Genomic DNA, 72089 nt, shown 5'->3' on the forward strand with positions numbered 1-72089 from the left:
GGTTCAGGCATGGCTTAGAGAGGCATGAGGGCTCACTGGATCCTCTTCTGCTCACTCTGTGCTTTTCTGCTGCTGGGAGACAGAGCAATAAAAACATGACTCAGAGAACACGCTGTGACCCAGCAGAAGACAGGGATGCTGTGGGATCTGGGCTCGGTGGTTGAGCCTTTGGGTGTTAGAGAGCTTGTCTGATCTGAAATCTCGGGTTCACGGCCATATGACCCTGGAGAGATTACTTCTCTTATAGTGAGTACAGATGCTTATGAGGTAATCAAAATTAAATGAGGCAATCTCCACAAAGCATTTAAGTGTATGTGTGTGTGTATACATAAATATACACACACACATACATCATCTTCACTGTTATTGCATAGCAAGTTGGTTCCAAACTTGGTGGTCTCAAATAATAATAGCAATGCACTATTGCCTAGTGCTATGTGGCTCTCTTTCAATACCGCCTTCCCTCTCCCCTCCCCCTTCTCAAAGTTGTACCCACATGATGACCAGAGAAAGAGCTACCCAAAAGTTCATAGCTGAGACTCACACTCAGCCTGGAAAGCCCCTGCTGACTGATGGCAGGGCTGGCGGGGAAGGAGGGATGACAGGCAGGACCACCATCTTTCATGAGCACCAGCATCCCTTCCCTCCAACTAGGCTTACAGGGCGGGGATGGAGGCTCCACCTCTTGATGAGAGAACAGCAAGGTTCTGAAAGAACGTGTCTGGAGAGAAAAACATTATGGCAATTTTCTGGAAAATGCAATGTGATATGATAGTCTTACCATTGCCATTTATCGAACCATATGACTTGGGTTAACATGCATTTTCTTAAACTATCTTCAAGCGTTACACCGGTCAAGGAAATTGTAGGGTTAGGAAGGTACTTTGGAGCATGGTGATACACATAATATTGGGGTATCTGAAACAGTTAAAGGGAATGAAACCCTTCCCCACAGGGAGGGAGTGGGGATAGCTGTCAATCATCGGATACACAAAAGCCATGCACCACCCTTACTCGGTACACCGAACTACTCCCTGCAAGCTTAGCCAGTTGTGCCTGAACTGACAGCCTGAGAAGGTGAAGCTAGTTTCTGCATCGGCTGAAAATGATTTTGCTGTATTTCTAACAATAATAATGAGCAAGTGTCTGGGCACCAAAGGCTCTCCGGCTCTGTTGTCCCATCTCCTGAGCTGGCTCTTCATGCCTGTCTGCCCTTGGAGGATGTCCCATGGTCCTGCCCTCGCCAACAGCCTGAGGTCTCCATACAACTTAGGTTCCACCTTCACAACTTTACAGAATGTTCTCTGTCTCTCTGTCTCTCTCTGTCTCTCTTTGTCTCTCTCTCTCTCTCTCTCTCTCTCTCTCTCTCTCTCTGTGTGTGTGTGTGTGTGTGTGTATGTGTGTGTTACACTCAAGCCAGAGGTGTACTTGTGGAGGTCAGAGGGCAATTTGTGGTCCCATAGTGCCAGCCACAGTGTTTCTAAAAGAACAGAAGAGCTTCTCCTCGGGGGGGGGGGAGGGGGGGACGCCTCCGACACCAGGCCCCCTGATGAGAAGGCTGGGACACCTCCCTCTCTTATGCTCTAGTGCCTTCCTCAGAATAGGTGGTGACCACTTCCCTCACAGAGGGCTGGGAAGGCATGAAGACCAACCCCATTGCCTCTGAAAATGCTGACTGCCATTTCTGTTCTGCCCATCCGACAGCCGTTCAGTCCCAAAGAAACACACAGAGGTCTACATTAATCATAAACTGGTAAGCCTATTAGTTCAGGCTTCTTATTAACCTTTACATCCTACATTAACCCACAATTCTTGTTTGTTTTAGTCACACGACTTGGTACCTTTTATCAGTGAGGCATTCTCATCTTGCGTTCTCTACATCTGGGTGAAGACTGAACACTGAACCTTTCCTCTTCCCAGATTCCTCCACTTCAGGAGTGACAAGAGGACATGCTAAGCCTTCTGGCAGGCAGGATTTCTGGGCTGAATACAGCAGGCTGGTGCACTATCTCCCCTCTCCCCTTCGAGGGAATGGGTATCTGACCAATGTGCACAACCCTCTTTCAATACCTCTCTTAGATCCCATCCTGATATCTACCAACTTTGGACTCCTTAATTACATGAACGATAATTCAGGTTCTTTAGCCCTGCCTGTCCTATGTTGGAGGTGAGTGAACTAGCCTCTGCCCAGCTGGTCGTAAATACAACCCTTCCACCAACCTTAGAATCAGGAACCGGGGCTCTTGCGCCAGAAAAGAAGCAGGTTTTTCTCCGCACTTCACAAACACTGACAAGAATCTGCTGCTTTTCCTAAGCCCTCGCTGTCTTTGCCAAGAAGAACTTTTTTGTCCTTAACCAAATACAAAACCCTGACAAGCATTTCTTCCAAGCGAATCAACGCTTCCACAGTGAGCTGATGTGGCATCTCTTCAAAGAAATGACACATTTAAAGACAGGGTTTTCTATTTTCCCCCTGAGGAAGAGACCCCTTAATATTTCCATCAGCTTTGACATGAGTGAATCACGGAGTTTCCGCCCTGCAGACAGATGATCGTGATTCACGCAGACCCATGACTGTGGGCTGCACATGACTCTGAGAGCGAAGGCCTTCCCCGGGGAGCTGGGTGAAGCCGGCGATTGCTGTGCTTCTCGTGAACCAACCTCTGCCTGCATTTTCACAAAGACCAGGGATGGACTAGGGGTGACCCTGGGGCGAGCTCTGCTCTGGGTATACCCCCCACACGCTGGAGCATCTGTCCTGATGCCACCATGTGAACCAGACCTCACCTCGGAGAACAAAAACGCATTTTTTTTTCTTTCAAGATTTGTTAAAGGAAAATGTGTTATTACTCTTTAGAATAAACTTTACTTAAGTCTACTTCATAGTCAACTTTATAGTCAATCAGTTATACCCACTGCTGGAGACTGAGTATTTCGGAGTATTTCGGTTTCCCACCAAAACCTAAGCCCCATGGTGAAGGTGGGGTCATTGGATGTGATTAGGTCACACGGCAGAGTCCTCGTGAATAGTACCCACACCTTGATAAAAGAGCCCAGAGACTTGCTGCCCTCCCACCCCTGCCTTCATCAGTAAGGATACAGAGGAAAGTTGTCAAAAGACCCTTCACCGGACCCTGGCATGCTGGCACCTTATTGGGCTCCAGACTCCAGAATGCCAAGAACTAAATGTCCATGGCTGAGAAGGTACCTGGCCCAAGGTCTTCCAGCGTGGCACTACGGATGGACAAAGATGTCCAGTTCTGTGCACAGTTCAAGCTTAACTTCGCTCTACATGGCTAATACCTTCCAACCACTCTCCATACACACAATGCGCTCTCCACTCTACCAATCAAGACAGGCCATAAAGATGGGAGCAGGGCTAGTTCAGTCAATGAACTGCCTGCACACCCAAGGACCCGAGTCTGGTCCCCAGAACCCACACTAAAAAGCTGGGTATGGTGGCCGTGCTTATAACCCCAGGATGGAGAGGCCAATTAGCCCAGCATATGCTATGACCTTCAGGTTTTGTCTCAAGAAATAAACAATAGGAGCTGGAGAGATGGCTCAGTGGTGTAAAGCAATTGTTGCTCTTGCAGAGGGCGCAGCCTCAATGCCCAGCACCCACATGGTGGCTCACAGTCACCTGCAACTCCAGTTGGATGGGATCTGACACTCTTTTTTGAGCTCTTTGGGCCCCAGTTATTCACATACCTCCATGTAGGCAAAACATCCACACACATAAAATAAATTTCTTAAAACATTAAGCAAACAAAACAAGGTAGGTAACCGACTGAGGCACAACACTCTGGGTTGACCTCTGGCCTCTGCACACCTACACACGTGCAACACAAACATAGAGCGTACCTGCACCTTGTAAAGGCCCCTCCCTGTTCCCGTTGCAGGCAGCTGGCCATCAAGCACTTCCTCTACTGGAGATTAATTTGCCATTATAGATCACAGTGTGTAGTCTTTGTGTCTGGCTTCTTTAGAGCAACACACTGTTTTTGAGAGTTACCAATGCGATCTCACATGTTGCTGACTTGTTTCAATGATGGAGCAGTATTCTGTTATGTGGATGTACAATTCATTCATCCAGTCTCCTCTCAGTGAGCGTGCTGGGGTTGTTTCCAGGTTTGCGCTACCAGGAACGAACTGCTGTGAGCATGACCTCAACAACCTTCTGAGGACACATGATCGCGACCTCCTGCTGCACACACACACCCAAGAGTGGAGCAGACTGGACTTTTAAGAACAAAGCAAGCTGGGCGGTGGTGGCACACGCCTTTAATCCCAGCACTTGGGAAGCAGAGGAAGGCGGATCTCTGTGAGTTCGAGGCCAGCCTGGTCTACAAGAGCTAGTTCCAGGACAGGAACCAAGAGCTATGGAGAAACCCTGTCTCAAAATCCAAAAAAAAAAAAAAAAAAGAACATAGCAAGTGTGGGGTACGGTGGCACACACCTCTAATCCCAGCGCTCAGAAGGCAGAGGCAGGAAGATCTCTGTGAGTGTGAGGCCAGCCTGGTTTACGAAGGAGTTTCAGCCAGTAATACATAGTGAGGCACTGTCTAGAAAAGAAAATTAAGGTAGGCATGGTGACACGTAGCTATAAAATGGAAGTGGAGGCAAAAGGACCATGAGGGCAAGACCAGCCTGGGATGCATAGTGAGCAAAAGCCATCTGGGAAGACAGACAGATTTTTTTTTGCATGATTACTACAGGAATGTGGAACAGCAGAGGTGCTCAGCCATTAAGAGCACTGGCTGCTCTTCAGAGGACCTAGCTTTGATGCCCAGCACCCATGTTGGGCCGCTCACAATTGTGTGTTATCCCCAAGGGACCTGACACCGTTTCCTGGCCTCATTACCAGGTCACAGAGCAAACAATGGAAGTGGACTCTCCAAGAGGATTTATGTACGTTGCTAAGAAGCAGGAATTTACAGCTTCGGGTTTCCTAAAGTGAGTGCTCAGAGAGACAGAAGGGAAAGGGAAAGGGGAGAGAAGTCTGGCTCTCTGGCCTGGACCTTGGGGGCCCTTGCCAGCCTCCCACATGCTGGTGTCACAGATCTCGGCCACTACACCCAGGGCTTGTTTTCAGCAAGATCCAGACCTTATGTGTCCTTACAGTCTGATGTGGGAGTGTCATATATCAATCTGTGGATTTCATTGGTTAAGCAATAAAGAAACTGCTTGGCCCTCATAGGTTAAAACATAGGTGGGAGGAGTAAACAGAATAGAATGCTGGGAGGAAGAGGAAGTGAGCTCAGACTTGACAGCTCTGCTCTCTGGAGCAGAGACACCATGCTCCCCTCTCTTGGGTGGACGTGGGGATAGCTCTGCTCTCTGAGGCACGTGCAATGAAGCTCCAACCAGGATGGACGTAGGCTAGAATCTCCCTGGTAAGCCACCTCGTGGGCTAGTCCAGGTGCGAGAATTAGCCTAGAAGAGGCTAGATAGAAATGGGCCAAGCAGTGTTTAAAAGAATACAGTTTGTGTGTTGTTATTTCGGAGCATAAGCTAGCCAGGCGGCCAGGGTGCTGGGGATGCAGCCCCGCTGCTCCTATTACAACAACAGTCAACAGTGGTTTGTTCGTTCACTGCATGGTGGTTCTGGGGGTAGAATCCAGGGCCTCAAGCACACCGAGCCATGCCCCCAGCGTATGAATGCTGCCCAATACAATACTCATAAAGCAAACCTCTGGGCTCAGGCCTGCACCAGGAGCCTCAGACTGACACGGGTGGGGTGTGGAGCTGAAGCCTCTGACCATGGCAGCTTCCAGGTCATAAGGTGCACTGAGGCCGTGCTTGGCATCTCTGTCCTACCTCAAACTCATGTTTATGCATGAGGAGGCAGCTCCTAGGAAGCCACCCTTCACTTCCTCCCACGCTAGCTGTTGCTGGGGTCACTGCGATCCTTCACAGGCCCCAGGAGAGTCCTCAACTGACCCCTTACCTCTGAAGGCACGGGGCTTAGGGAGGACACAAGACTGCCTTGGTGACAGGCACTGTTTTGGTCTCATTAGCTCCAAGCAGGGCGGTGACCTGCACTCCTTAGCTGAACTGATTCTCCCGTTGTTCCGTCGGAACAGACGTCTGTAAATGGCTCTACTCAGCCCCTGCAGCTTCTTGCTCTCAGAAATACTACCAATTTCTACATGTTTTTAACTGCAATTGGGTGGCTTCCCTTCCTAATTAACTCAAGTGGCCTCTTCCTGATAATGCTGGCTTTAATTACGCTGCACTTAACTCCTAGGGGGCTGCTTTAAAACTGGAGGATGGACAAGGTGACCTTTTTCCACCCTTGTTTTTCTGTGCTTGTTTCTGAGGACGAGAAAAACATTGCTCCCCACATGCTAAATGGTTCGAGTGGTTTAGAGGGGCAGCCCGTGGCCCACCTGTGCTCCCCGAATCCTCTTTAACACCGTGCAGACTCGCTGAGTCAGTGGTCCCGGGCCCGCGAGCACGCATTCGGTGATATGTGACATTGTGGGAGGAGGGAGATGCTGATCCCATCATTATTTCAATCACTTCCACCCACGGGCTGAGTCACGGCAACGTCACTGCTGAGGATTCTGCATCAGTCTCAAAAATATCCCCGTGCAGAGCCGCCCTCCCTGGGTGGCACACCAAGCTTCTCTCAGAGGGAAATGCTGACATCCTCCACAGAAAACCTTCCCTTTGCGATGCCCGGACCATATGCTGCTGTCCTCCTGTGCAACACTTGACCCATCCAACCTGAGTTCTGGGGAGGCCTCACAAATATCTCTACTTCCCAAGAGATTCTAGAAAGCTAAAGATTTGACCCTCAGCTAAGCAAAGAATCTAAGTTTCCTTCTGCCTGGCCTTGCTCTGAACTGACAAAGAGAGAATAAGGCTCTTGGGCCTGAAAGTAAGAACATCTCCCCAAAATGCCGTCAATGGTAAAACAGCTGTGGCTGAAATGGCTTGGTGGCCTTGCATTCAACTGCAGACTTCGGAACAAGCTACAGTGCTCCCGCAGACTTCAGCACAAGCTAAAGTGCTCCCGCAGACTTCAGCACAAACTATAGTGCTCCCGCAGACTTCAGCACAAGCTAGAGTGCTCCCCCAGACTTCACAACAATCTAGTGTGCTCCCCGCAGACTTCAGCACAAGCTAGAGTGCTCCCCGAAGACTTCAGCACAAACTATAGTGCTCCCCCAGACTTCAGCACAAACTATAGTGTTCTCCCAGACTTCAGCACAAACTATAGTGCTCCCCCAGACTTCAGCACAAGCTAGAGTGCTCCCCCAGACTTCAGCACAAACTATAGTGCTCCCCCAGACTTCAGCACAAACTATAATGCTCCCTCCTGCCCCCAACTTTTTTTCAGATCACGAGTAATCATCGCTCCCTACTCTTCCAAGTTCTAAATGAGAGTTTCCCCAGGAAGGCTTGGCTGCTTTCCAGGCCACCGTTGAGCGTCCAGAAGGAAAAGTAATTTGCCACACGGTGGGGATGGTAGGGCCGGTGGTTAAGGACTCAACTTTGGAGCCAGGCAGACGGCAGAGGACTGGTGTGACTGCCTCCGTCCTCAATTTCCTGCCACCATGATCACCACAGGGCTGCTCTGAAGATTGAATGAGATGGTGAAGGAAGCTCAGGGTGACACTTAGCAAACCATCTGCAAACGCTGGAGCTGCTACCGTGAATTTATGATAATTACCTCGGCCACGTGGCTGGCATGGGTCAGACACTGCAAGCGGCAGATTTGATCTCACGTTTTAAGAATTTTCTGTAATGGCTTTTGTGTAGGGGTGTACTGGGTCTGAAGCCAGAGCCTCTTGTATGTATGTATGTATGCACTACCAGCCTTAGGTAGTTTTATTTTTCCAAGCATAATTTAAAGTTTAGTTATTACTTAAATATCTGTTAAACTTAATATGTGCTATTCTATCCCTAAGCAATTTTAAAAATCAAGGTACCATAGAAAGTCTGTAGTGGAAAAAAAAAAAATTCCCCTTTATCATACGGGTGAACAGAGCCCCCTACCGTTGAAAAGCCTGACCTATGGGTTTTGATGCTTTTAGTTTGGTGTGGTGGAGTCTGGGTGCTTGATTCATTCCATCTGCAAACTCCTGAGCCTTCTCGAAGGATCCCTGACGAGGCTCAGGTGGGTTGGTTACTGCATCCACTAAGCACACCAGCACTAGGAACATGAGAACACCTGCCTCTCCAGGGTTAAGAGCCTGTGGAGAACAGGACATGCCTTTGGAGGAGGCTCTATCCTCCCACCGGGGGATGACCTCTGTGCTGGGAGTGTCAGAGGACTTGTGGCACCTGGGTAGAAACACAGTTATCCATGACAGAGAGCCCCTTTCCTCTCCACCCTTCTCTGGAAAAGTTCACGCCTGGGAACCACGCCCAGCCTCCATCCTTCAAAGTCAAGTCTACTTACAACCGGCAAAGGGATTGGACCTAGGCCCAGGGCGTTGGCAAGGGCGGGGCAGAGATGGGTCTGCTCAGATGGGTTTGCCGAGCTCAGACCTGCACTCCTACACAAACAGAGGAGGTGGAAGGGCGGAGCTTCCTCCCCTCGACATCTGTGACCTGGAACCCCCTGCTGTCCTCTCTGAGATGTTCTGTTGTCTAGATGATCACCAGTATCCCTAACCTGAGCGTCTACCTTCCCTCTCCTCTGGATGGACCAGGACACAGACATTTTTCATGTACAAGGAAAGGCTCCACAGGGCTGAGCTGAAGGAAGAGCCATATTTTCAACCTTCTTATATTGCTAAAGAAAAGGGCAGGGATGTCTCCAGAGTCAGAATTGCTTTTATTTTCTTTGTATCTCCTGTAGCTGACAAGGGCCAACAGACAGTGGGCACCCAGCACAGAGTGGGCACACAACACAGTGGGCACCCAGCACATAGTAGGCACCCAGCAGATGCCCCTTCCATGTGAGGATCTTTGTGCTCAGGCTTCTGTTCAGGAAATCATGGTTCCGTGTATGGTTGATGAGCAGCGAGCTGGTGGGCACCTCTAACCAGAACACCACACCACAGACAGTGAAAGACAGACTGACATGGTACAATTACCAACTCTATGGCCACTGGCTGAAGACAGGGTGAGGATGGGTGTCCTTGACTCCTATCAGCCCAGAATTTTTTGAGGCTAGATCAGGTGACAAACAAAATGTAGCTCTGGTTCTATGAGTGTGCGTACACACATGCACACGTGTGCACGTGCACACACACACATGCACGCACACACTCACACACGCACGCACACACTCACACACACACACACACACTCACACACACACACACTCACCACTCCCACCCCAGCACCCCCCATGCCAGACAAGCATCCACCACATGACAGCTCTCATTTTGGTGTAGTCCAAGCTGGCCTCAAACAAAATCCTTCTGCCTCAGTCCCCCAAGGGATTACAGGTGTGCACCACAGTGTCTGGATTTACTATTTTAATGCCAATTAATACCATTTTGACAAGGTTTAGTGCCCGTTTTGGTTTCCTTCTATCTGCAGTGGCTGAGTGTGTGCATATGGTATATTCAGCACTTACTCAACACTGCTGCATTTGAGGAAAGGAAAATACCAGGGGCTGGAAACAAATGAGGAAGATCCCAGTTTCAAATGAGGCTTAAAAATTATGGGAGAGTTTTTTAATTATAATCTCAAAAATTAAAAAATATTCTAAAAAACATGAGTTTAGATTATAAAAAATCTATTTCCTAAAATGCAAATCCTACTGACTAAAAATTAAAATTTAAATGAAGTAAAAAGATTTTTTTTAAATCATTTTGCTAGCTGGGCGGTGATGGCACACACTTTTAATTCCCGCACTGGGAAGGGCAGAGGTAGGAGGATTTTTGAGTTCAAGGCCAGCCTGGTCTACAGGTGAGTTCCAAGGGTGGGGGAAGAAAAAGGAGGAGGGGGAAGAGGAGGAGGAGGAGGAAGGAGGAGGAGAATTCCAGGGGTTCCTACAAATTCTTTCTCGTGAGCGTCACATACGCTAGCATGCTGCACAGAATGCTCATGAGCAGGTGCTGATGGCACCCACAGACTTCCGCCAGCTGGGGTCCAAAGGAAATCACCCTAAAAGTGTTTCCCTAAGTTCCTGTTGTCTGAGGCAGGACCCTCTGGCATCTGCCTGCCCCTGCTCCTCCATGCAGCCACACCAGTGCCAACTATTTCTATTCCTGTCGCAGAGTGGGAGTTCCTGCTCCAGGTTTCCCTACTGTCCCCTTTCTTGGCTCCTTTGCCTCACCTCTCCTCCTAGGTGCTCACACCTTGAAAGCGGGACAGACGGCTCAGGGGTGAGGAGCACTGGCTGCCCTGGCAGAGGTTCTAGGTTTGAGTCCCAGCACCCACATGACAGTTTAGGACTCTGACTTCAGTCCCATTTGGTCATACGCCCTCTTCTGGCCTCCACGGTCACTGCATGTACACCATACACATGCAGGTAAAACACCCTGCACGAGATTTAAAAAAAAAAAAAGAAAAAAGAAAAAGAAAAAACAAACAAACCCTGACAGGCATCCCCTGCCCCGCTTTATGCTGTCTCCACTAACCCTCGTATGCTGTTTTACTGCTCTTCTCAAGGACAAAGATGTCTTCCCCTCGTCCCCACAGGGAAGCCCCTGAAGAGTTGGCTGGGAAAACGGTTCTCAGATGAAAAAGGCAAAGAAAAAAAGACCACAGCAAAGTATAACTGGAGATACAGCTCAGATGGGAGCATGCTTGCTGACCATCCATGAAGTCCTGGGTTCAAACGCCAGCACAGCATAAGCCAGGCATGGTACCACAGCCTCATCCTTGGTCCATCATCCCCCCCCCCCCCAACCTGCCTTAAAAACACAGCCACAGGGATTTCTTTAGATTATAGTAAAAAAAGAAGAGGAGGAGGAACAGAAAATCAGATTAGCTAGAAAGGAAGCAAGATAAAAGAATATAGTATAATTTTCATCACATAAATTACAAAGTACAGGATGGGGGTTGGTATCAGGTAGCTAGGAAACAAACAAACGTAAGACACATAATCACTGACATTTTTAAAAAGAAGCCAGACAAATACATCTTGCTGCCTACTCCCTTCCAGTGAGGGATAGTGAAGGGGTGTGGACAGCACCCTGCACCATACGGCGACCTCAGGAACTAACTCTGGTGGTCAGAAGCCACTGGAGCTGTGAGCCTGGCTGTGGAGATGAGAGCTGGAACTGACGGGAGGGCTCAAGGCCAGCCGGAATCTGGCTACAGAGAATCTTACATTTCCTTTCAGGGTAGCCCTAATTACACAGGCTCAGACTCCAAAGGACAGCTAACACTTTTCGGGCTCTCAATCCAGGTTTTCAAGGGCCCCGTCTCACCTTAGAATCTGCCCTGCTCCTGGAAGAAGGTGAGGATTCTGCACTGCTGTCTGAGTAAATGCCTTGTTTGCACAGTAAGAGCCGAGCAAGGATGGAGTTTCTGTAAGTAGTCTTTCAGGGGAGTAGGTAGTAGTCATTAATTCTCGTCTCAGCACAGTGCTGGGACAGTTTAGAGCAAAGACAGCTCTTCCCACTGGAGAAAGTGGAGGCGAGAAACATAAACACACTGGAAAAATCCCAAAGACAGACAGTGTCAGTCTCTTCCCCACAGAACTGTCAAAAAATTAATCTCACGGGGAGGGGTGGGGCACGTCTTTAATCCTAGCACTCGAGAGGCAGAAGCAGGAGGATCTCTGGGAGTTTGAGGCCATCTTGGTCTACAGAGTGAACTCCAGACAGCCAGGGCTACAAAGAGAGATCAGACCCTGTCTTGAAAAAGAACAGAAAAAAGTCAGACAGACAGTATCACCTCCTGTCATGAAACAAGCAAACAGAAAGCCGCCTGTGGTCCTATGCTGGCTGTTATTGAGAGTACTGTATGACTACGGGGGCTACAGAGCCAGTGACTACTTGAAATGACTGAACAGTTACTAAACATTGGTAATAAAGTGTGTTGGTTTGAATGTGATGCTCCCGCCCCCTATTCTTAGGCATTTGAATACTTGGTTCCCAGATGGTGGCCCTGTCTGGGCAGACAGGCCGAGGAGGTGTGGCCTTGCTGGAGGACATAGGTGGGTGGGTTTGGAGAGCTTGAAGACTTGCACCATTTCAAATTTGCTGTCTCCTGTTTGCATTTTGAGATGTGTGTTCTCAGCTGTTCTTGCTATTGTGCGGGTGTTTGCTGCCACGCTTCCCATCATGAAGCGTGGACTCTAACCCTCTGGAACTGTTAGTTCAATAGACCTTTCCAGGGATGGAGAGATGGCTCAGTGGCTAAGAGCAGCCCTCTCTTTCGGAGGTCCTGAGTTCAATTCCCAGCAAACAAGTGGGGGTTCCCCACCATCTCTAATGGGATTGGATGCCCTCTTCTGGTGTGCAATAGTACATGCAGATAGAGCACCATATACATAAAACAAATAAATCTTAAAAAGCTAAATGAAAATAAATCCTTCCTTTTGTAAGTTGTCTTGCTTGTGGTATTTTATCACAGCAATGGAAAAAGAACTGAGACATAAAGTTTGCTGAGGAGATTGCTGGCTCAGTCAGTGCTTATGGGCACTTTTTCTTGCAGAAGACCTGGTTCGGTTCCCAGCAGCCACAAATGGAGGCTAACAATTGTCTATAACCTAATGTCCCACATAGCAGGTACAAAGGGCCAGATGGCAGCCCCAGGGACGGGGGTATGTCCCTAATGTCCACATAGCAGGTACAAAGGGCCAGACGGCAGCTCCAGGCTGCATATGCATGGTGACTCTTAGCGCCTCAGCCCCAACCTGCTACTGGGCACGGCAGTTCCCAGTCGAGGAAGTGACAAGGCCCTCACCTGCACACCCACTCATGAAACGAGACCCCTCTCCTAGACAGACGCCTCTTCCGGAGGGCCTCTGTGCCTCTCACAAGAGGCCAGCCACACCTGCTCAGCGTTCTGGAAACCGCAAATCCTCAGTGTAGACAAATAATGCAGTTCAGGGACCCGTGCAGAGCAAGCATCTCCTTGATGCTTCCCGAGAGCCGGTGCAGGGCCCTCCCTGCACAAAACAACCGCTAAGTAGGCACTGCCTGACAGGAAATGATGCTCCCATCAGAAGCACACAGCTGTGTTTTCAATCTGCTGATTCAATATTTCCCACCAGAAACAGCTTTTGGTCTTTAGTGCTGCAACCACTTATCCTCATGCACAGGGAGGCACAGAATGCAGGCGGTGCTTTTTGTGATAAAGGGAGTGCTGTCGGGAGCAATCCAAGGCACGTCAGTGACTCAGAGAGCCACTCTTTCTGTTTCTTAGTGTTGGGAAATCCCATCTGGTGATCAAGGCACAGAGAGGCTGGTTCTTCTAGTTATAGGGACTTCAAGAAGGAAGAAGGGCAACGGGCACAGGCCATGTGGCAGCACTAGATAAAGGGCTCGGTACCAGACATGGCCTCCATAAGGCCACGAGCCACGGGTAACTAACTATATTAAGTCAAACGTCTGTTCCTATCACGTTAGCTGCATTTCGGGGATCAACAGCTATGGGCCACCGCAACTGGCAATAAACCCAGACCATCTACAGCATCACCACAGACAACTATTTTGGACAATGGTATCTTCAGCTAGACCTGTGTGGCTGGATCTGAAAAAGTCTGGGTCTACGGGCTGGATTTCCTGGACAGGCACCTGACCAAACACCTGACAACAGCAACTCAAGGGAAGGCGCTCACGTGCGCTCAGGGTTTAAAAGGGGATGGGTCACCATGGTGGGAAGGCGTGGTGGCAGGAACATGAAGAGGTCAGTGGCATCCCTGACCGTAGGAGGCACATAAGTACTGGTACCCCGCCCCCCAGCTTTTTTCTTCCACTCAGTCTGGAATTCTAGACCAGGAGCCCAAAGTAATGCATGGCTCATGGTACAAGCTCAGCAACGACAGCCAATGGCTATAGATAGATAGATAGATAGATGATAGATAGATGATAGATAGATAGATAGATAGATAGATAGATGATAGATAGATAGATGATAGATAGATAGATGATAGATAGATAGATAGATAGATATAGATGATAGACGACAGATAATAGACAGACGACAGATAGACAGACAGATAGACAGATAGATGATAGATAGATAGATAGACAGACGACAGATAAATAGATAGAGCGAGAGATTTAAGACACAGAATGGTGTTTTTTGGAATTTTTCTGTTAATATGATTTAATAAAATACCCCCAATCAGAACGCTACTGAGTGTGGGCATAGGACAAGCAAAGCCTTTACTTTCCAGCAGCACTAGAGTGCCCTCTTGTGGCAACACACAAGCCCTGCATGGCCATGACTTTTACAGGAAGCAAAAGTGACTTTATGGGCTTCAAATAAACATTAACTCTGTACAATCCCAATACAAAATGGGTAAGGATGAAAACAGGGAGATCTGTGTTATGGAAAACGGAACTATTGCCACAGGTTATCCACTGAGGCCAACCGAGGACCTGGTTCCCAGGAAAATACAATGACCCCTGCTCTTAGGAGGTGCTGTATTTACCTTCATGACAGCGTTCCTTCTTCCACTCTTTGTCTTCTATGGTTTTCTCACACAAGCCATTCATTCCTTCCAAGTCTTATTTTCTTTACATCTCATAAACATACGGATCAATCACAGCAACAGGGTTCTCAATCAAAGATAAAATGTGACCTTGCGGCTCACTATGGGAAGGTCCTTTGTATTTGGACCAGCCTGGGGAGGCTGGGCTCAGAGGGCTTTGTGGCCCAGACATGGTGGGGATGCTGGTCTGACCACAACGGTCTAGGACAGGTGACAATCACTCTTTGAATCAGGCCTGAGGATCCCTAAGGCAGAATTTGGAGGCAACATCACAAAGGCTGACGACAGGGCTGACAACTCCAATGTGGACTACTCCCCAGATCTAGACAGGACTGTAAACTCCCTCTCTTGGGCTTTAATAACAAATGGCACTTTTATTAGATTTCTTAAGTGCCCCATGGACAGGCTGATCTTAGCACACAGTAACTGGCAGGAAATCTCATTTCCCTGGCTCTCTTCTGCAGAGCTACGCAACAGTAAAAGGCTGCTCTGACTGATCACAACTATTTTGCTCCAAGCCCTTCCCTCTCGGATAATGAACTTGGACTTAACCACACTATGAAGGCAGGTTTTCTGGGAAATGAAACGGTTCCAATGTGATACGGTCTTTCTTATTACCTACGGAGCCATCTCTCAAGCCTCCACAGCCAAATGTTTATAAAGGACCTAACATTATAAAAATATAAACTATGAATAAGTTTATATATCAAAATGATAATTTAAAATAGTTTAAGGTCTTTGTTTTTTTTTTTTTTTTGGAGGTGGAGTGGGGAGGGGGTCTTCCGGCTATACAGTCCTGGCTTTCCTGGAGATCTCTATACAGACCAGGTCAGAGATCCACCTGCCTCCTGAGTAATTTTTAACTGAGTGCTGGTCTCTAAACTAGTGTTTTCCACAGAACACAATACTGTTACAGACTTTCCACAACAAACCATCTTTCATTGATTTACTACATTTGATTTTAATCAAGAAATGTCTCGAAAAACCAAAAAAAAAAAAAAAAAAAAAAAGAAATGAAGAAGTGATTTCTTTCACTGATGTTAATAAAACAACCATATATTTTTCAAAAGGCATTAAACGTTTTCACTGTAAGCAGCCTGTAATATTTTTGCATATGGTTTTTAACCTTATGTACATTTTCTTAAATGAAAAAGAAGCTGATAGTAAACTCTCATATCTACATCAATTTCTACTTTATTTCCAACACTTGAGTATAATTTAGAGAGCAGGTAGGCTAGGTGGTGATGGTGCACACCTTTAATCCCAGCACTTTAAAGGCAGAGACAGGAAGATCTCTGTTAGAGGTCAGCCTGGTCTACAAAGCCAATTCCAGGACAGCCTGTCTCACAAAACAAAAAAGAAAACAAAACAAGAAAGGAAGAAAGAAAGAGAGGTGGGGAGGGAGGGGGGGAGGGAGGGAGGGGGAAGGGAGGGAGGGAAGGGGGAGGGAGGAAAGGGGGAGGGAGGGAGAGCAGACAGAGATGTTCACACTACTGAATCAATGTCCACAAAGTATATCCCTATAGACACTACGTGATGTATGCTCATTCCCAAATCCACTCTGGACATGTTCCACCCAGGGCTGGTTTAAGAGCAGCTTCAGTAGGCTTGCTTTGGCAAAACCAATGAATGCTGGGAGAAAGAAGATGGAGTCAAGGAGAAGCCATGGAGCTGCAGCAAGAGACAGACATGCCAAGACACACAGATTAATGGTGATGGGTTAGTTTAAGATATGAGTTAGCCAGAAATACGCTTAAGCTATTGGCCACACAGTATTGCAAATAATACAGTTTCTGTGTGGTTATTTCGGGAGTCTGGGCAGCCAGAACACACAAGCGGTCTCTACAACAGTCTAGTATGTAGGTGTCCATCTTCCAAACTCATTTCTACCACTGTCTGTCTTAGACAAAGGGATGGGAGGATCTCAGCAATCAGAAACATTAGGTTCAAATATGGCTGATTCAAGTTTGGGAGCTGGAGTTGTCAGGGCTGGGGAATGATCTAAGCAACAGGTAAAAACGGTCTCCATGTGTTCCAGGCATCTCACAACTACCCAGGTTTCACACAGGAGGGGACCCAGGAGACTCCCTGGGAAGACAAGTGGGCAGGAGCAGTCCTTTCCCACAATGTAAATTCAACACAGCTGAACTCAATGACACTGAAGTGGCTTTAAGACTGTGTTTCAGACACAAACTCAAACCCTACTTGTAAGCATTTCTAACCTTTAGACTCCCCCAACAGTGTGTGTGCCCTGAAGTTCCTGTATCAATCACCGGGAAGCGGCTCCCAGCCATAGGTAAAGGCATGTGTTAAGCTCACTTCAGGCAACACTCGGCACCCTCTTGCAGTGTGGGTCAGTTATTCATCATGACAGCCTTTACCACCTCTGATGGGGCTGGGCCTGGGGCCGAGAGCCCATCAGGAGCAGAGTGATCTGGCTTCAGGACCACCTCTCAGCCCTCTGTTGCACTTCACCGGACAGAAGGGACAGCGAAGTCCCAGAGCTTCAAACACACACAAATTAACACCAGACACTTGCAAAATAAGCAAGAAAGAAACATCCCACAAGTTTCTGACACCAAAGAGAACAGTTCTCAGCTTTCTCTTATCAACAGGAAACAAACAAACAAAAAAAAAAACCAAAGCTGCACCTGTGCCAGGTGTCGTGGATGCCTTTGATCCCAGCACGAGGCTGAAGCAGGCAGCTCTCAGTTCAAGACCAGCCTGGTCTACACAGTGAGTTCCAGGCCTCCTAGAGCTACAGAGAGACTCTGCCTCAACAACAACCACACCCTGTCTCCTAACTCATCTGGAATTTAGAAGCCTGACAATAATTCGGCAGCACGTGTCCAAACTGAACTATGTGCACATGTAGAATCCCATACAGGGTGCCAGTCAAAGTGCCCGGATGTACACAGGGTGTGTCAAGAGTAGAATGAACACTCTGATGGCCTGAACACCCATCACTGGTTCTGTGACAGACTCGGTAGACCTGCAGGATCAGGAGGGGGACAATCCCGCTCTCATCTCAGCGGGAGCATAAACCTCGCCTACTCAAACAAGCTCTAGGTGAGGGAAAGGGCAGAGAGGAAAGGAGGGAGGAAAAGTGGGGCGACAGACAGATGCTGGACACAGACTTCCTCTGAAGGTGGTAATCAGAGGGACGGGGCATCTCTCGCGTGTTCTACCTTGCAGACATCTGTACGTTTAGAGTCAGTAACTAATTATGAAACAAAAATACAAAATCCCAAGTAGCGAAGACCTTGCAGGCTAACTTTTTAAGAGGGAAGAACAGTGCAGACGAGCTCTCCCACACAGTGAGGACTGGACCACCAGACTCCACTCTCAGAACTCCTAGATTTTGAGCCAAGCTGCTCATTTCGGGGATGTTAAAGGCCAGTGCCCGGCAGGACGGCCAGGTCAGAGCGTGTCTTTACAGCTATGAGTGCTGGGGAACAAAGACTTAGACCAACAACGACTGCTGCGCGTGGTTTTGCTCACTTTATTCAAAACTGCCCCACTTCTTATTAAGAGAACTAGGCGTCCGGTGTCCAAATGTAAACATCACCATGTGTTGGAAAAATAACCTTCAGATTTGTGCGCTGGCTCAAATTTGGCACAATTAAATCATATGCAAGTCAGACACAAATGCTCACAGCTCGGCAGTAGGGAAACCCTGAAAGCAGTCCTCTGAAAGGGTCAGACTGTGCCTTCCCTGAGCCCGCACCACAGTGACATCCTCTCAAGTCACACAGCACACTATGCACAGGTTCTTTATTCTGTCCTGTGGGGGTCAACACTGCTGACAGAGTGTTGGGAAAATACAACACACACCCAAATGTCACATTGCTCTACATCACAACTTAGGAACTACTGGACAGTTATGTCTACTAAATACAGTGAACAAAACGGTATGTTTACAACCATTCTCCTGTAAACAAGGCTGTGCACAACAGTAACACACAGAATTATGCATACCATGATAGCAAGGAGGAAAATACCTCTTTAAATAAGCTATTCTATTTATAAATAAACTCTGATTATTCTCAGTACACATTTACAGACCTGATCAATAAAAAGAAACAATATATATATATATATATATATTTTCTTTTCCTTTAAAAAGCAAATGTTGAGATATGGACCACATAAGAAAATTCACCTAGGGAAAAGGGAAGGAGCAAGCAGAGGGCATGAGGTTACGAAACTTAATTCTGTGAGCACACACCAACACAAGAACAGGACTGTCTAGGAGGAGCTCATTTTTACTTGAATTCCAGCAAGTTGCAATCAATCTTGTAATATACATAGGGGTAGTATTCTTGCTGACTCAGGTTTAGGCCAGGAATATCCATAGGAGCCTACGGAGAAATCACAAAGGCCAGTTAGTCACTGACAGAACCTTGCATGGACCCTTCATCTGGGCTGAAGCTACGCATTTACTAATTTAATCTGAGTTAGGCATTCTCTTTAAGTACGGGTGGAGTCTGAGGCGCGCAGGAAGGTCAGACTGAGCTGAGCGCCAAAGCTGAAAGTTGTGACTGAACCGGGACTTTCCCGTGTTTTACTGTGTAAACTGTAAAAGTTAACTTTTCAAATCTTGGGTTTAGGGAATAAGGCTTACAAAATGTAGTATCCAAATAAAGTGTGTTTTTAAAGATTTCAGGTCTATTTGTACCTTAAAAGAATTTACTGAGAACAAAGTTTGTACCAAAAATTTACAATTCTTATTTTCTCCAAGATTTTATGAAAAGACAGCAAGTCATTTCCTGCATTTTCTCTTACCAAAACCACTAATTTCTCATTATTCCAATACATACATGAGATACTACCTAACGTGAAAAACAGCAAAGTATGTGTAATTTAAACTATAAAATAAAGGCCTGCTAACATGGTGAAACAACACACACAAACACTGTTGTCATGTTTAGGGTGGCTGGGGCAGTGACTCAGCATGAACACTGGCTCTTTCTCCAAAGGACCTGGGTGCCTCCCGCAGGGCTGCTCACAGCTCAGAGGATCTGCCTCCCTCTTCTGGCCTCTTTAGAATTAAGCACTAAGTGACGTTCAGGCATGCATGCAGGCCAAACACACTTAAACATAAAACTTTAAACCATTTCAGAGAAAAGACATCCCCTTCAAAATGGTCATCTGAGCCAAAGACATGACTCAGTGGGCAAGGGTGCTCACTGCCAAGCCTCCCAATTACCTAAGTTTGAACCCTGGGTCCCACATGGTAGAAGGAAAAGTAACACACACACAAACATACATATGGCATATGTGTATTCTCCCAAAACAAATAAAAACATAAATTGCTAATCTATTGACTCCATTATTTCTACCAAACAAAATTAAAATAATTTCTTATTTTCTTTTTCTTTGCAATCTATAGTTTTTAAGAACTAGACGCAAAGATTGTTTCTGAACTTCTGCAGCTGTAAACATCTGATACACAGTAAGATAATGATGGGCTTCTAGAAACAAGAACAGCTGCACCTAGTGCATAAAAAGAAAGCACTTGCTGCGTCTCCCCGAGGGAGGCGCCCTCTTCAGCCAACACTCGTGCAGCAGTGCCTGCCTTCCGTCTGCTGAGCTGCCATGTACTTACATCGATGATGGCGGCTGCGCTGCTGTCGAGGTGCTTGTACAGCTCGTGTAAAACTTCTCTTAGTTTCTTCACCGTTTTCTTGTTAGGCTGCAGGAGCATGGCCTGGAAGTTCACCGGCAAACCATACCTAAAGCAGCACAGTGGTGTAGTGTAAATGCACACAGGCATTTTCTTTTCAGAGCAAACATCCTTCTGCTTCTCTGCAAGGCTCTCTACGGACACAGCGTGCACCATGTTAACAATCCCTTTACAAGTCTGCCACTAACGCGTAAGCAAGCCTCTGGGTCCACTAGAAATCTGTCAGTAAAAACTGAGCCACGCTGGGGTGCAGCTCACGTCTGTGATCTCAGTGCTGAGGAGGCTAAGACAAGGGCTTGGGTACATTTGAGGCCAGCCTGGGCTTTAGCAGAGGGAAAATAGGCAAACCAATCATGTAATTAATTTTCAACCTCACAGTAAACTATGAATATGCCAGTATACAAAAATAACACAGGGCTAGAAGATATGTTTAAAATTAAAAATTGGGACTTTCTATACCTACTTTAAACATTTTAAAAAATTTAAAGAAGAGAAGCATGGTTTCGTCGAGTAAGTTTTTAAATAATGTCTAATAGGAGCAGCATGTACAGAGGCTCAAAAGACACTTAGTTATTGTAAATTCTATACTACATCTTAAAATAAAACTACATGCAAAATATCTGAGAAATCTTCATTTAAACAAACACTGGCTTTAAAAAAAAAAAAGATAAGGTCTCATTAACTGTGTAAACCAGAGGCTGGCCTTGAATTCAGAGATCTGCCTGCCTCTGCGTCCTGCCTGCAGGGATTAAAAGTGTGAAGCACCACACCAAACGTGGTGAGTACCTTATAATCCATTCTGCTCTTAATTACAAGTCATGTCCACACAAGACATACTTAGCCAACTGAGTTCCAGTGGATGTGATGCCCACTCTTTGGGACTTCATAGGCACTGTGATACACAGACATGCATAAAGGCAAAATACCCATACAAATGATTTTTAATGACAGTGTACACCTAATTCTAATGGAGCTAGAGCTAAGGGTTTCTTTGGAGCAGCACGGTCCGTGGGTTTCCGGCAGAGCTGGGGCAATCACGCCTTATAAACGTATGACATACAGTCAGTCTCAGTGATTGTCGTTACTGGTTCAGTATTTACCACACTGCACTTTGTATTAGTGTATTGTATTCTAATTGCAGGCTTAAGCTCTTACTATACAAGGTTGTGCTGCACCCCACCTCCCAGACTGCATCAAAAGGCTGTGGGGAGCAACGCAGTGATGGGGCACTCAGGAGGCCTACGCTAAAAATGAGTTTGAAATCAGCCAGGAAGAGACTGTATCAAACAAAACAAGTGACCATGTTGAGTAAGTGATACCATAGCAACCAGACAAGCACAGAGCACATCTGTGTACCCCACAATGGAATCACTAACTGCTCACACCTCCTCTCACCCGACAGTACATGAGCACACACTAGAGACAGTGCAGCAGTGTGCTCTCTTCAGAGACTGCTGTTAAAGGACAGTATGCACCTGACAGGCTGTGTGACCCTGACAGTCACTGCCCCGTAACTGTCTCTGTGGCTGCTCCAAATCACCTTCACATGGCTGCACTCATGAGAAAGAAGTACACTCAACTCTGCAGCTCCAACTTTCTCAACTTCTTACCTTAAAACAGACTCAACAAAAACCCTTAGTGCTTTTATATGAATCCACGCAATAAACGCCTCACTGAAATTCACTTTAAGCCACCGCACAAGTGGTCCCTTTAAAAAGAAAAACACAAAATTACCACAAATTTGGTTTGCAAATGGCAATTAGAAAAGTCAACCCTTTTAAAGAAGTAACTAGCCACATTATGAAAGTTTCAGATGTTACGCTGGACACCCTATTGCCTTCCTTCGTGCTCTTAAATGAAAGGGTATGCCACCACTCTGTACCCTCAGCAGACTCGCGTGTGAGCCGGGCTTACCAACAGCAAGGCATGTCTTCAGGAAAGCAGTTTAAACTGGGTTTGAACACACAACCTAATACTCAGCTAGTTAACGCACTTACAGAACTCAGCCTACAGCCGCTAAAGACACAGATATTCCCCACGCCTTCTTCTGAGGCTCTGAAACCTGCTCATCTTCTATGTTCTCCTACTTCTTTGACAAAGCAAGTTCTTGTTGAACTTGCACTTAGCATAATTAAAAACTTCTGCAAAGACAATACCTCCACTGTCCACCTATAGAGACATCAGTAGTGACTCGGTTACCACTTCAGTTAGGTAACGTATGGGATCATTTGGATGTGCCAAGCAATTAATTCAGGCAAAGAGGATACAACAAAGTGAAAAGTTCTGATCAAAATGTTTGCTCTTTGAGCTGCTGTGGGCAATGGCACTGAAAACATTTACTTGCACAAAGCAGAGCAGGCTGGCGGGCAGAGCAGGGTCAGACTGCCCCCTGCTGTGAAGAACGCAGGACTGGACCTGGGTGTGCTTCCCACAGGCATCTCCGGCACACAGCCCGAGCTCTGGGAATTCATACACATGTACATCAACACATATGGTTTTTCTTTCTTTCTTTTTTTTTTTCTGAGACAAGTTTTCATGTAGCCAAGGATGACCTAGAATTTCCCGATACTCCTGCTTCTTCCTCCAATGCTGGGATTACAGGTATATGCCACCACAACCAGTTTCTGTCAATGTGGCACGGGGCCTTTGTATGTTAGTTAAGCACTCTACTGAGCGGTACCTTCATGCAATACTTTCATTTTTCTAGTACCAAATTATAAACTGCTTTTCATGATGCTTCTCTCTGAGACTCTGAAGCTTTCAGTATCTCTAGAATGCATTTTTTCAGTTTCCTAAGACTCAGAAGCAAAATAAGCTCTAAAAGTTCCAATGAAGACTGCAACAGGAGCGCAATGGCTCCGGGTAAAGGACATTTGCTGTTCACATAAAAAGACCTGAGGTCAGATCCCTGAACCCAGGTTAAAAAAAAAAAAAAAAGCCAGGCATGGTCACACACGTTAGTAACCCCGGTGCCGTGGGAACTGGTGACGGGAGGGACCTGATGTTTGCGGGCTGCCTATAATCCCAACACTCTGAAGCTGAGTCAGGAGAATCACCCGGAGCTCAAGACAGCCCTGGGCCACACAGTGAGTTCTGCCTGGCCTCTGGGATGAAACCTGTCTCAAAAAAGAAGTAAAGTAACCAAAATCAACTATCTTAAAAGGAAAGACCAGAGAACTTTTCCCCTTTTCCAAGTCAAAGACAGGCAAGAGCACATATGGTCTGCTGAGCACTGGCCATGCTAAGGAAGACCACATACAAACTGCTTCTTCTTGTCTGTAGACAACCTGTTCATTTCTTCTTTATCTGCTCTCATCTCCTCCTCGTTATACTGGAAGTCACGAACTATGAACCTGAATGTGGAGGAAAAAAAAACCAAGTTTGTCCATACCACATACAGCCAATCCAACAGATTAAAATCATGTGCAAACATTCATGAGAAGCACGGTCAGACTTACTTGTTTTCTCTGGCTTTGTGTCGGAAATCATCAACTGCTTTTCTAAACAAGGTGACGTTACATAGATAACTGTCTTGGTCCTCTGAAAGAACACTAGAGGGGGAAAGTCACTGTGAGTTCCACAATATTGTGAAATTCAAAAACAGGGAAGAACTCGAAGCAGCGCCTCCCTCTTCATCTGCACTGCCTCCCACAGGGAAGATGGTCCTGTCTGGGATGCGCTCTCATTAGGATGCCTTCACACCCTCCCTTACACTTACTAGCTAACAAACGCTCTCTTCACTAAGAAAAGCCACACTACAGAGCATGCTGTTCAGTTTCTAGCACCAGGCTGGCTGCTCAAACTGTCTGTTCTTGTCTCATGGTATTTCTTCCTCTTTCCAGTCCAATCCAGCAAGCCCACCAGGTCTGGCTCAGCTGCTCCGCCGCCATCACCTCACAGCCCAGGTGTTCAAAGACTCACCCAAGTCACACAGCAAGTTGAGAAAAAACCATCAATAGGGTCCATGATTTCCTATTACACTAAGCTAACTCCCAATGAACTGGAAAAGAAAGTACTCCATGGCTTGACCTTACTAACTTCACTTCCTCCCTGTCTTCCACGCCTTCTTTTATGAGAACATCTGTGGCAGCAATAGTGGGCACAGGCTGATGACATGGGTCATGAGCTACAATGGCATTGCCTTGCCCCTGGGCACTGAAAGTCATGTGCCTTAGATCACTTAAAGGCGGCTTCCTACCTGTGAGGAAATTAGCACCTGAACTGCTTCACAACACTGCTTTAGGTGACAAATGACAATATACATTAACTCACAACTCCACGTGTTTAACTAAAAAGGCAAATATTCCGTTGCTTTTTAAAGATGTACAGATCTAGTCTCGTATCTCTTCTCCAAGTGATAATGAAATCTGGAGATCAGCACAGCATCCAGGAGATGCCTGGTGCAATTCCTGTGGGAGGCAAATGCACCTCGCTCCCAGTGGACAGAGTGCACAGTGGACAAGGCTTCAGAAGGCAGCAAGATGGAGCTGGCTCTGGTCCTCATCCTGCCGTTAGCTAGAAGTAAGACTGGGCAACCAACTTCATCTCATTCTCCTCAAACGTCTCCGTCTACAGAAATGAGGGGTCAAACTGGCTATGCCAAGTCCCTTCTAGATATAAAATGATAACTAGAGTTGACAACTTATGAAGTAAAAATGATGGTTCTAAAATTACAGATTCACTGAAAGAAAACACAGACCACGAAGCTATTTCCTACTCCCACAAGCTGTGGAAGACTTAAAAGCACTGCTGCCAGACAGCCGCTTACTTGCTCGACCTCGGGACTACCATCTCCGCGAGTGTTTCATACTGCTTAATCCAGTCGTTGTGGTTCAGCCTGCAGAAAACATGGGCACAGTAAACATGGGAGGGGAAACAAGTCCTACTTCCGCCATGCCCAGGAAGAGAAAACATGGGACAGTTAGGAAGTGTGGCCAATAATGTACCATATATATGTAGCAAAACTACTGAGAACATGCCTCAAACCCATGGAGTGAAGTAGGAAGTACTCATCGCCTGCCTCCCTGGGAGCTAGTAACTGTTGCAACAGAGGCGCAGCCGAGAGACTGGTTTGTTAAGGTGGAAAAGCACAGTTAGATTCTATGTTATTCTTAAACTACATGGTTGGAAAACAGACCTCATTCTAAAAACAGAAGAGGCCTTGGGAAATCACTACCATTTGGTGCTCATTGTAACGGATTGAATAAAACTCTATTTACAGAAAACAGGGTGCACCCCAGGAAGTAGCGAGGAAGCCAGTGGCAGTAATGATGCTGCCTCCGAATGCTGTGCAACAGTTTTCTGGAAAGGCCGCTGGCTTCGGGGTCTGGAGGGATAGCTATGTGTGACTTACAGTGCAGTATTGGAGGCACGGGGGATGCATTATGTAGAGTGACCTGCAGGGCTCCGGGTTCCACTTTAAGGTACAAAAGCTGACATTTTCTAATCATAAATTTTAAAGAAAGCCAAATAAAAAAATATGGGCAAAAGTTATTTTCCTGTAAGCTATAAAAGCAAAGATAAATAGAATAAATAAAGATAAATTTTGAATAAACAGTATGCTCTAATGTTCTCAATATTCTATGGAAGAGCTGTGTAAGGAAAACAAGAAACAAAGCTTTCCACACTGGGCACAGCGGGCATGCCTATGAGGCCAGCTACACATGCCCATGACCCCAGTGCCCAGATGTGAAGGCAAAAGCAGCAGAAGCTCCAGGCCAGCCAGACCAAAGTGCCAGTTCAAGGACAACCCTTCAGAGCCTCGCTCTCCTCCACAGATGCAGAAAAGTCCAAAAACCTGTGGACTCAAATAGAGGAGGCATGCACCAACTCAGAAAACCTAGTCCCCTACTATTCCTCTCCACCTTCTCCAGGAACCAGTGATTTCTCTTCTTTCCCATCACAAATCTGCCATGGCAGCTCAGATTCCCCCAGAGATGTCAACAAGACCTTGGCCATTAAGAGTGAAGAGTGCCTCTCTCACACACAGGCTTTTGCTGCTGCTGTTGCTCTGAGACAGGGTCTTTTATGTATCTGCTGGCCGGATGTCTGCTAAGTAGACCATGTTGGCCTCGGCTTACAGAGATATGTCTGCCTCTGTCTGCCGGGTGCTGGAAATAAAGACACGTCCCACTACCATATGAGCCATACAACTCAGTTCTGCTCTTATCAGGCCTCTCCAAAACTACACATGCTCAAATAGTCATATAGAAGGCCTCATCAAAAGGAGCTTCCAAAGGGTTATTAAATATAAAGGTCAGTAAACAAAACTGTACTTCCTTGCATACCTCTGTGGCTGCTTCAGCTCTCTAACCAAGTGACACGGGAGAGCTGAGCAGCTACGACAGCCGCCTGGCCACAGACACTATGCAGCCCTTCATAGAATTCTTTTTGGTTTTTCAAGACAAGGTTTCTCTGTGTAGCTCTGGCTGTCCTGAGACTCACTCTGTAGACCAGGCTGGTCTTGAACTCACAGAGATCTGCCTGCCTCTGCCTCCCAAGTGTGGACTAAGGATGTAAACCACCGCCCGGCTCACATTCTTCATTCTTATGGGGTTCAAGTTCACCTCAACTAATCATAAATATTTTTCAGAATAACAATTCAATGGCCTGATTTTGAAACATGTGTGTTTAAACTTTTAATAATAAAATTACTTAGTTTATTAGTTAGCCAAGCCTACGGATTTATAACTGAGCCTCCACACTGTGGAGCCTCCACACTGTGAACCGAATTTTACCGCATGTGCCCCATGAACAAACGTTTCCACAGAGCTGGACTCGTGTTGTACTTGAGTTTTAGAGACTCTGGTAACAGACATACTTGGGGACAACCACCAGTAGCGTGACCAGGTACTCTGAGTCAAGAACAAAGTCATCTTTCTTCACGATTTCTGCCAGGCTCCGAGTCAGCAAACTTCCCCTAAAGAATGAGAGGAGATTCATTGGTGGGTAAGTGTGCGCTTCCATGACACAAGAAAAGAAAGAAGCTAAACAACATCATAAACGCTCAGTGCTTAAGAGTACTTGTGCCTGCAGAGGACCCAGGTCCAATTCCCAGCACCCACACAGTGGCTCAGTTGCAAGGGACCTGACACCGTCTCCTACACCTGGTGCACGTACACACACGCAGGCACAACGGTCACACACAGTAGCCAGAGAGGCGTCAATGTCTGTCAAACTGGCCTCTCAGTCTGACTCTGCGAGTTTAATCCCTGCAGTCCAGCGTCTCTAATTACAACCTCGGCTGGGAGAGCCGCAGTCACCAGACACCAGAGCGCCTCATCCTAATTACCAAATTACATCACCTAAGCACACCTGTGTTCTCTCCCTTTCCCTCATATCGCTACCAGACAGTTCTGGACTAGCACAATAATCAACTTTCCAATCAGCCTTTATTTGGTCTTCCAGGAATGAGAATGCCCTGTCTCGTCTGTGCCAGAGCCTACCTTCAGGCAGCTTTTCCCTGGGCTATCTATAGCTATGTACTTAACTATACTTGGTGGTTAAGAGTACTTGCTATACAACATGTGGACTTGAATCCAGACACCAGCATCCATGTAACAAGCTGTGCACAGTCACGCACATACCCAAGAACTATAGGGCATGGAGACAGGATGGTCCCTGAGGCTTGCAAAGAGTGACAGAGGAGACCCGATGACCTCCTCTGTGCATCACAGGTACACACAAAAGCATGCGCACCACCCACTCAAACACCACACTCTCACACATTTAAAATAAAACAAAACACTTGACTCGTATGGGCCCCCCCTCCCCCAGAAACCAACAAGAAAACAGCTTGAACTACACTTGCAGTGACATTACAACAACCAAATATGGTTACAAGCAAATGCTTCAAAATCCTAAACCTGGAAAACAGAGAAAGTAGAAAATAATCATTACAGCATAAACAGGTTATTATGTAAAATTTTTTAAATGGTACGTAATTGCTATATAATGATTTGATTTAAAATAATTAACCTTACAAAATTTTCAGTGAAATATCAAATGGATAAGGAAATAAGCCAGCATCCAGGTGACAAGTAAATTTATGAGTTTAATTTACGAGTTTATGAGTTTTTAAATTTATGAGTTTATCCATTTAAGTTTAATGAATCAGCTTCACATCTGTTCTGAATTGTTCAAGTTCTGTAAAATTACTTAACTTTCCCATGAAAATTTAACAAACTATTAAGAAGTATTTTGTGCACGCCTTGTGCAGAGGAGCCTGTAGATAGGGGAGGGCATCAGAAGTGCGGTTACAGGTGAGTACTGGGACTACCGTAGGTCCTCTGCAAGAGCAGCCAGCACTCTGACTGCTGAGCCATCCGTCCAGCTCCCCACAAATCACTGATTACAGAAACAGCACAAACTGGCCCCACACTCCCACACTTAGCATCCACAACACTTGAGAGCTTACGCATTCTTTCGCTCCAAATTCTGAAGATTCCCCTTCAGATTATTATATGCGGACGCTCGAGACTTCAGGTCATTATCAATCTGAGTTACTCCCTTCAAAAGAAGAAAAACAGGCAAGCGTTTCCAAGGTTTGCCTCTACCAGTACAATTTAAACAGCTTCTGACTAAGAGTATGTGATTACAGTCAAAGTACAACTTTAAAAGCACATTTAAAAAAAATAAGAAACTTTGTTTTTAACAAAATTTCATAGGGGATCTTTTACAGTGTATTAGTCCGTGTACTCAACGGCTTCTGTCACATCAATTCTCCAACCAAGTACAGGTCTTTAATCCCAGCTCTCAAGAGGCAGAGGCAGGAGGATCTCTGTGAGCTGGAGGCCAGCCTGGTCTACACAATGAGTTCTAGGACAGCCAGGACTACATAGAGAGACCTTGTCTCAAAAAACAGAGGAAAATCCTAAAAAGCATTTCATAGCTATAACATACAAACACACACACACACACACACATACACACTTCATATACATACAATATATAATTTAAACAAATTTTCTATAAATCAGTGTGTCCCACCTGCCTCAATTTTGGTCTTACCTTGGCAATTATTTCAGAAATGTTTTTCAGAGATTGCTTGATTGGATATTTGGCCATATCCCACTGGAACCTTGTTATATAAGTAACCAAGTCAACTGAAATAAGGTAATAAATTAATTACTGAAGAGAAGTTGTAGTATTTTTTGTCCTGGAACTTACTCTATAGACCAGGCTGGCCTCAAACTTAGAGATCCATCTGCCTCTGCCTCCTGAGTGCTGAGACCAAAGGAGAGAGCCACTACATCTGTCTGTTTTGTTGCTGGTCTTTAAAAAGATTTATTTATTTATTTATTATGCTAACAGTTTTCTGCCTGCATGTATGCCCACACACCAGAAGAGGACACCAGATCTCATTACAGATGGTTGAGAGCCACCGTGTGGTTGCTGTGAATTGAACTCAGGACCTCTGGAAGAGCAGCCAGCGCTCTTTACCTGAACCATCTCTCCAGCGCCAAGGCTGTCTTTTAACATAGGCAAAGATAAGTGTGAATGAGACTAGAAGAACAATGAAATTAAGACTTATTTTATGTTTTAGTTACATATCTGAGGTGGAGGGGCAGGTATGTATAGATGAGTGTACATGCCTGCAGAGGCCAGACAAGATTCCTGAAGTTACAGGTTGTTGTGAGTCATCCACTGTGTGTGCAAAGAACTGAACTCAGGTCCTCTGGAAGAGCAGTATGTGCTCTTAACCTCTGAGCCATCTGTCCAGCCCCAGAACACTAGATTTTTTTTTAAAAGTACTATTATTGGTTGTGGTGGTACACACCTTTAATCCTAGGTAGAGGCAGGAGAACCTCTGTGAGTTCAAGTCCGACCTAGTCTACCTAACAAATTCTAGACCAGCCAGGGCTACACAGTGAGACCCTGTCTCAAAATTAATTAAATAAATAAAATCAACAATAATGAGATCAAAGCATTCTTTATAAAGCTATCATTACAGAACAGGCTCAGTATACATTATTAACTTAGAGCTACAGACACATACATCAGTAGTCTATTTTATGGGCACTAAGAAAAGCAGCATTTTGAGGGGAAAGAGGCATTACCCTGTAATGAATCAATCATTCTAAGTAGAAAACAGGAGTATCTAACTGCAATGATGCTGAGATGCTCAGCTTTAAGTCGTTTCAGACCGGGGAGCAAAGCCTGCACCTTACCCTACATTCTGTGCCACCTAAGAGTGACATGAGATTACATCCAGGGGACAGACATGACTGGTAACATCACCAGCAGCAGCCTCACCTATGGGCTTCTAATCTTCTCTGCTTATGTTTCTAAGCCACTCACATTATATATACACTAACAACTGTAGGTCATAAAAGATCAGCTCACCTCCACTGGCCAGCAAGTTCTCCTGAACTTTATCTTTACTGTCCTCCAACACGTCAGCCATGTACTGAGCCACTTTCTTGACCACTCTGGGAAGTTTAAAAAAAAAATCATTTTTAGAAAAAAAAAAAGCTATAAAATAACTGTCACACTAGGACATATTATTTAATGAATCCCACCTTATATAAAACATGACATATAATAGAGTATTTGATAACAATGAATATAAGGGAATATCGTCTGCTAATAAGAAGAAATGAGCTGAGCATGGTGGTACACGCTTGCAGTCCCAGTGTAGGGAGAGCAGACAGGAGGATCTTAGGGCTTGCTGGGCAGTAGCTTACCTGAGTCTGCAAGCCCCACAGGCTCCACTGAGGACACCTGCACACATGTGTGCCTCCATGAACATGCTCTCACACCCCAGGTACACACAGATACACACGTGCACACACACAAATATACACAAAACATTGACATATAAAAAAAGAATCCAGTCATTTCCCCAAATCATCCACCTAGCACAGAGTACTCTGGAAGACTCTCCAGAGATCAGGACGCTGACAACAGAATCTCACTTCGTCCAATCCCACACATGCAGATACATTACCCTTCTACAAATGCATCCAGTTTAGCCAGTTCATCCGACAAGCCAACCAAGACATCCAACGTGCCAACCTAGAAGGGAAATTCAACATAGTACTCAGCTTCCATTGCTGTCACTCCTTTTAACTGAAGGTCTTACTATGTAACCAAGGTGAACCTCAGGCTTCCGTCCCCAGTCTCCCCAGGGCTGGGACTATAGGCTCACAGCACCACACCGGGCTCCCACCCCTTAAGAGGGGAGGGGCTGTTTTTATTTTGCTTTGAGGCAGGATCCCTTCTAGTCCCTGTGGCCAAGGCTGGCCTTGAACTCCTGCTCTCCCTGCCTCAGCTGTCTGAGTGCTGGGATCAGGCTGGCACTAGTCCTCCCAGTTCCACATCCCTTTACCTTTAAAAACAAACAAAAACTAGATGATATATCTTTATTTGAAAGGGCCACAAACCTTACATTCTCCAGTTTTATTTCATAAAATACAGCAAAAAAAAAAAAAAAAAAAAAAAAGAAAAGGAAAGGAAAGGTCGTGGGACATTTAAGTGCATATTTATGTAGGAGGTGATTCTCTAGGGAGAAAGCACCACTCATGAAAACTTGGCACTTCATAAGCAGGCCTGTGCTTGCTTTAAACAGGCCAGGGACAATGGCAATGTGAAGTTCTGCTGTACAACAGGGCCCCAGGACGGGTCTGGGGCTGTCTATGAGGGCCTGCTGTTGACTCTGTATGCAGAACTGTGTGCCAAAGATCATGCTTTAGAAGTAAAATGCTGTTAGCCTGGCTGGTGGCGCACGCCTTTAATACCAGCACTTAGGAGGCAGAGGCAGGTGAATCTCAGTGAGTTTGAGGCCAGCCTGGTCTACAAAGTGAGTTTCCGCACAGCTAAGGCTACACAGAGAAACCCTACCTCAAAAAACCAAAAAGAAATAAAGTGCTGCTTTCGCAAAAGTTCAGGTAACATTCTGGAGCCTGCCTCATAACTGCTAGACCATGGGTCTTCAATAAATGTTAAAAATATTCACCCGGGGTGGGGGGGGGGTGGCGCATGCCTTTAATCCCAGTACTCAGGAGGCAGAAGCAGGCGAATCGCTGTGAGTTTGAGACCTGCCTGGTCTGAAAGAGTTAGTTCCAGGGCAGGTTCCAAAAGATACAGAGAAACCCTATCTCAAAAAACAATAAAAAAAAAAATCCAATTGAGTAAATAATGTCTAACTAGGCACTGTGGTAACAGACTATAAACAATAACGGAAATATTCCTGCGATATTTAAAAATAAATACTAAGACTCTTCTCTCCTGAAAATCCCATGTGATGTAGTACCAAGGCCTCCTATAACCAGAGAAACATGGGAATGAGACATGACTTCAGTGACTTCCTCGTGACATCCAGAGACCAGGAGCCGCTCTAAATCACATCAACAGCCAGGGAGGAATGACTTTACTTCTCAAGGAACCTAGAAATTCACTTCTGACAGAACAAAAAGTGCCCTCCCCGGGCTCCCCAACTGCAGTTTTCTGCGCAGTACAGCCGCACCTTCAAGTCAGGAATGTTGAACTTGGAAGAAACCGCCAGGTTATTGTTCTTCGTAGTTGCTGCGTGGAGTTTCTCCCATGTTTGCTGACAGGTTTTCTCCCCAGGAGCAGATATGAGCCAGAACTCAGTCATGTTGGTTATCTCTTTGGAAATCAACGGAGAAGCTGTAATATTAAAGCAGAACAGTAACACTGAATGTCTAAAGTACAATCTTACATCAGTCGGGATCTAACATGGCCCCAGCCAGAGGTGCTACTGGGGACTACAAAAGGGGAGGGAAGATGGGAAACGCATTTGAAGGGGATATTGGGACCTTGGCCCCTCTTTCCTTCACCTGTTTTGATCTAGGATCTCAATGTTTTGCCCAAGCTGGCCTCAAACTTGGGTTCCAGCACTCTTCCCACTCTGGCTTCCCAAGACTGCAATTCCAGGAACAGGCCACCAAGCCTTTCACTGCCATGAGGAACACAGGACTTGGCTGTGTGGAGATGGCGCACGCCTTTAATCCCAGCACTCAGGAAATGAGGCAGAAGAGGAGCTCTTGAGTTTGAGGTCAGCCTGGTCTGCAGAGTTCCAGACAGAGAAACCCTGTCTCAAAAACCACACACACAAGAAAACAGGACTTTCTGGCTGCGTGGGCAGGCTTGCTGCACTGAGGCGCAAAAGCCCCCACAGCTGTCAGCCTCTGCTTGCTGTCTTGGCCACTGGCCTTGGCTATTTTCCAGTCTGGTTTCTTCCACCTAATACTCTACAGTCACCAAACTATTTTACCCCAGATAGCAATCAGGAGACTATCCTGACTGTGCCACACTGGTCTATCAGAGAATCTACTGGTATCTTTAAGCCTCTGGTTGTTTTGTTTGTTTAACAATATGGAGATTAAACCCGGGGCCTCAGGCATCTCAGATAAACACCAAGTCCTTTCCCAGTCCTCCAGAAACAGGGTTTCACTAAATTGCCTAAGTTAGGCTTGGAGTCTCTTGGGTTTCTCCTGCCTAGGCCTTCCAAGTAGACAGGACTACAGGCCTGTTGTGAGCCCAGTCTGAGCCACCTTTAATAATACCAATTTCCTTGGGGGCCTCAGTTAGGGGAATTTGATGTTTTACTGCATGTTCACACCAGAAAATCTGGTAAAGGGTACTTGTGGGTGTATTTTTCTACAGCAGGTAGACAGCAGGTAAGGAAACCAACTGCTCTAACTCTGTCAAGAGCGTATGGCTGAGCTCTGCCCTTTGTCCAGTGGGGGCCAGTACATGTCCATCTCCCCACTCTATCCCATTTGGCCCGCGATGTCCCAAAGACTCCTGGAAACACTGAAGACCCTATTTTCCATCTATAAACAGCACACACCTCTCTCCCCCACTGAGCCTTTACCAGGATAAAAGGAAATAATATCACAAATCTTTCTCCACACAGCAGAGCAGCGTCTGGGCACACCAGGAAGCTAAGTCTCGCTTTGGACCAGAGCCCTTTAGGGAGACGAGAAAAGATGGCAAAGTGGCCTTTGCATTTGGTACTAAAACACACGGGTCTCCAAGCTGCCTCATTCCGTTCTCACAGTAACCCTGAGAAGCTCACAGCTTAGTTGTGTACCTGAGGGCACAGCACACAACTGAGATCCGGGTCTAGCCTGGACTTAGAAGGCTGCGTCCTCTAAAGGACTCTTTCCTGTGCTGGGCCGGAGAGGAACGCTAGCATGTGTGTGTGTGCACTGCACGTGTGTGCACTGCACATGTGTGTAGGTGGGAGAACTGACTTTCCTGTGCTGGGCCGGAGAGGAACGCTAGCATGTGCGTGTGTGCACTGCACGTGTGTGCAGGTGGGAGAACTGACTTTCCTGTGCTGGGCCAGAGAGGAACGCTAGCATGTGCGTGTGTGCACTGCACGTGTGTGCAGGTGGGAGAACTGACTTTCCTGTGCTGGGCCGGAGAGGAACGCTAGCATGTGCGTGTGTGCACTGCACGTGTGTGCAGGTGGGAGAACTGACTTTCCTGTGCTGGGCCGGAGAGGAACGCTAGCATGTGCATGTGTGCACTGCACATGTGTGCAGGTGGGAGAACTGACTGTGGGGTTGTTTGTTGGCTTAGGCAGTGTCTCTGGTGTCTCTGGAGTGACCTCCACCTCTCTCCCTCACCACAGGGGCAGTGATCACAGGGTGCCCTGGCTGGGCCTGGGCTCATGCAGTTAAGACTCTCACCCACTTCACACCTTCCTGGCCTGTATTTCTTCAAAATTGTTGAATGAATAACCTTGAGGATTACATGATGATTTAACAGATAAATTGAATTATAGTTGCTTATCTACTTTCCCTGTTCCTACTCTTGATCTAATCTATACACAAATACACCCATCTTAAGGCTTCAATCAAATCTAGAGTCATATATGGACCTGTTAAACCACTGCCCAAACCAAAATAAACATTTGTAGTGACTCCTGCTTTTAGCCCCAAACAAAGAAGGCAGAGGCAGGGAGAGCTCTTTGAATTTCAGGCTAGTTAGGACTATAGTAAGATCCTGTCTCCAAACAAAACAAAACAAAACAAAAAGAAAACCGTATTTTTAATTCAGGAGGGTTGATTCATTTGAGAGGCTGAAACAGGATTACCAGGAGTTCAAGGCTGAGTGAGTTACACAGCAAGACCCTGTCCCAGAACTCAAAAACAAAGTCAGGCACACGTGCTGGCACGTGCTTACAACCTCAGCACTCAGAACCACCTGAGACCGTCTCCTTAAACCTCGTCCGTCCCATCAGTCCTACTCCGCTGTCAGCCCGGGCAGATGTGCTCCGTAGGCCCGGCTTCTGCAGCTGCAAACGCTCCTGCACTGCTCGGAACGCCACTGCGCACCTCCACAGCTCTGCTTACCTGACAGTGGACGCTGCAACTCAAGGCATTTTATGAACAAATAATTCTGTGAAATCAAGTTTCCATTTATCTTGGGAGAACATTGCAGAAATAAACTTTGGGGGAGGGGGTGTTAATACAGGGTTTCTCTGTATCCCTGGCTGTCCGGAAACTCACACTATAGACCAGACTGGTCTTCAACTCAGAGATCCGCCTGCCTCTGGTTCCCGAGTTCTGGGTTTAGAGTCGTGAGCCACCACTGCCAGCCAAAAGTGCACTTTCTAAGCAGATCACTATGGTTTCTTTGACCTCAGAGCAGCTGCCAAACTGTTTTCCAACAAGAGAACATCTTCTGTTCTCCATTATTAAAGTGCTCAAGCTCCAGTCTTCAGTCAGTGGCCGCAGGTGTGTCCTGCATTCCCACAAGGTGTGATGAAATTCAGTATCTTTTCACCTTCTCTTACAGTTCCTTTTTAAATTACTTGCGCACATATATGTACATGTGTGTATGTGTAGGGGCCAGAGGGCAGTCCTAGGTGTGCTCCTCCAGCATCCACCACCCTTTCTGAGACAGGGTCCCTCACTGGCCTTCAGCTTACCTAGCAGGCTTGGCTGGCTGGCCAGTGAGCCCCACGGACCCTCATGTCTCTGCTTCGCTAGCACTGGGATTACAAGCACCAACAGGCACACCTGGTCTTTTTCTATTGTTTTCTTTCTTTTCTTTTTTTTTTTTTTATGAGTCCTAAGATTGAATTTAGGCCCTTATGTTTGCACAACAAACATTTTACTGATGGAGTTCCTGTGTACAAATTAAGTACACACACTGACACTCACACACACACAGACACACACACACACACACACACACACAAAATAAAACAATACTGAGACTGAGTTACTACTGAATTCTAGAGTTTTGTACACCGGTAAAATTTGAAACGCAATCAGCTTTGCATGCACAATTAGCCCTGTACCACTATAACCTGAGCTGGTTGATTTCTAGAGAAAATGTTGACTTGGCTCGATACTATAGAGGTCTAGTCTAGACGGCACTCCACTCAGGCACTCCACATCATGGCAGAAACACACAGGAGAGAAGAGGAGGGACAGGAACCCCACAGGTCTCAGAGGCACACTACCAATGCCCTAAAGACTTCCCACTTAGCCCCTCTGAGAGTTTCCACTATCCCGTCCACACAGACGGACATGGACAGACGCACACACACCACATAAGATCCCCCTACTGGGCTGGTTCAGCGGTAGAGCTCTTGCCTAGCACTAGGTCATGAGGCCGTAGGTCTCATCCCTAGTACCACAAAAATATATAACCCAAGCAACAACACAGAGGTATTTGTGGTTTATTTATACCCATGTGGTTTTTGTTTGTTTTCAGACAGTGTCTTTCTATGTAGCTCTGGTTGTTCTGAACTCTGTGTCGACCAGACTGGCCTTGAACTCACAAAGATCTGCCTGCTTCTGCCTCCCAAGTGTTGGAATTAAAAGACCACTATGCTGGCTGTCTTTTTAAATAATGGCTTCACTGTATTGCTGTACCCTGCTCATATTCCACCCCTCCACCCACCCTCACTACCCTCTAATGTAAGCAGGTAAAATCTAGAGAGTCCACAACAGAAAACACCCTGTCTCCTCAGGCTTCTTTCTCCCCAGCAAACAGTCCCCCTTTCTATGTTCAGTTGTGTGTGTGTGTGTGTGTGTGTGTGTGTGCGCGCACACACGCACAAAAGACAAAGACATACACATATTTTTAATTTAGGATTTTCTGTTTGAAAATTTCCATTTTCTTCACATTTGATACTGTCCATTAAATCACTGGTCACATTCCTAATCTTCACGTTATCTTCCTTCTGAGAATGCTGGAGGCCCAAACAGCGGGCTCAGGGCGAAAGCACTTAACTCCAAGCTCGATGACTAAGTTCCATGCTTTAGAATTCACATATGGAAGCAGAGCAGTTTCCTGCAGGTCTTCTCTGACGTCCACACATGTTCGTGTACACAAATGCACACACACACACACAATGCAATGTCTTAACAAATGTCTTACTACATACCCTGACTAGCCTGGAGCTTGTTATGTACACCAAACTGGCTTCAACTCACAGAGATCAGTCTGCCTCTGCTTGCCCACTGCTGGGATGCTGAAATGAGCCAACAAGCCCAGCCGATTTTTTTAAAAAAGACAATGCTTTGTTTTGCTCTGGAAGGCACCTAGATACTTGATTTTGTTTTCCTTTTAAAGAGTGTTGTATTGGACTAGAAATACAGCTCAGGGACTTGCCCAGCAATCCCTCAGCCTGGAAACAGAGAGGAATGGAAGGGAAGAAAGGGAAAGCAATTGTGTTGGCAATTTTTCAGTTTATAGCTGTCTACTCATTCCAGGTTCCTGGTATTTCTCTGTCAACTTCACTTAACTAGCCAGATAGGCCTTCCCATGTAAAATCAGTCTGAGGATCAACTGCTCTGCTCTGCTCTGCTCGAGTTTCCTTCTCGACTCCAGTGCAATGCCCCTGCGAGGGAGAAAGCCGGGAGGGGCCGCAGAGCTCGCTGTCACCTGCAGTCTACAAGCAGCGTCTCCACCTGACCTGACCAGATCTGTAGCTGTTTGTGTTGGGAAAGTGAGCCCATTTTAGTCAGAAGCTAGTTTGGTGGACATGCTAGTCATGACCTTTGATACTGTTATCTAATTGATATTTATTTCTGTGGAGAGTCAGTCACACCCTTCAGCTTCCCCCCTTTCTCAGTCTTGTGTTTTATTTAAAATAAAAAACACAAAACAGGATGAATGACAATGAACAGCAAAAATTTCACAAGTATAGGCAGAAAGGAAGAAGCAATACTGTATCTGTGAAGAAGGGCAACAATGGATATAAATTACTTGAGTAATAATGAGAGAAATGTTCATTTTATTACAAATAAAATCCATACACTATTGAAAAGCTGTCTTGATTGACAAAATACAAATTCACTTAAAAGAGTTAATGAAGTAGCCAGGCGGTGGTGGCGCACACCTTTAATCCCAGCACTCGGGAGGCAGGGGCAGTCGGTTCTCAAGGAGTTCAAAGCCAGCCTGGTCTACAAGAGCTAGTTCCGGGAGAGGCACCAAAGCTACAGAGAAACCCTGTCTCGAAAAACCAAAAAAAAAAAACTTAATGAAGCTATAACATCTTGTTACCACTGATTTAGATATATAAAGCCAGGTGTGCTGGCACATACTTGTAATTAAAAGTTCAAGGCCAGTCTGGGGTACAGTACTGAGCAACTTTTTGTAAACATGACACAAGCTAAGGTCATTTGGGAAGAGGAAACCTCATAGAGAAAATGCTTCCAGGCTGTAGGCAAACTGGAGGAGCATTTTCCTGATTCTTTATGTGGAAGGAAGAGTCCACGGTGGAGTGCCAGGGCTGATGCGAGCCAGTCGTGAAGACCACACCTGCAAACAGCATCCCTCTACTGCCTTTACCTTTAGCCCCTGCCTCCAGGTTCCTGCCCTGCCTTCCCTCTGAAGATTATAACCGAGGAGGTGAAATAGACCCTTTCCTCCCAAGCTGGTTTTGGTCAGTGTTTTATCACACTCAACAGAAACCTAACCAGACAGCTAAGTAGTAAAATTGCTTTCAAAACTCTAATGTCTAAAACGGTCATACTTTAGATACACTGTATCTAAACACACATTACTATTTAACAAAGGGATGTTCACATAGGTGTTATGTGTCAGGCTTATTTATTTCCGTATCTGGGACAAATTCTCATTATACTACCCAGACCAGTCTTAAATGCCTGGGCTCACCCACCCTCCTGCCTCAGCTTTCCAAGCAGTGGGGAATAAGGTGTGGGTACCCGTCTGGCTCAGTTTTATCTTTTGTATTTTGTGTTGCTGAAGATCACACCTAGGACCTCACTTGTCAGAAATGCACTCCAGCTCCAAGCTACTTTCCCAGCCTACCAGGTGTCCCTACTTTGTAAGCACAAAACCACGCCCCATCCCAAGAGCTGAAAAGTTCAGAGACTAGCAAACAGCATCACAACACAGAACACCAGAGTCTGGCAAACGGCCCAATGGGAAAGGCTCTTGCCACCAGGCCTGACTATGTCACTTTGATTCCCAGAACCATGTGAGGATGGAAGGAGAAAAAACAGGCTCCACAAATGCCCTGCGGCAAACATACTCCCCCACAGTTAAAGAAAGGGAGAGAGTGGGGAGGATAAAACAAGAGAGAAAGACAAGACTACTTTACACTATTATAACCATGTGTGAAGCACCAGGATCAAGACTGACCAACAGCAATTTCATCTCACTGTAAACTATGGCCAGAGAAAACCCTAATGCCCGCTCCGGGCAGCGCCACCGAAGGGCCAGAGCCAGCACTGCAGGACAACATAAAGAAGGGGGCTGATCCCAGCTCAGCTCAGCGTATCACTGCATGCAAAATGAGAGGAGGAGGCCAGGCAGATGACTGAAGCTACCTTTCTGTGGAAGGAGAGAACTGGCTCTGGCGAGTTGTCCTCTGCCTTCACACGTACACCACAGCATGCATGCATCCAAACTCACATATGCATCACAAACACTGTAACAATAAACTAAATTAAATAATTTTGGTGGCGCACGCCTTTAATCCCAGCACTCGGGAGGCAGAGGCAGGCGGATCTCTGTGAGTTCGAGACCAGCCTGGCCTACAAGAGCTAGTTCCAGGACAGGCTCCAAAACCACAGAGAAACCCTGTCTCAAAAAACCAAAAAAAAAAAAAAAAACAAAACAAAAAAATATTTTAAAAAACATCCTGCAGGAAAATCAGATTATAAACAGGTTTCAGAACCACTGTATCAAAATAAGGTGTTCCCAGCCAGGTGTGGTGGACCATGCCTTAAACCCAGTACTCAGGTGGCAGAGGCAGGTGGATCAGTGAATTCAAGGCCAGTTTGGTCTACATAGTGAGTTCCAAGACAGAGCTACATAGTGACTCTATATTGGGGGGCGGGGGAGGAAGGTGTTCCCATGATAACACAGTGAGTTTAGCGTTGTAAGAGGTGGCAATACTATGCAACAGAAGATAGCTGGGCATAGTGGAGCATACCTTTGATCCCAGCACTTGGGGGTCAGAGACAGGCAGATTTCCGAGTTCAAGGCCAACCTTGTCTACAGAGTGTGTTCCAGGACAGTCAGAACCACACAGAGAAACCTTGTCTTGAAAAACAAAAACAAAACAAAACAAAATGGCTAATTGCAGAGTGTTCCAAAGAACCACACAGCATCTCTAGAGTTGTTGACTGAAGTTATTCTAACTACAGAGTTTAGAATGACACATGTGTGGACATGCCTGAACACATGCAGACATATACATCAATCCACTTTTTGCATGCATTTGATGGTAACTAGCACACTTATTAAGCAAACAAAAACAAATGCTAAGAATACAGAACAAAATAAAATCTAGGTAAACTTCTGCTTTGCTCAATGAACACTTGCTAGGTAGACATGGTGGCAAATGCTTTTAATTCCAGTGAGAGCTTGTCTTGAGAGAGAGAACAGTTTAGCTACAATCCCAGCACTGAGAAGCTGAGGCAGGAGGATCTAGAACTCAGGCCAGGCTGGGCAACACAGTGAATTTCTGTCTTGAGTGAGTGAACTTACGAACAACAGAATACAAAGCATTTTGAATGTCACATGGACAAGTGACAGATGGCTCTGTGCCCACGCTGTTTCCTCTCAGATAACAGAAGGTTGAATAACTCATTACACATGTGCACCAAGTTCTGGCTCCCACATGGAACGAAATTTGAATCTGCCCACCAGTTCTTAGATGAGGTTTTCCTGCCATATCCTCAAACCTTGCTGGATCCAATTCCACCTTAACCTCAAGCCTGCCCTTAGCTATTTCCCATGCTGCTTCTCTGTTCAGGTCCACTCGGCACAAATTACCCTCTGTTTATAAAAACCATGCAAGCTCAGCGGTTAAGAGCACTGACTATTCTTCCAAAGGACCGGGGTTCAATTCCCAGCACCCACAAGGTAGCTCACAACTGTCTGTAACAACAGCTCCAGGGAATCCAACAGTCTTACAAAGGCACACACACACACAGGCAAAACATCAAAGCATGTAAAATATAAATAAATAAAGTATCTAAGACATTTTCTCAACTAAGTCCAAATCAATCAACATACATTCCACTGCACCACTCTCAACCCAGGTTCATTAAACCCAGGTAAACATTATAACTGCATTAAGACAGATACAAATTAGCCGGGCGGTGATGGCTCACGCCTTTAATCCCAGCACTTGGGAGGCAGAGGCAGGCGGATCTCTGTGAGTTCGAGACCAGCCTGGCCTACAAGAGCTAGTTCCAGGACAGGCTCCAAAATCACAGAGAAACCCTGTCTCGAAAAACCAAAAAAAAAAAAAAAGACAGATACAAATTTTATGTGTCATCTCTTACTTAACTAGTGGCTGTTTTCAATTTAGGATCTTATTCATCTCAAGTTCCAGAACTGGGGTTGCCTCTGGGAAGCAAAACAAATTAACTGCAGTCCCGTTATCAAGTAACTTCCGATGATGGCCACAGATCTGGTAGGCAAAGGCACACAGATAAAGAGAGGGATGAGAGAGAGACTCATGCAGAGGCCAAGACAGGAAAACAACCTCAGTGCAATACAGGAGCAGCCCAAGGGAAAAAGCACAGTAGGAAGGGAAAGCCTGGGTTCAAAGCCTGGGATTGTTTAATTGTCACCTCTCTTACCTAGGCTAATCTGAAGGCTAGAATTACCCACATACCACACTAACTTAAATGTAAAATAAAAACAACAATGTAGCAACTTGCACAGGACCACAAAAGGTGGGGGTACTGGGCCTGCACAGATCTGCTAGCATTGCTGCTGTGACTGGAGAGTGGAAGACAACCCCAAAGAGGGACAACCACAGAGAACAGGAACGTGTCCCAGTAAGCACCCCGAGCCTGCACTGATGTTAGTGCTTGAACCCAGCTGCGGTTGCTCACACCTATTATTAGCCCAGCTGCATGGCTCATACCCATAACCCCAGCACTTGGAAAACTGAGGCAAGTTTGAGGCTAGGCTACGTGACAACCGAGTTCCAGGTAAGCCTGAACTACAGCCAGTAAGACCTTGTCTCAGAAGAACGGACAAGCAGACAGGCAGGCGGATTAGCAGGACACCATTTCTTTTAAATACACTCATCTCTACAGTAGTTTAAATTCCACAGGAATAAGGCTGGAAAATGGTCTAGGTGCAAAATAACTTCCTTTTTGGTCCTTGAAAATATGTTTCCTCTTTGATTACAAAATATTTTACCTTCAAATCAGAGGCCTTTTACTTGTGGTTGTGGGAGGGACTTATTCCTAGCCTGTTAAACACTTCTAGCTCACCTTTCAGTATTTCCAGCATTCTTGAGATCTTAGAATTGTTAAGACCATGTATCATCAATAAATACATTATAACTTCTTCAAGTTTATTTTCAAGTGAAAAAAATATTAACTACATAAACCTGCTGGGTGGCGGCGGTGCACACCTTTAATTCCAGCACTTGGGAGGCAGAGGCAGGTGGAGTGAGTTCGAGGCCAGCCTGGTCTACAAGAGCTAGTTCCAGAACAGGCTCCAAACAAAATGAGTTCCAGGACAGCCAGAGCAACACAGAGAAACCCTGTTTTTGTTTTTGGGGAACTACCTAAATGTCTTCAGTGCATTTAAATATGAAAGAAAACAATCTTCAATCACTTTAGCTTATAAACTAGTATCTGGTCATCCCAGCTGTCAAGAAATAGATCTGAGAAAAGAGAGCCTTGCTTTTATGCAGATGACTATCAAACAAACAGGAAGATCTGAGGCAGGTTAGGACCAGCCCAGCAAATGGCACCCTAGTTACTACCCCAGTCCACTGTCCTCTTGTGGTCTACTCAAAACTCATTCTTTGGAGCTGGGGAAGGTAGCTCGGTTGGCAAGGTGCTTGCCTAGCAAGGCTGAAGCCCCGCGTTCTATCCCCAACACCACATAAACTGTGTGTGGTTGCACAAACCAGTATTCCTAGCACTAGGGAGGCCGGAGGATCCGAAGCTCAAGGTCATCGCTGACTGTTCAAAAAGAATAAAAGTCAGCCCTGCCAAACAACGTTGGAAAGCACCTAGTCACTTCTGGTAAAGCTACTGTAGGTGAACTGGCACACTGACCACAGCCACAGTATGTCTATTATTCAGAGTCATTAGGGGGGCTTGTGTTTGGAATCTTAGAATCTAGGAGACAGGAAGGTGGAGTTTGAGGCTAGCAGCCTGGACTTTATAGGGAGCGCCAGGCCAGCCTGGGCTAGAGTATGAAACCCCAGCTCATAAAACAAAAGGGCAGAGCCAAGGCGACGGCTGAGTACCTAAAGGCCCACTTGGTGACCCAAGCTCTATCCAGAACCTCAGTAAAAGATGGCTTGAGGGGCAACTGTGGTGAGCACTCTGATGTGGAGACAGGCAAAGACAGGAGAGCCACCCAGAGTTCACAAGTCAGTTCTGGTATACACAGGATCCTGCACCCACCAGGTGGGCGGGGAAGTGACTGCTCCAAGTTGTCGCCTGACCGTCACACAAAGTAGACCACAGGAACAGCCAAAGCCAGCCATACTCCTCCCAGAATGCCACTTCCCTTTGCTCTTGGGTGATCATTGATAATCCTGACTAGATCATGGTGCACTCTGCGCTAAGGTCTGAAATTCAAGTTAAAGGCTTAAAATCGGGGCTAAGTACAAGACTGACTCAATTCCCCGAACCCCACCCTACTTCCCCTCTCAGAATCGCTTCAAGAACAACACACTGAATCGTGAGTACTGAAAAGCGCTTCAGTTTGCTCCGCAATTTGGTGCTAAATTCCTTCAGAGCAGAGAACAGTTAATGAAGGTATCTGTCCAAAGGCACAGCTGGTAACTGCACAGCTGGTAACTGCACAGCTGGTAACTACACAGAGACTGACAGAGAACTCAAGGTTTTCATACAATTAGAAAAATTAAAATGTAGTTTCTGCAGTCAATACTAACAGCCATCAAAACAAACAGCTTACAGAAATATTACTTATTTTCTGAATCTTCATCATGTATTTGCCCAAGACAGTGGGGATACTGCATGCTTATCTGACTACTTTGAGCTGTCCTGATGTGAGAATCACCAATCATGACGTGGCGGATGGTCTAGACGTAGGACAGCCTAAATGTCTAAACTGTCGTTAGCACTGCAGCTCAGAAGCACCGAGTGAGTACAAGCTAAATGGTGAAGTTAGACGGCTGCAGATGGCTCAGCAGGGAAGAGCACTAGCTGCTATGGCAGAAGACCCAGGTTCAGTTCCCAGCACTTACATGGTAGCTCACAACCACCAGTAACTCCAGCTCCAGGGATTCCAATGCCCTCTTCTGGCTTCCACAGAAACCGGGAACATGTGGTACACATAACATACATGCAGACAAAACATTCATACACACAGAACAAAAATAATTTCTTTTAAAAAGTTAATATACCAGTTAATTGGGTTAACACATAAAAAAGGTCTTTTTTTAAAAAGAGAGAGAGAGAGTTCCAGGACAGCCAGGGCTACATAGTGAAACACTGTCTCAAAATAAGTAAGTAAGTAAATAAATAAAAATCTCCTGCCTTGTTTTCAATTCCTAATTAGAGTGATCACCCAGCTCTCAACATTCAGGATGCAGAGTACTGTTTCTTGAGATCTAGTATCTGCAAAGGAACCAAAAGGGAAAAGGATCCCGTAGTTCTGAGACTTCAGCACAATGAAGACTCGCTTGTTGCCAAAGAGCTGTGATCGACACCTGGTGCACTTCAGCTCACCCTGTTGCTTCTTATCTCCTCCAGCCACACAGTACACAGAAAAGCAGCCCTGGGCTTTCCCAGACAGGGTCTTGCTATGCAGCCCTGGCCGGTCTGCAACTCACTATATATGCCAGGCTGCCCAAACTTGGGCAGGCCCTTCTGCCTCCGCCTCCCCAGTGCTGGAATTTAAGTGTGTACCAGGTACCAGGCCCAGCTCACGGAAGCCGTTTCTAAGGCACAAACTCCAAATGCAGAATCCCTTGAAGCAGCCCTAACCAGGTAAAGTTTCACCCAAAGCTTTGAATCTGAGATGCCACGCACCTTCAAACCTTACCCTTCTTATGTGGCTATGGTTATTGCACAGGTAATCACCATGAATTGCATCTGAGGTCAGAAACCATGGAAGTTACGTTACACAAGTCACTTGACTTCTCTGCTTCCAGCCCAAGAGTCCAAATGGGTTCCTATCTACACAATGAATCAGGAAAGGGCAACAGATGGCATTACAAAGAGATAAATTTAAACATATTTTGGCAAGAGTCTCCTCCAACAAACGTCAGAAAGATCTGGCCTCCACTGTACACTTCAGGTTGACTTAGAGCACTATAATAACTACCTCCCGGAAGGGGCAAGTGGAACGTAATCTTCCTTTCCCTCCCCAATTCCTTACAATCCTTCAGTGGACTGCACTGCCCCTGAGCTAGTCTCGTTGGCTTATACCACCATCCATATCTTCACAAAACTAAGTCTTCTAAAGCCACAGCCTACAAATCCTCTGTGCTGCTAACAGGAAAGCCCTGGAGAGCCTACCCCAGCTCTCAACAGAGGCCCCGCATGCATCTCTGCCAGTCTGTCCACTCCCCATCCCAGGTGCCCCCTGATTTCTAGAAAGGTATATTCCTCCTCTCATTTCAGGGCCTTGACAGATTCTGTTCCCTCAGCTTGGAATGTTCTTTTCATTCCTGGCTGCTCATTCCCCCTTTCACACCAACCTCTTCTCAGACCTTTCCCCAGGTCAACTCGTCAGCAAAGTCTTCTGTGACTCTCCTGCGGAGGTCCTACTCCTGGAAAACACCTCTGCAGCAGGCTATTGCTCCTCCGGAGCACATTCTACCCTTGGATAACATTCTCCGTGTTTCAGACACACTCTCACTATCCAGCTCTGGCTGGCTCTGCCTCCCAAGTGTGAGGTTTTAAGTAAGGTCTGTGCTACCACACCTAACTCGTACAAGTATTATTAAAACCTCCCTCCTGCATAATTGTCTGTAAACTCGGTGAGAACAGAGACCGGGTCTGCTTCCCAAGCCTTGGTGTCCCCATAGCCTCTGGTACTGAGCGTGCACTTAGGTGACAGGTGTTACTCGGCCTCAGAGCTATCCCCACTGCTCCACAATGCAGCAGACTTCAAACCTGGCCTTGGCACCCCGAAACATGCCTTCCCTCTCGTCAGGCCCTCAAATCCTGGGGCCTTCCCTGAATAGAGAGTTCTCCTTCCTCCATTCTCCAACCCCGCTAGCTCACCAAAACCCAAATTCAAGTTTTCTCTCCTCCATACTTTTTTCCTCTCTGTTTTTACAAGTTTCATCAGTTCTCCTGTGACCTATCATCTCACCGATCAGTGCGAACTCCAGGGCCTGGCTAGTCACACCCCAGCACACCACTAACTACTGAGCGGCCACCACCACCCCAAACACACACACACAAACACACACACACACATTACATTTTTCCTCTGAAAAAGAGCACTCGCTTCCCTCTTATGCCTCATAGGTGATTCAATTTGCCTTGTGAGAGGCTGCCAGCAAGTTCCTTTTGAGGAGATTTTGCCTACCCTCCTCACATTCTGGGGAAATGGTTTTAGCTGCCTGTGTTCCTGTTCCGTCCACTGCCTACAATGACCCTGTGTCCTCTGTGACCGCCCCCTGCCTGCGGTAGGCACCTCTTCGGCCCTGAAAACTGACATTTCTTCTCCTCCCGGACAGGCGAGAACACCCAGCGGAGACAGCACTCCAGCCCACATCCTCCTTGGAGAGCCAATCTGTTACATTCCACCCCCTCGCGAGTGGCCAGCACTGGCTGGGACTCGAACCCAAGAGGGACCCGAACGTACTATACCTCTCCCTTCTGCCCACTGGGTTCCCGTCAAGGCCCCTTCTTCCGAAGACACCAACCCTGGGCCAGGAGATGCGGACACCCAGCGCCCAGGCCGGCTGCAGCTCCGACGCCACAGTCTAGGCCCCCGCGCCCGCCCCCATCCTTCCCCGGAGGCCACTGCAGTGCCAGCTCCCGGCAGGGCTGTCGCTCACTGACCCGGGAAGGTGTCTCGGAGGCGGCGGCGGCGGCGGCGGCGGCGGGTGCGGAGGTGGGAAGCCGGGCAGACGTTAACCGCTCAGCGCTCCATCCCTCCCGGACCTAAGCTCCGGCCTCTCGGCTTCCTCGACCCCTGCGCCCAGAGCGAGTCACGTGCCAGCCCGAGCAGTCAGCTGACCGCAGCGCACACCGCTCCGCCTACGGCGCGCGATCGTGACGGCCGCCGGAGAGGGCGGGGCTGGGAGGATGCAGCGCGCGCTTCCGCGTGGGCGGGGCTCCCCCCATCCCCCCCCCCCCCCCCGCCCCCCCTTGACACCAGACCAGGGTCTCCAGCCACCCGGACGCGTCCCCGCCTGCAGATTCCCGCGATTCAGGCTCCCCAGCCTCCTGCCCCGACTGCAAGTTTTATCGGACAGTCCAGCTTTCGGGAAATCTCCCTAGAAGTTCTCTTCCGTGTATTGACGTTTTTCATCCAGTCTGGTACCACTTCGTTCCGTGTTCAGCTTTAGCCACTGAGCACGAAGCGTTGTCAAGCTGTTTTTTTAGGATTAGCTAGCAAGGGGACTCCGCGTCTGGTTTAGGCGGTAGCAAAATGAATACAGGTGATCAAGGATGGTTTCAGAATAGAGGCAAGGACGGGGAAACCATCGGCCTTGGATCCCAAAATAGTAGATATGGAGCCGCTCTCTCAAACCTTGCATATCTGATTGGTTGGGAAGATAGGTGGTACCTATCTCAGAATTTTAGAAACTCGGGGTTGGGGGATTTTTCTATTTTAATTGTTTTTATTAGATTTACAACTTAGCAAACTGGAGGCCCAGAGGTCATGGAGACCGTGCACAAAGGAATGGGCACTCTCGACATTAAGTCCTGGCTGTCCTTACTAGAACATGTAATGATAGACTTTATCAACTTGGAGACAACTCTGGGCGTGTCTTTGCCGGAGTTTCCAGCCAACTTTAACTAAGAACGCTGGCCCTGAATGGGCAGCACCATCTCGTGGGCTGGGAGCGAACACAGGATGACCTTTGCCAGCGATGGAGAGATGGCTCCGGAGTTAAGAGCGTATTCTGCCCTTGCGGAGGATCTGAATTCTGTTACCAGCACCCATGTGGAGCGCCTATGACTCCAGCTACCTCCAGGGGATCTGATAGCTTCATCTGGCCTCCACCCAGGGAGACAAACACACTCATACACATAAACACAAATAAAATAGGGCTTTAAAAAATAAGTAAGGGCTAGAGAGAAGACTCAGCAGGTAGAGGCGCTTGCCAAGCCTGATACCTTAGTTGTACCCCAGGACCCTCATAGTGGAAGGTGAGAACCAGGATAGTCTCCAGTTGTACCCCAGGACCCACATAGTGGAAGGTGAGAACCAGGATAGTCTCCAGTCTCCACACATACACAGTAACACCCACATGTGTACATACAAACAAATGTAGTAAAAAAAAAAAAAAAGTTTAAAAAATATTTGGGTTTTTTTTTTTGGTTGGTTGGTTTTACTGGGGGATGGGCATGTCTCTCTTTGTAGTCGAAGCAAGCTGGCCTCCAACTCACAGAGATTCACCTGCCTCTGCCTCCTAAGTGCTGGGATTAAAGGCGTGAGCCACCGCCCAACTTTTTTTTTTTTAAGGAGGCAGCTAAGCACTAACATTCACCTCTCTGCTTCATCTCAGACTCCTGCCTTCAGAGTTAGCTTGCTCTTACCACCCTGCTACAAACTGTGAGACAAAATAACTCTTTTTGTATTTGTTACTTTCTATTGCTAGAATAGAACACCTTTGTAGCTCAAATTCTAATTGGTCTTAATAATAAAAATTTAAGAGTCAGCTATCAGGGGTGAAAGTGGAATGATGAGAGGAGCGATCCTGTCCCTTCGAATCCTCAGACTGCACTGAGCGCCTGCCTCCTCCCGCCTTATATTCCTCTCTCCACCCAGTCAAGTCACTCCGGCCTCCACCTCCCTAGTGCTGGGATTAGAGCCCTGTGATCCCAAATGCTTTGTGTGAGCTCTGTTTCTCTTTTAGACAGGTTCAATCTCTGGGAGCTCAGGGTGGCCTTGAACTCACAGAGATCGACCCGCCTCTGTCCCGCTGGCTTAAAGGTGTGTACCTCCACTGCCTAACCTCTATTGCTAACTCATGGCTTGGCTCTGCACTCTTCATGCTAGCTTTATTTGTTAGATCACCAACAAAGTATCACTACATACCATAGCCAAGGCAACTTATATTTATTTGGGTTTGTGTTCCAGAGGATAAGAGTCCATTCCCATCACAGCAAGGAAGTGTGGAAGCTCACAGGCTTAGCAGCTGGAATAGCTGAGAACTCACAGACCAAACCACAAACTGGAAGCAGGAAGCACACTGGAAATGTGATATACTTCCTCCAACAATGCCACACCTCCTAAGCCTCCCCCAAACAACCCCACCCACCAGGGACCAAGTATTCAAATGGCCGAGACTGAGCAAAAAGTCCCTTCAAACTACCACAGCTTTCTGCCCTTAAATTGTTACTTGTATTTTGTGGCAACCACAAAAAAGGCAAATAATACTCCAAATTGTTAGGAAAAGTGAGATCTCCTGTCTAATAAACCTGAACGTGTGTTTCTTAAGCCTTGGAAACATGTTTACAGAAACGGTGTGGGAGAGTTCAGAACTGTGGGCTAGGACAGCTCTACAATGCTGTATAGAGCTTAATCAGTCGATACCGAGCGGGGTTCAGAAGACCAGAACGCCCACAGAAATGTAAGTGAAGTCCTGGCTCATGAGATTTCAGTGGGGAACAAGGACTAGGCTAGAAGTCCTTTGCATCCAATTCTGGAAAGAACTTGCTACATTTTGGCTATGTCCTGAAATTTTAAGGCTAAGCTCAAAAGTAACATAGTACATTACTCAGCAAGAGATTTTTAATGACAGTGTAACATCCAGCCTGCAGGACTGTTACTGCTGACTGCTCTTAGCTCTTCATCAGAAAGAAGAAAACCATGAAAAATGCAGTTTGATTGAAGAAGCTTGAACATCTTAAAATGGCAGGCAAGGTAGGTGTAGAGAAAGCAGATGTTCCATTGATAGCTCCAACCAGTGAAAATATAAAATCTTTGGAAAAGAAGGAACTTGAGGAAAATACAGCCAAATGGCTCGTTCTTCAAAAACAACTGCTTAAACGGCAAGAAAGATGCTCAGTGGTTGAGAGAACTTGTTGCTCTTCCAGAGGACTAGAGCTCATTCCCAGCACCCACATCAAGCGGCTAAAAATCACCTTCAGCTCTTCTGGCCTCCTTGAGCATGTTTGTGGAGTATTTTCTTGATTAATGATTGATGTGGGAGGGCATAGCCACTGTGGTCAATGCCTCCCCTAGGCAGGTAATTCTGGATTGTATAAGAAAGTGAACTGAGCAAGCCCTAGAGAGCAAACCAGCACACAGGGTTCCTCCATGGTCTCTGCTTCAGTTCCTGCCACCAGGTTCTCACCTGAATTCTTGGCTTTGCTTCTTTTTTTTTTAATATTTATTTATTTATTATGTATACAATATTCTGTCTGTGTGTATGCCTGTAGGCCATAGGAGGGCACCGGACCTCTTTACAGATGGTTGTGAGCCACCATGTGGTTGCTGGGAATTGAACTCAGGACCTTTGGAAGAGCAGGCAATGCTCTTAACCTCTGAGCCATCTCTCCAGCCCTTGGCTTTGCTTTCTTCAGTGATGGATTGTAAGCTGTAAGATGACATAAACCCTTCCTCCTCCAGTTGCTTTCAGGTCATAAGTGTAATGGTCTGTCTTGTCCCTTTAAGAGACAAGCCCTGCCCACTCCCCTACTCCACCCCCCCCCCGCCACTCCCCCAACACCTGTCCACTGAGGCAAGTAGATCTTCTTTCTGAGCCTGAGTCCCTTCCTTTCTGTAACTCTCCCAAAGAGGCAGCTTTTGCCTCTCTCCCTTCTCCCCACTTCTCCCCGCTTCCTCTCCCCCCCACTCTTCCCTCTTCTCCCCTTTCCCCTCCCATAACCCACTAAATAAATACCCACCTGCTCTACATGGTGCTTCTCTGTCTCCACCCACTGAGTGTCTCTCACCCACCAGGCAGCTCCCTGCCTGGGACTGGCTGCCTTCATGGCCCACCATGGTCTCATGGCCCACTGCCTATTGCTGCCACTCAGGGACCTGCTGTCATTTTATTTTTACCATAACATTGGTGTTTGTGACTTGGACAAGCTCTTTCCACGTTCTCTCTGCCCACGGGTGGCTGAGGACATATGAAACCCTGGGAGTTCTAGGTCAGCCTGGTCTACACGACAAGTTCCCCCACCAGGTGGAGTTACACAGTTACACAGTGTGGTGGGCAAAATGAACAACAGGGTAAAAGTACTTGCCACCAAGCCTGAAGGCCTGAGTTCGAATCCCCAGATCCACATGGTGGAAGGAGAAAACTGACTCCCTTAAGTTTTCCTTTGACCTCCTCAGCACATAGGCATGTATGAGTGTGCACATGCATACACTTAATGAATGAGTGAATTAATGAATGAATAAATAAATATAAATTGCAAAAAAATTTTTTTAACTCTTAATTATATCAGCTGGGCATGATGGCTCACACCTGTAATCCCAACACTAGGTGACTGAGCCTAGAGGATTGCTATGAGTTTGAGGCTAGCCTTGTTTAACTTCCTTGTTGTCTGTAATTGACAAGGATATTTGTGTTCTTTCTGGCCAATGGGTCTCCACAAAAGCAGTAGAGGTATAAAAGGTTGCTGGGCAAAATAAAGGTTGCTGTTCTTCCACCTGAAAAAAAGCCTCTGTGTCTCATAGCCTGAGCTACATAGTTAGGCCTTGCCTTGAGAAACCTAAATGATGGATAGATAGATAGATAGATAGATAGATAGATAGATAGATAGATGTGTAGATGGATGGATAGATAGATAGGAGATAGATAGGATGGATGGATAGATAGATAGATAGATAGATAGATAGATAGGATGGATAGATAGATAGATAGATAGGATGGATAGATAGATAGATAGATAGGATGGATAGATAGATAGATAGATAGGATGGATAGATGGATAGGATGGATAGATAGATAGATAGATAGATAGATAGGATGGATAGATAGATAGATAGATAGATGGATGATAGATGGATAGATAGATAGATAGATGATAGATAGATAGGATGGATGGATGGATAGATAGATAGATAGATAGATAGGAGATAGATAGATAGATAGATAGGATGGATAGATAGATAGATAGATAGATAGATAGATAGATAGATGGATAGGATGGATAGATAGATAGATAGATGATAGATAGATGGATAGATAGGATGGATGGATAGATAGATAGATAGATAGATAGATAGGAGATAGATAGATAGATAGATAGATAGATAGATAGATAGATAGGAGATAGATAGATAGGATGGATAGATAGATAGATAGATAGATAGATAGATAGATAGATAGATAGATAGGATGGATAGATGGATGGATGGATGGATAGATGGATGGATGGATGGATAGATAGATAGATAGATAGATAGATAGATAGATAGATAGATGGAATGTCACAGCCAGATATCCCGACCCCTGCCTTTTGAAGCACTTGGGAGTCTGGGGCAGATGGACAACAAATTTTAGGACAGCTCAGCTATGCAAGACCCTGTTTCAAAACTAAAAAAAGGAAAGGAAACATCTGGGCTTAGTGGTAGAGCTGCTGTGAAGGCTAAGGCAGAAAGAGTGGAATTTCCTGCCAAGAACTTCCAAGGCTACAGGGAGAGTTCAAGGCCAACCTGGGCAAAGTGGTACGATTAAATACACACTAAAGGTGAAGCAAACCTCTGTGGGTATAGCTCGGCGGCAGAACGTCTTCACAGGTCCTGGATGATCCAACCTGCAGCACAAAACAAGGGGGAAAACAGTCTGCAGTATCTATCAGAAGATAGGTTTTTAGGTTATTGAACCACAAGATGTTTGGGGAGGTAAAGGTTCTATACGTGGGGTTATTCTCTTGTTATTTGTTTGTTCGAGGCAGGAAGTCATACTGTAGGCTTGAAATTGTGACAATTTTTCTGCATTTGTCTTCCAGATACTGGAGCCACAGGTGTGAGCCACCACACCCCGCTGCTTCTCACCTCTTTCCAGTCCTTGTCATGAAACTGTGAACTCTCCTCCTTTTTCTTTCTTTTTTCTCTTCTATTTTTCCTTCTTGTATTTTTGAGACAAGATTTCTCTGTGCAGTCCTGGCTTTCTTGGAACTTGCTCTGGAGACCAAGCTGGCCTTGAACTCTCTGAGATCCACCAGTCTCTGTTTTAGTGCTGGGACTAAAGGCACGTGCCACCACACCCAGCTGGAACTGTCAACTCTTAGGGCACTAGGAGTGTCACTTAGCAAGCATCTGGCTACAAGAAGTTCTATGGCAGTCCTTCTAGCAGGCGTCTTAGTTCCAGCCTGGCAGCTGCTATCCCACCTGAAAATGGCCCTGTAGCCTCCAGTCATCTATCCCGTCCTTGTAAGTCACACGGCTACTTGTCTGTCCTGTATCTTGCCTCCATAACAGCTTGGATTGCATGACTCTCTTCTCTTCTCCATTCCTTTTCCTCCACCATCTGCTGAAGTTTACAGGTTGTCTGCTGTGGTGATTTGAATAAGAATGGCCCCCATAGGCTCCTGTATTTGAGAAAATTTCTTATTTTTTTCTTTCTTTCTTTCTTTCTTTCTTTCTTTTTTCTTTCTTTTTTTTCCATTTTTTTTTTAAAGACAGGGTTTCTCTTTGTAGCCCTAGCTATCTTGGAATCCTCTCTGTAGACCAGGCTAGCCTCAAACACAGAGATATACCAGGGCTAGGTCCTTGTCCCACTGCCAATGGGCCCTCACACAGATCAGGCCACATAACTGTCGCCCACATGCAGAGGGCCTAGTTTGGTCCCATGCAGGCTCCCCAGCTGTGGTCTGGAGTCTGTAAGCTCCCATGAGCTTGGGTGAGCGGTCTCTGTGCATTTCCTCACCACGATCTCAACCCCACTTGCTCATCTACTCCCTCCTCCTCTCTTTGACTGGACTCCCAGCTTGGCCTGGTGCTTGGCTGTGGATCTCTGCATCTGCTTCCATCAGTTACTGGATGACATTTCTCTAACAGTTAGGGTAGTCACCAATCTGATTACAGGGAAAGGTTGGTTCAGGCACCCTCTCCACTATTGCTAGGAGTCTTAGCTGGGGTCATCCTTGTGGATTCCTGGGAATTTCCATGGCACTAGGTTTCTCCCTAACCCCATAATGGTTCCCTCTGTCAAGATATCGCTTTCATTGTACCCCCAACTCTACCATCCTGTTCCCTCATGTTCCCCTCCCCTGTCCTCTCTCCTCTACCCTCCCCCATCTCCAGTTTGCCCAGGAGATCTCATCTATTTCTCCTTCCCAGGGTGACCCATGCATCCCTCTTAGGGTCCTCCTTGTTACTAGTTTATCTGGAGCTGTGGATTTCAGTCTGTTATTCCTTGCTTTACAGCTAATATCACATTACCTGAACGACAGTAACTGAAATTACAAAACTGGGGTGCATCTGCCCCGCACTGGATGGCAACTTGAAAGGACAGTGGGCTCCTGTCTAGGGAAGTCAGAAGCACTGCTAGTGGGCCTGCTCCTCTATCCCCAACCTCCCTAGACGAGAGCCCTATGTAAGCTTTGCCCCCAAACCCCGGATTCCCTCACTCAGTCACGGGATGTGGAATATCAACACTTAGGAGCCAGAAACAGGAAGGCTGACAGGGTTGAAGGCCAGCTTGAGTAACAGTAAGAGACAGAGGGGTTGTTGTTTGTTCCTTTTATGTTTTGGTAGTGTCCTCTGCCTTTTGCTTCTCTTTCCCTTTTCTCTTCCTCTCAACGGACTTGAATTTGTTACATGGCAGAAGAGCCACATCTGAGTCTGTCCAAATACCCAGAAACGAGCTCAGACTGGACTGTATGCTTTCTGGCAGTTAGATAAAAGCCAGCTATCCCCAGAAACTTGTAAAACTGGTTCCCACCTGCCAAAAGGAATCATTTCCCTTACCTATGGCAGAAGGAACACATGGCTGCCTGTGGTAGAATATCAAAGTCCATGCTGGTTTCCAGGCCCCCTTGGTGTAACAGGGCCACACACCTCTGGAGGCCCCCAGACCTTAGCACAACTGACTCCATGATGGAAGTATCAGTCAGATCATAAAACTCAGCACGTAGACAGCACCACCTGCCAAAACGAAAACAAAGGCCTCATCCTCCAAAATCCATAGTTCTGGGAAAGTCTCTAAAAATACTAACTTGCTTTTAGAATCCTGTAGTTCCACCTCTGGCTAACTGTTCTTGTTAACTGAAGTATGTCAACCCAGAACATGGTTTTTGTGCTTAAAAGCTCACCCTGAGGAAGATTGGATGCCGTATTGGATTCCTAAACTCCCAGTGCCAGCTTATAAAGACTTATTGCCAGGCAATGGTGGCACACGCCTTTAATCCCAGCACTCGGGAGGCAGAGGCAGGTGGATCTCTGTGAGTTCGAGACCAGCCTGGTCTACAGAATGAGTTCCAGGACAGACTCCAAAGCCACAGAGAAACCCTGTCTCGAAAACCACCCCTCCCCAAAAAACCCGAAAAAAAAAGACTTATCATTGGCTTCAACCTCTGCTCCAGCACTGTCTCCGGGGATACCCCACAATAGCAGTATCCCAAGTATCTACATCTCAAATGGTCCATGCTGACATGCTGACTTCTCACCTCCCCGGCTTCCCTCATCCCAGATACCGTTTGTTCTCTTTATGATGGCAAGCTCCCCGCCCCCCCTGCTATTTTCACTATAATCTCTGTGTTCTCCATGACTGATTTTATTCTCCCTTCTCTCACCAACATCCCTGGCCGTGTGCAGTCAGCCAGCCATGCTCAGTCTACTTCTTTCTCTCCCTCGCCGGATTTTCCCAGATGCCCCTGTTCTCTGCAGTAAGAACTCTAACCACATCATGGAGGGATCAAGTTGGCAGTTTATTTACTGCACCCCATCTCATAGGAGAAGATAACCGTTAGTTACTCATCCTCCTGCCTCCATCTCCTGGCCGTGAGTGTTGAGAGTGTAAGTGTATGCTACCTCACCCACTGAAAGGATTTTTCAACCAAAGATTATCTTGGTGATCAGAGGCCAAGGAATACCACAAAATTCACACTATGAAATAGACATCATTCAAGAAGTTATTGGGGGGGGGACACAAAATGGCTGCCTCTGTTTGGGAATGGAGACGGTGACAGGTCAGGCTGTGATAGTGGGCTTTGCAGGGGCATAGAGCAAGCACACAGGGAAAGGCAGCATGGTGGGCAAGTGTCCCCTTGGCCATTAGTGATGGTGGAGCTGTTGGCACTGAGTTATTGGCGTGGAGAGGAACCTGGTGTTGGAATGTGGGAAAAGGACTGCGGGCGAGTCTCAGAACACCTAACACTGATAGTTTTCTTAGTTTCCAATTATGGAAATAATAAACACTCTGAAATATTTATTGCAACAGTAATCTATGAAAACACCCATGATTTCTTCTGGTGACAACGTCCCAGGAAGGTTTGTTTTGTTCCACGTGGCTGATGAATTACTTGGACAGGTCTGGATCCTTCGACCTCTAGTTGCTGGGCGCATGTACCACGGTGTCCGGTTTAGGAGTCCTAGGTACCAGCCAATTTTATCGACTATAGTCATTGCTGGCAAACTAAGAACCACTCACATTCCAGGACTAGGTGCTACCCCATCCCACTTCAACCACTCAGTGGCAGCAGCCACGTCATCACCAGTCACCAAATGTAAGACATCCCCACTGTTGCCATGAGGCTGGTGCCCTTCATAAAGCTCCCCCATCACATTCCTCTCCCCACTCTCTCTCTCCCCCCTCTCTCTCTCCCCTCTCTCTCACCTGTCCTGGCTCAGAGGTAGCCTTTCATGCCCTCTCCCCAGTAAATCTCTTATTGAGGTCTGTTGAGTGGTGTGATCCTTCTAACATTCCTTGGCTCCATCCACCGAGGTGCTTCCTCTGCAAAACCCTAACACTTAAAACTTCAGTTTCTTGCTAGGCATAGGTGTGAGAGTATCATGGAAGGCCCATTAAGGGAAAGACACAAGAATGGGATCTATTTCTAAGTAAAAACATGCCGTTGTCTCCTCCCTTAAGAGTTGATCTGAGCCAGGCAGTGGTGGTACACGCCTTTAACCCCAGCATTCAGGAGGCAGGTGGATCTCTGTGAGGTCAAGGGCAGACTAGTCTACAGAATGAGTTCCTGGATAGCCAGGGTTACACACTGAGAAACTGTGTCTCAAAAAACAAAAACACATCAGCAACAAAAGGGAGTTGATTTGATTGGTTGAGCCAATCACATAACCAAGGGACCAAAGAGACAGGAGAATGAGAGAAAGTGCTTTTCTCCCCCAGGTCCCTGTTCCCTAGCAAGGTCCCTATGAACTCAGGGAGAGTCTATTGGGTCTCAGGACTCAGGAAGGGATGACTTTCCCTTTTTCCTCTCTTCTATTTTCTTTCAGATGCTGGCCAGAGTCCGAGTTTGGGCTTTTTCTCTCCCCTCCTTGCCATCTGGCTGTTTGTCTGCAGAGTGGCTGGCTGGCTTCTCTGTGGCTTAACTCCACCTGCATGGCTTTTTCTATTTCTCTACTCTCTCTCTTTTCTCTCTCTCTTTCCTCTCTCTCTCTCTCTCTCTCTCTCTCTCTCTCTCTCTCACCTCCTGAAGCTACTAAGATTTCCCTGCCCTGGGACTTTGCCCTTAAACTCAAATTGTCTTTGAGATTTGGTTTGAACCCATTCTTTTTGTTTGATTTTTTTGTTTTTGAGTAGCCCTGGCTGACCTCAAAGCCACATCTGTGAAGAGACACCATGACCATGGCAAGTCTTATAAAGAGGGCTTATAGCTCTTATAATTGGGGTTTGCTTACAGTTTCAGAGGTTTAGTTCACTGTCATCATGGTGGGGAACCTGGCGGTATGCAGACAGACATGGTATCTGAGAGTTCTACATTCGGATCCAAAGACGGCAGGAATAGAGAGAGTTACTGGGCCTGGCTTGGGGTTTTTGAAACCTCAAAACCCATCCCCATTAACAAACTTCCTCCAACAAGGCCACACCTCTCAGTTCTCCAAATAGTGCCACTCCCTATGAGTCTACGGGAGCCAGTTTCATTCCAACCACCAGAGATAGAGAAGGAGCTGGACACCCAAGAGGAAAGCACGCCCAGGCCCCGAGCCCACCCAGCATATGCTGTGGCGATCTGTGGCACCAAGCGTGGGAACAAAGACACTGCTTTGCTTGGCATTGTGTCCCTAAGAATAAATACTAAATAAACGTGGAGCACTGAGAGTAAGCAGAGAGGCAAGCGCTAAACTAGGAATCAGGGGGTCTGGCTTTCATACTTGTCTCGCCGGAATGAGCAATGGTGACTGGAGGAGGGGTGACTTTTAGGGAGATGACAATCCCCGTGGCCTTCAGTGTTCCCAAGGGACCTGTAGAAACACAGAGGCAACATGTCAGGCCCTAAGTACACAGCTGGTGACTGAAACCATTTCTGCACCTTAGGAATCTGGGTCTCGGCTAACCTCAAGCTCCCTTCCTGCGAGGTTTGTAGCCTCGGGGCTTCCTCTCATTTGTTACTGTGTAGCAGACTTCCTTCTAAGGAGTTTGATTTTGTGACTCAGCTCTGCAGAGGGAACCCATGACAGCCTTGTGAGACGAGCTTAACTCTGTCTGTGTTCCTATGTGTGAGTGACCCAGCGGGCTGAGTGACCCCGCATTTCCAGTGAAGAACGGAAAGCAGAAATTGTTCAGGATTTTCTGACAATACCAGTCACTATTGCTTGTGAGTATCCACATTGTAAGAAAGAAGTCGCAAAGGGGGGTGTCTTTGTTCCAGATATGCATGAGTAAATAACGCCCCCTTTTTAAAAACTCAGAAACAGATGCATGCCGTTCACTTATATTGTAGTTAAGGCTGTTCCACCTTCCACAGCTGCTCTGCGTCTGGAATGTCTAGCTGAAGCAGAGCTGGGACTGAGGAGCATGATCTTTTTGTTTTGTTTTGGTTTGGTTTGGTTTTTCGAGACAGGGTTTCTCTGTGGTTTTGGAGCCTGTCCTGGAACTAGCTCTTGTAGACCAGGCTGATCTCGAACTCACTGAGATCCGCCTGCCTCTGCCTCCCAAGTGCTGGGATTAAAAGCATGCACCACCATCGCCCGGCCTGAGGAGCATGATCTTAAAGCTGTGCTAGGACAGGAGCGTCATCCAGTCTACCCTCAAGGAAAGGCTGGACCATGGCAGAGAGTTCATGCAGCAAAAACCCTTCACTTGTCAGCCCCTTCCAGGTCCTCAGTGTCATTCTCTGAGTCACATCCTTTCCACGTCACTCAAAGACCACAAGACACAGGGACTGCACAGGTCAGGCCGTGTGCCCAAGCAAAATGACAAGCAGCGCCGACTCCTGACCTTCCCAAGAGGTTGTCAGAGGCTTCGTTGTGCTGGCCTCATCACTAACATCTTCCTAAGGACCACCTCGCATCCCATTGCAAACGCTGAGAGTTAATAAGCATCCCACATCTCTCGTTTCCAGAGACTGAGCTCCCACAGTGGGCACGGGGTATGATCTAAGAAAAGCCGGTGGCACGGTGAGGTTTGGGAAGTGGATCACACACCATCGGGCCACTCGTGAGACCCCATCGCTGGTGGCTGGTAGAACTAGCAGCACAGGTGGCAGCTCAGTGGTTGAATCTTTTACTGGGGTGACCTGGAAAGGTGAACCAATAGAAGTGGAGCTAACAGTATGGTGCACCGGACATCCGAGACTTAGAAGGAAGCTGCACTAATAAGATCAGGTGTCTGTGCTGTTCATTATCTGCAGAAAGGAAAGGGACAGCTGTGAGCCCCAGAAGCCTTGATGGCTGCAGGTAAAGCTCTTTCAACCCTGCAGTAGGGGCACAGAGTAAGACTTACAGAGTACATCCCTGAACTTTGGAAAAGGCTGGGCCAAGATCAGAGAGAAATCTTTTAACCCTAAGAGATGAAACACGGATACCTCATGAGTGTTTCCCAAGATTTAACATTCCAGACTCGGATCTTCCCAGGCAATCAGCTGTGCTGAGGGGGGAATGGTTACATAAACAAAAGCCAATAGCTCATGAAGGCAATCTTCATCCTGTATAGTAGTGAAGGCTGGTAAAAATCCATCATTGTCTTCTTCTTCCTTGTCTGGGAAGGGTGAATAAACAAATGGTATTCTAAAACTAAAACTGACCAAACTGATAAAATACATTAGAAGTTTTACCAATGGCTTTATTGGTAATTGGATCTACTCCTACTAGAAATCACAAGTTTGACGCCTGTATACTGATGGAGGAAGGTCATTGGTTAAATAAAAAGAAATTGCTTGGCCCTCATTGGTTAGAAGATAGGTGGGAGGAGTAAACAGAACAGAACGCTGGGAGGAAGAGGAAGTGAGCTCAGACTCCACAGCTCTCCTCTCGGGAGCAGACGCCTCAGAGAGACACCATGCTCCCAGCTCCCAGGCAGACGCACGTGATGAAGCTCCAACCCAGGATGGACATAGGCTAGAATCTTCCTGGTAAGCGCACCTAGGGGCGCTACACAGATGATTAGAAATGGGCTAAATTAATATGTGAGAATTAGCCTAGAAGAGGCTAGATAGAAATGGGCCAAGCAGTGATTAAATGAATACAGTTTGTGTGTTGTTATTTCGGGCATAAGCTAGCCGGGCAGGTGGCAGGGGTGCTGGGAACGCAGCCCTGCCGTTCATATTTCAACAGTATACTTCAGGACAGAATCTTGTTTTCTATTCTCTCTCTCTCTCTCTCTCTCTCTCTCTCTCTCTCTGTGTGTGTGTGTGTGTGTGTGTGTGTGTGTGTGTGTGTGTGGTTTTTCGAGATAGGGTTTCTCTGTGGAACAGTCCTGGCTGTCCTGGCATCTGCCTTGTAGACCAGGCTGGCCTCATACTCACAGAGATCCACCTGCCTCTGCCTCCTGAGTGCTGGAATTAACCACCACCTGACCTGTTTTCTACTTCTAATCTCTGCTGTGACTCATTAATGCCAGGCCTTGATCTGTTATGCAAAAGCATATTTCTAGCATGAAAGGTGTTTTCTGTCCTCCGGAAATTGGTGACCAGATCTCTCATTACTTGACCCAGGAGATCAGGTGTTTTGGAAAAGATCCCAAAGAAAGACCACCTGGAGCCCAGTTGAAAAGTTATGTCAAGTTCTTCCCTCCCTCACACTTCAGCAAGGTTTCAGGCCCTGAAGTCTCAGATCCATGTCTCTAACTCCAGAGCTGGGGACCAGTTGGGGACCTCACAAACGAAGTGGCTGATCTCTTCCCAGAGGCAGCTTCCAGATATCACAAATCAAGAGCCCCTTCTCCCTATCATGTACCCTTACTCCTTTTTCTCTCCTGCTTCTTGCTTTTCCTTTTTATTTGGCTATGGTAGACCATTCCATAGTCAGAATTTCAGAATTACAAACTTCTACATAAGGGAAGCTAAGCTCAGTTCTGGATTTCCAGTGTTAACTTAGATTGTTGGAGAGTTAAGCTTCTAGGGACCCATTCATTCATAATCTTTATTTAATCTAACTCAAATACAGATGCTCAGGAGGCTGTGCAGCAGAACCAGAGCAATTTGCAAGAACATCAATCTACCTGCGTATTTGGCAGCCTTATAACGTATGATAATCAGTCTCCCAGTTAGATAATGCAGATGCTTATGCCCAGCTAATGATTCAGAAGTGAAGTCACCCAATAAAAACCTTTTCATGCACCCCCGAATACATCTTTATATCTGCAGAAAATTTAATTAAGCCATATTCTTGGCCTATCCTGTTTCTTGATGAAAAGCCAGTGGAAGCTTAGAACGTTGACAATTCCCCTGCTACCTCATATAACCTGGACAAAAGTTAAACATTGACCCAGCCCCCCAGTCTGGGTGATGGCTAATTTTCAGCTTCAATGGATTTGGAGTCACAGAGGACACACACCTTTGAGTGTGCATGCTGGGAATTTCTACATGGGCGTCCCGAGGAAGGAAGACCTGCCCCGACTGCAGGTGGCATCATCCAATGAGCTGAGATCCCTAACTAGATAAAGAGAAAGGGAGGATGCAAACTCAGCCCCGTGTCCACCTCTCTCTGCTTCCTGACCATTGATGACGTCACCAGCTGCTTCTGACCGCGGCACAGCTAGAGCTGTTCTTGCAACTGTGCCTCCCTTGCCGTGATGGCTTGCATCCAAACTGTGAGCCAAAATGGACCCTTTTTTCTTCGCCTGTTTTCTCCAGGTATTCTGTCACAGCAAAGGAAAAAATACCTAATACAACCTGTAGTATAGGGCTGGAGAGATGGCTCAGCTGTTCTTCCAGAGGCTGTTGAGTGCAATTCCCACAACCACATGGTTGGTGGCTCACAGCCATCCGTAACAAGGTCTGGTGCCCTCTTCTGGCATGCAGGCATACGTGAGGAAGAACACTGCCTACATAATAAATAAATCAATTTTTTAAAAAAAAACTTATTTATTAATTATGTATATAGGGTTCTTCCTGCACTTATCCCTGCAGGCCAGAAGAGGGCACCAGATCTCATTATAGATGGTTGTGAGCCACCATGTGGTTACTGGGAACCTCTGGAAGAAGATTCAGGGCTCTTAACCTCTGAGCCATCTCTCCAGCCCCAAATAAATCATTTTAAAAACCTGTATTATAGCAGGAGATGATGTCAATCCTACTGAGTAGCATCGTTTCTTAGATCTCTTCTCCCAGAGTTTGGGATGAGTACAAACACAAGGATACAGTGAGAGCCTGCTTCAAACAGACAAACCAGTTTGAATTCCTGTGGAGGTCAGAATGAAAATGGCCCCCACAGGCTCATAGGGAGCGGCACTATCAGGAAATGTGGCCTTCTCGGAGTAGGTGTGGCCGTGTTGGAGGAAACCTGTGAGGGGGTGGGGGGCTTTGAGGTTTCAAACACTCAAGCCAGATCCAGTGTCACTATCTCTTCCTGCTGCCTGCCAGTCCAGATGTGGAACTCAGCTCCTTCTCCAGCACCATGTCTGCCTGCATGCTGCCAGTATTCCCTCCATGACCATGGACTGAACCTCTGAACTGTAAGCCAACCCACAACCAAATGTTTTCCTTTATAAGAGGTGCCATGGTCATAGCGTCTCTTCACAGAAATAGAAACCCTAGCTAAGACAATTCCATTTTAGCTCATTTGATTTTTATTATTATTACTAGTAATAGTAGTATTTTTTAAATTTTTTGAGATTTTATTTTATGCATGTGAGGGTTTTGCCTGCATGTTTGTCTGGGTATCATATGCATGTAGTGCCTGAAGAGACCAGAAGAGGGCGTCAAATCCTCCGAGACTGGAGTTGCAGACAGTAGGGACCTGCCATGTGGAGGCTGGGAATAGAACCCAGGTCCTCTGCAGGAACAGTCAATACTGTTAACTGCTGAGTCATCTCCCCAGCTCCAGCAATAGCAGATTTATTGAGACAGGACCTCACTGTTTAGCTCAGATTTACCTGGAACTGACTATGTAACCCGGGTGTTGTGAGTAACTATCTAAGCCAAGCAACTGTCACTAAAATCAGGAATAAGACAAGGCTGTCTACTCTCTATATATTCAAATATATTCAATTTAATACTTGAAATTCTAGTTAGAACAATAAGATAACTGGAGATCAAGGAGATACAAGGAAGAAAACAGTCTCTTTCTATGAGTGACTGTGCTTGAAGCAACCAGGGAGTTGAGTGTCCAGGTAGGCTGGGGAGGGGCAGCTCACCCAGAATTCTGAGACATGGCACCAAGAGAAAGGGACTTGGGCACTGATTTCCTCAATAGTTTCTGCCCCAAAGATGCCACACGGCAAGAACACTTCCATGTTTGTGGTTTTCACTCTGATGGATCCTAGTGGGAAGTTGGTAGGAGAGAGAGGTGTGAAACAGGGATCACAAGGGGTACCACGTTCTTGTGTAACCAAAGACACTAAATCTAGAGAAATGAACGACTTCCACCAGATGGCAATGTTTTTGCACCAAGGTAGGGCAGAAAACTCTGGAATGATGGATGATGTCCCCCTTCTGTGGCTGTGATTAAACACTCTTCTGCCCTGCCATAGGCCAAAGCAGCTTTATTCATCAACCAGCAAAAGCAACACATAGTCGTGGCATACAGAAGGACGTCCCACATCACCTGACAACGTTGAATCTACAGTCGGGAAGTGGAAATTGATGGAGGTCTATACTCACTTCTTCACTTACCACAGTCCAGGATTCCCACCAGGGAATGGTGCCATCAACCGCGAGAGAATTGTCTCACTTTAATTAGCGAAGTCAAGATATCTTAGGATTTTTATAGCTGTGAAGAGACACCATGACCACAGTAACTCTTAAAAAGGAAACATTTAATTGGAGGGGCTTGTCTTCGGTTCCAGAGATTCAGTTCATTTTCATCACGGGGGGGGGGGCATGGTGGTGCGTAGGCAGACATGGAGTTGGAGCTGAGAGAGATACCTCTTGCAGGCAACAGAAGTCAACTAACTGTGACAGTAACACTAGACAAAGCTTAAGCAAAAGACCCCAAAGCCCGTCCCCCACAGTGTACACTTCTACCAACAAGGTCATAGCCACTCCAACAAGCCACACCTCCTAATAGGACGACTCCCTGTGAGATTATGGGGGCCACTTACATTTAAACTACCACATTCCACTTGGTGGCTTCCAAAAACTTGTAACAGAATCACAATGCATTAAGCAGCAATTAACTCATTCTGCTACTTTCCTAACCAAAAGTAAAGAAGTCCAAATTCCTCCAAACACAAACATGGTCAGGCCTATCACAGCAATACCCCAGTCCCTGGTACCAACTTCTGTCTTAGTTAGGATTTTCATTGCTGTGAAGAGACACCATGACCACGGCAACTCTTATAAAGGAAACATTTAATTGGGGTGGCGCATTTTCTGTTTGAGCACGGCATGTTTATCTCCTGTTTCCTCTGAATCTTGCAGATGACTCCCTGTGACTCTGCCCTTCTTCCCAGCATCCTCTTAGTTTGGCTTTCCCACCTAACCTCTTCTTGCCTAGCTATTGGCCAGTCAGCTCTTTATTAAACTAACGAGAGTAATCCATATTAACAGTGTACAAAAAGGATTATTCCACAGCAGTGAGGCCTAATGGCAAGTCTGTAGGTCACTGGAGACATGCTATTAAAGGGGATTAGGGCATCCTGGTCCTCTCTTGACCTTTTGCTTTTCATGATATGCCCTCAGCATAGGCCCAAAGCACCAGAGCTAATTAATTATGAACTGAAATCTACTAGTGAGCCCAAGTAAAAAAAAAAAGCCCCTCCCTCCCACCCACTCCTTGAGGCAGAGTTTCTATGTATAGCCCTGACTGTCCTGGAACACTCTATGTAGCCCAGGCTGGCCTTGAACTCACAGAAATCTGCCTGCTTCTGCCTTCTGGGTGCTGAGAGTAAAGAGCACGAGCCACAAGCTTTTCTCTTTCTAAGCTAATTATCCCAGGTGTTTTGCTACCGTGATGAAAAGCTAACACCATGAAAGAGATAGCATCTGTGTGTGGGTTTGTGCACATGAGTGCAGTATCTGAGGGGGCCAGAAGAGGGCATCAGTCTCCCAGGCATTGGTGCTCCAGTTGGCTGACTTGAGGGCTGGGAAACAAACCTGGGCCCTCTGGAAGAGCAGGAAGTGCTCTTAACCACTGAGGCGTCTCTTCAGGCTGAGGTTGCATTTTACAGATGTATCCGATGAGGAACACTTTTTAAAAGTTTGTTTTATGCCAGGTGGTGGTGGCGCATGCCTTTAATTCTGGCACTTGGGAGGCAGAGGCAGGCAGATTCCTGTGAGTTTGAGGTCTACAGAGAGAGTTCCAGGACACCCTTAGCTACACAGAAAAACCCTGTCTTGAAAAATCAAAAGAAAAAAGGTTGTTTTTGTTTCCTTCTAATTACAATGGACGTAAGATAATTACTGTTTAACGCCCAGGAAACGGAGCTGGTTAGCATGAAGGCTCCCTCACAGCTTCGGTTAGGGACACTTGACTTTCCTAAACCTCACTTTCTTTTTCTTTCTTCTTCTTCTTTTTTTTTTTTCCCCCAACAGAACACAAGAGAGCCGGGACACAAGCGCAGAAATCTCACACCTGAGACACAGGACTGCATTCTAGCCAGGTCTGGTGGCATAGGCCTGTATTTCCAACTGCTGGAAACACTGACGCAGGTAGACCCAAAAGTCAAGCCTCCCCTGGGCTACAGAGTGAGCTCAAAGCCAGTCTGACAGTTTGGTGAGATCCTGTCCCAAAAGAAAAAGATTCTTAGAAATGATGAGAAGAAAGCTAGAGACACAGCTCAGGGGCAAACACAGGCCTCTCCTATTCAATCCTTAAAGAGGAAAACGTTTTTCACAGAGGGGACTTCGTTTCCCTATGATTAAGGAGGTACTGAGCCAGACTCAGGGGCACATGACTGCAATCTAAGCACTTGGGATCATTTTGAGGGTGAAGCCAGTCTGGGCTACAGAGTGAGGAAGTGTCTACATACACACAGTCAGGCACACACATAGATACACAAACTCCGGTGTACACACAGACACGCACACACACAGACACACACGAGTTATGTCTCAAACTCAGGACAAATGCCTAACTGAGGTGCCTATTTAACCTATCGGAGTGGACTCTGGCTGCCAGTGTCCCTCGGTCCCTACCTATTAGGACCTGTTAGAGAATCATCTGAGCCAGCACTGCCCACTCCCACCTTCAGCTCTCCAGTCCATGCAGGCTCCTCCCTCCCAACCCCTCCCTCCCCCGCCACTTCCGATCTCTACATAATCTCAGCAACGCCATGGAAAAGCCCTCTATTAATTTTAGGCTACTTATATTCATTTTAAAAACTATATACCCTGTGTCCCTTATGTTCAAGACAGGAGGCTACTGAGCCAGGGACCGGAAACAACACTGGAAGATATCCTGGGCAGGGTTTCTATTTTTGGAGAGATGGCTCAGGGCTTAAGAGCGCTTGTTGCTCCTGCAGAGGACCACAATCACCAGTAATTCCAGTCCCAGGGTATCTGACGCCCTCTACTCACCTCTGAGGACACCGAGTACGCATATAAACATGCAGGCAAAACACCCCACACATAAATTAAATATGACTTAAAAACAATCCAAACCCTCTCCTTTGCTCCCTCTGAGTGATATTCCCTTAGACATTCTCACCCAGAGGTCTCTGTGGTCTGCTGGTATCCTTCTACTCCTGGGCTTTGTGTTGTGTGTAATTCTCTACCTCAGTTGCAGGAAATTCTTAGTCTTTCCGTGAGCACAGGAACAAGTGCAGTGGCCTCTTTGTTGCCATGACTCACGAGCACAGGTCACAGTGGAAAGTCACAGAAAGTGGGAATTAGCACTTTTCTCCTTTGCCAGCCAGTGTTTACGAAGCCTGGGACAGAGGAACGCACTGGTGCTTCCAACACTTGGGAGGTGGACCCCGGAGGATCAGGAGCTCAAGAGCATCCCTCAGCTACTTAGCAAGTTTGACATTAGCCTGTCTACATGACAGCCTGTCTCAGAAAGTAAAGGAGCAGGAGAGATGTCGCAGGAGTTCTAGGCTGCTCCTACAGAGAGCCAGAGTTCACACGCCCACCTGTAACTCCATCTCCAGCCTCTTCCGGCCTCCCTGGGCACCTGTACGCACCTGACACACAGAAATGAAAAATAAAATTAAATCTTGTATAAAAACAAAAAATTTTCACAATTTAGACTAAATCCAGGTGTGCCAATGCTACTTCAGCTTGCAAAACAACTTGCTATACCAACTACCGTGTGAAAAAGAGTTTCGTAATCACGCTCTTTCCTTCCCTGGAACCTTCTCCCATTTGGCTCAGAAGCTCTTGAACTCTGACACTTCCTGTTCAGCACCATCAACCGCTTCCTCCGAGGCTGGTGCTCCTCTCCACTCCTCTGAACTGTCATGATTGTCTTCCACAGTTACGTCCTCAAATCGGGGGCCTCTCCCATTGAAAACTCTGCTGAAACCACTGAATGGCTGGTGGGCTCAAGGGAAAGACCGCGGGTCATAGTATGAGTTTCCCACGGGACACATTGTGCAACCCCCTCCGCCTTATGCACTTACAGTCTCAGCTTTGAGCCATTGGCTGTGGCCTATGACAGCTGAGGATGTGGCCCAGTTCAGGGTGCTCGCTTATCACATTGAGGCCTAGGATTTGATCTCTGGCACTGGAAGGAAAAATCCAGTCTAGTGGTGCACACCCAAGATCCCAGGTTTTAGAGACTGAGATAGGGAAAATTGCCTCAATCAAGTTCAAGGTCACCCTGGCTCACCTAGGAAAACCCTGTCTCAAAGTAGGGGAAGGGAGAGGAGAGGAGGAAGGGAAGAGAAATAAGAAAATTGGACAGGGTAGTACAGACCTGTAAACCCAGCTACTCAGGCTGAGACGTGAAGATTACACATTCAAGGCTAACCTGGGCTACTTCTCAAACGCAAGGCCAACCTGGGAAATTAGTTAAGAGTTTGACTCAAACCAAAATGAGAAAGTGCGGGGGTCCGGAGTGTTACTCAGTTTGTTAAGTTTGCCCAGAGCACGTATATCACGTGCTGTGTCTTCAGACAAAGTCCCCCATGGTGGCCCACGCCTTTAATCCTAGGACTGGAGAGATAGAAGCTGGAGGCTCAAAAAGTCAGTCATCCTTGGCTGCAAAGAAAGTTCAAGGCTAGCTAGCTGTGTCGTTCTTGTTTTTTGAGACAGGATTTCTCAGTGTAACTCTGGCTCTCTTGGTGGAACTCACTCAGTAGACCAGACTGGCCTCAAACTCTGAGATCTGCCTGCCTCTACCTCCCAAGTGCTGAAACTCTCTCTTTTAAAAAACACAAGCCAGAGGTGGTGGCACACACCTTTAGAGACTTGGGGAGGTGGATCTCTGTGAGTCTGAGCTACAAAGCGAATTCCGGGACAGCTAGGGCTTTTTACACAGAGAAACCCTGTCTCTAAAAACCCAAACATAAAAATAAAAAAAATAAAAACAGCAACAAGACAGGTGGTGGTGGTGCACGCCTTTAATCCTAGCACTCGGGAGACAGAAGCAGGTGGACCTCTTAGCCAAGTATCGGTTGCTGCTCTGCTAAAACACCCCATAGCTGCTGCTGCTACCGGAGTTCACTCCTTGTTCCTAGCACTTGGGCGGGGCTGCTTGCCAAAACCAGCAGTGTTGGGGAATATTATTTTAAGGTGTGTTGCTTTTGTTTATGCCGCATTTATTTGACTCTGTGAAGCTGTGACTCTTTGCATGTCTAAAACACCTGATGGTCTAATAAAGCACTGAACGGCCACTAGCAAGGCAGGAGAAAGGATAGGCAGGGCTGGGAGGCAGAGAGCATAAATAGAAGAAGAACTGACTAGACAGGGGGAAGTAACGAGTGAACAAGGGGAGGAGGGTGGCAGGAGCCAGCCACCCTGCCATCCCGCTACCCTGCCACCGCACCTCCCAGCCACCCAGCCACCCCTCCACCCAGTCACCCTGCAACCCAGCCACCCTGCCACCCCTCCACCCAGCCACCCTGCAACCCAGCCACCCTGCCACTCTGTCACCCAGTCACCTAGCCATCCAGCCCGCCACCCAGCTACCCAGCCACCCAGTCATCCAGCCACCCCACCACCCAGCCACCCTGCAACCCAGCCACCCCACCACCCAGACACCCCACAACCCAGCCACCCTGCCATTCTGCTACCCCGCCACTGCACCTCCCAGCCACCCTGCCACCTAGCTACCCAGCCACCCTGCTACTGTGCCACTCAGCAACCCCGCCACCCAGCCACCCCTCCACCCAGCCACCCTGCAACCCAGCCACCCTGCAACCCAGCCACCTAGCCATCCAGCCCGCCACCCTATCACCCCACCACCCAGGCACCCAGCCACCCAACCAACCATGGAGCAAGAAGGAATGTAAGAAAAGGAAAAAGCCCAGAGGCAAAAGGTAGTCAGGATAATTTAAGAAAAGCTGGCTAGAAACAAGCCAAGCTAAGGCCGGGCATTCAAAACGTAAGAATAAACCTCTGTGTGTGATTTATTTGGGAAATGAATAGTGGGCACCCCAAAAGAGTAAAACTTCACATTACACAGCAGGGCTCTTTATTCCACAGGAGAGAACTAGTAAAACTGTCTCTCCAGGAGGCATGGCTTTCCACCCTGGCCCCCAATTCCAAGCTCCTTGAGCCACTGAACTGGGCATCCATTCATCGAAAATGAGCTTTAATAAAATGTGGACGAGCACTGAGAGATCATGCATAGCAATAAATACGACAGGTGAAGCCTGCATAAGACACTCAGCATCTAGGCTTCCAGGAGGCTGAGGCAGGAGGATTGCGAGTTCAAAGCTTGCCTAGGCTACAGAGTAAGACCCTGTCAGTAATAATGATAGGGATAGATTTTGTTTGGTTTTTGAACAGGGTCTCTCTATGTAGATCAGGCTGGCCTCAAACTCAACAAATCTGCCTGCCTCTGCCTCCTGGGTGTGGGGATTAAAGGTGTGTGTCACTACACCCAGCTCATAATAATAATTTTTAAAAAGAAAAGAAAGGAATGAAATTTCTAATGCTCACATTGACTGCCACACTATGTTTAAGAGGATCAAGTTGTGTCTAAGGAAATATGATCCATGTGACGCCATGGTGGAAAGGAGAAACCAGGGATAAGGAGGAAAAACAAGAGAAGTCTGCCAAAAACATGATACTACAGCAATATGAACTGGAGTGAGAATACATTGGTTGAAGTTTCAAAAATAATGTACAATCAAGCAGCAATTAAATTTAAAAGCACTCCGTGGGTTGGTGGTGTTGCACGGTTGGGAGAGTGTTCACCTAGCATTCGTGAAGCCCTAGGTTCAGTTCCCAGCTTTACACAGAACTGCATGTAGTGGCACATGCCTGCAATCCCAACACAGAAGTCCAAAGTCATCCTTGGCTACTTAGCGATTTGGGGACCAGCCAGGGCTATATGATCGTCTGTTTCTGATCAGAAAGACGAAAGTGATAGAGAAGAGGTAGAAGAAAGAGACTATGGCACACCACGGGTGGGAGGTAAATCAGTACTGCTTTTATGGAAAAAAAATGTGAAGTCCCTACCACCAAAATTTAAAAGTACAATCGCCACATAATCCAATAATCCTGCTACTGTACCTATATCCAAAGGAAATCAAATCAGTATGTCACAGGACATCTGTGCTCCCTGTTTAGCAGTAAAGAAAGCATAGAACCATCTAAGTGTCCATCAGTCGATAAGTGGATAAAGAAAAAATGG

The 72089-nt window shown here is 46.7% G+C and overlaps 1 protein-coding gene across 2 annotated transcripts; it reads right to left on the reverse strand.

Moving 5' to 3' along the window:
* Nucleotides 1-18833: 18833 nt before the first annotated feature.
* Nucleotides 18834-47877, reverse strand: Atp6v1c1 (ATPase H+ transporting V1 subunit C1). 2 transcript variants are annotated; one of them, XM_041637587.1, is made up of 13 exons: nt 47711-47877; nt 32737-32900; nt 31219-31286; nt 30615-30700; nt 29280-29374; nt 28687-28778; nt 27091-27189; nt 25039-25107; nt 23729-23821; nt 23530-23623; nt 21881-21978; nt 20193-20319; nt 18834-18945 (listed from the first exon to the last, which is right to left on the reverse strand). In XM_041637587.1, the coding sequence occupies exons 2-13, from the start codon at nt 32866-32868 to the stop codon at nt 18850-18852; spliced, it is 1149 nt and encodes a 382-aa protein (XP_041493521.1). In that variant the 5' UTR covers nt 32869-32900; nt 47711-47877; the 3' UTR covers nt 18834-18849. The 2 variants fall into 2 exon arrangements, with proteins under 2 accessions (XP_041493521.1, XP_041493522.1); XM_041637588.1 differs by lacking the exon at nt 47711-47877 and adding an exon at nt 47516-47648.
* Nucleotides 47878-72089: the final 24212 nt, after the last annotated feature.

Source organism: Microtus oregoni, unplaced genomic scaffold, assembly GCF_018167655.1.
Source record: "Microtus oregoni isolate MIOR12 unplaced genomic scaffold, Mior012 000053F_ref0000044, whole genome shotgun sequence".
Classification (NCBI taxonomy): Eukaryota; Metazoa; Chordata; class Mammalia; order Rodentia; family Cricetidae; genus Microtus; species Microtus oregoni.

Excerpts from the sequence above, each read along its gene's own strand:
- Atp6v1c1 (XM_041637587.1), bottom strand. The coding sequence starts at position 32,868 with ATGACTGAGTTCTGGCTCATATCTGCTCCTGGGGAGAAAACCTGTCAG. Across the intron at positions 27,190-28,686 it reads AATTTGGAGCGAAAGAATGC|GGGAAGTTTGCTGACTCGGA; the intron begins GTAAGCTCTCAA and ends CTCATTCTTTAG. Across the intron at positions 23,624-23,728 it reads CACAAAGCCAGAGAAAACAA|GTTCATAGTTCGTGACTTCC; the intron begins GTAAGTCTGACC and ends CTCCACATTCAG.